Genomic DNA, 67,520 nt, shown 5'->3' with positions numbered 1-67,520 from the left:
CCCAAGGGTCTGAGAGTATTTTGTTCTTTTTTTTTTCTTAGATAGAGAATGTTTCATCAAGGTAAATAAACTATGATCGTGTTTTTCTTTCTTTAATAACATAATTCCTTGCAGGAAAATTATCAGTTAGAGAATGTTGGTGTTTGTTTTGTTCCGGATGCGTTAGCAGTTCGTATTATTGTATGCCGTAACAGCGCCACCACTACTGTATAGCGCCATCACTAGAGTTATAGCGCCACCACTTTTAAAAATCCTGGTATATTTCTTCTAACCTGAGATTCTATTATTCATGGTGTGTGCTTATATAGTTATTTATCATTTCTACACCATTTGCATGCGCAGGTATGTTCTTACAGTGTGTCTATACATCAGAATCGTGTTCGAATACTGGCCGATATGAAAATGTGCCACTGTCAGATTCGGGAGAAAAGCTCCTGACACCACAATTTGCATATTATTTTAATGAAATCACAGCCAACCTGTAGTAAAAGTGTTGTTACACGGAACTACATTCTCTGATTTTCGAAAAAAGTTCTATCAATAAAAATAGAAGATAAAATATAAATTTTACTCACGTTTTTACAAGTAGAAACGGGCGATAGCTGCACCACGGAAATGTCGATAGCTCTTTTCGTTATCACCACAATTTGGTGGTGGCGCTAGCGTTTAGTAGCCGTGTAATGCCTTTGTAAATTGTCCTTGTTTCATGTGCATTTGTCTTCCTTTCCTTTTTCACATTAGGATACACCTTCTGTATGTGTTCCGAGAAGGCACGTTTCTTAATATCGAATGGTAATCCAGCTTCCTTGGTCTCAAATTCAAATATTTCAAGTAGCTTATTTATGTCAACTTCAGAATTACCATCTTTTTTCCACCCTAGTCAATAGCCTGAAAAAATAAATGCAAGTAAATGTACTGAAATAGCTATTTTTTAAGGAATTTTTTGTCAGATGTATTAAATGTATAAGTTTGATAATGAAAAATGTCCCTTATAGCAGAAAATATGGGAACATTTAGCTTGTTAGAAATATTTTTGCTGTCATCAACAAGTTTTCTTAACAAATTTGCATTTTTTTTGCTCATTTGAAACAATTTTGGGACAGAAGCCAACATTTGTTCCATTTACTTGACACAATGACCAAGTCTTGTCCAGTGCATTTCTGTTCCAGTAGTGTTGTAAGCTCTTCTGTAAAAATTAGTGTTGGAATGCTGTTGTCATGAATTTCAAATAAAAGGGACTGTACGCATATAAAAATGGTCAAAAATTATTCCAATACATGTAGAGGTGGAGACAATTACAATTTTAAGTCTTTAAGTTGTTTCTGATTTTTGTGTTAATAGTCACAGCTGGCTAGTGTCAAAAAGATGATATGGCTGTACCACAGTATTTTTTCTGTAAGTTAAACATGTTAAACAGACATAAATGGTGTCAAATATTCAGTAATTTGTTGTAATTGTGAGAACCACTGTATGTGTTGTAATCCAAATTATGTACTGTTTTTTCTTGTTGGAATGCTATACTGGATGAATTTTTAAAAAAAAAAGGAAAAAAAAAAATATGCCAACGCAGTAGAAGTGGTTACTATTACAACGCACTGGGATGTTTCCGTTTCTTTTCAGTTAGTGAGGCAGAAGGGTGTCAAAAGGATAAAATAACTATTCCGCAATCTATATCCTGTGAATGGTGCAATTTAATCAAGTCAAAAATGCTAAGAATACATAAACCGATGAGATATACAGTAATGCGTTGTAATTGGAACCACTTCCTTATACGTTGCATTTAACTGATTTTTTTTTTTTTGACTTTTTTTTATGCATTCAATGCCATTCAATCTGACCATGAAGATAATGAATTTGTTTGATAGCATCATATTAAAAAGTGTTATGCAAACACAATCAGATTTTTTGTACATTCTTACATCTTTTATAAATTTTACACATACTGCACACAAGTGTGTAAATAACTGGTGCATTTTAACAGTGTTTGTTGCTAGAAAGGATCATATGCAGGCTTCTTTGTAACATGTTAAAAGCAAACTCAAAAGAAAATATACCGTTGACAGCAAAAATACCATTATCAAGCTATATTTATACTGTTTACCCTGAAACCACTGTTTCTGTGAAAGTAAGCTTTGGCCTGTATAAAATTTTTGTAATCCTTTTCCATTGAACATCAAAATTTCAATTTTGATTGTTTCATTAATCTTACACAAGCTTTATTTCATCTGATTTTCTTGATTATACCATTAGACTAAACATTTTATGTCAAAATTTTGTTGTATTTCTGCATCATCTGTGCACAAATTGCTTTACAAAAAAAAATTCAAGCTAAGTTTCTAAAATGACTGTCTTAAAGGGAATTCCTATATTTTTTAATGCGCATCTTTCTGCGCAGCCGACACTTTCTATGAAAAACTGAACTGAAGTCAACATTTGTTGAAACATGTTACAGGCAATCTTAAATATGAGGAATCTTGAATGAAATAACATTTTTGATAAGTTATATCAGTAATCAAATGTTGACACTGGTTTATGTTGTATTGACAAGTATCATGCCTGACAGGTATCTTGCTATTTTTGTGGTTGTGTTTTTACATCGCATTTTAGTATAAAGACAGTGTTGCTCATATAATGTAAGATAATTGACTTAGTACTGATAAGACAATATCACCTTTCAGATTATGTAGTATGCAATTATAGAAAGAATGAAGAATTTTTAAAACTTTTTTTAAACTTTTAGCAGACATACATGTAATCAATTTGGGCAGGTTCGCGCCATTTCCGTCCGAACAGGTGTTTGTATTCTAGCGGTCTTAACATAAAATTTAGCCTGGTGACCCATACATTTTTAGCAATTTTTATACTCACAAAACAATTATCTATACACAAGAAAAAAAGGAAAAAATTCTATGAAAGAGTTTTTTCAAAATTTAAAAAAATATTCTTCACTATGGGTATTTTTCATTGAAAAAAGTTCACAAAAGTAAATATGAAACTATTTTTTTTTTCATTTGTACCCATCATTGTAAGGATAGAGTATTACAAATATGACTATGATATCAAGTAAGTATATGATAAAATCTGTAATAAGAAAAAAACCGTATTGTGCTACCTGGATGTATATTTTGGTTGGTATTTATAAAAAAGCAGAAAATTATGAAAATGTTCAAAAATCGCTGGCAGTTTCAGCAACAGTGGGTGTGTTCAAAGCAATTTTTCACAAAAACAAGCCTGGTGACCTATTATTTTTATTTGTTCATTGTTTTCAGCACACATTTTCCTATCATATATATGAATTTAAAAAATTCTATGAAAGGAAAAAAATTATCGGAATTCTCTTTAAATATCAAATATATTTTTCCAGGGGACATTGCAGTAGACAGGGAATAGTAACAGTTGATGATCTTCAGGAACTTGAATACTTGTTTGATGCAGATGATGATCTTTCCCCAAATGCAGAAGATCTTGAAGATGACTTTAATGAAGTAATTGCAAATTTAGATAATGGGGACTATCAACAAAGAAAACTTTCTGAAGACCTAGATTTAAATGCTATCATTGACAGATTAACAGTGAAAAAAGTATTGACTCCAATGCAGTTTGAAACAAACCAAATTTTATCATCAATGGATAAATCAAAATTGGAGTATTTTGCCAGAAATGAGTTCTATAAGCTTAGTTCTATAATGGATGAGTGCAATTCAACCGAAACAGGCCAAATTGTTTCAAAAGATCTTGGTTCCTTTTATTCAAAAATTCACCAACATGCAAACAGTTTAGAGTTTAGAATGAACTGCTTAAAATTGTTTCAAAATGAACAAAGTTATACTGTCAGTCACCAGCATATTTGTTTCAACATTTCTGTGGAGCTCAGAAAATACATTTTAAGTAAACAAGCCGAAAAAGTGACACCATCATCTAGGCAAATATCAAAAAGGACCATAACCCAAGCTTCTCGTGCTCGAGTGAGGTATGTTGGGGGATATTGCATAGCAAAAGTTCGACACAAGTTTGTAAAAAAAAAATCTCATAGATATTCTGATAAACAGACCGATAAAGAAGAATATGAAGAAGCAAAATGTGCAGTGAAAATTTTAAATGATCTTAGAATTGAAGAGCAGAATGTTTTAGCCAGCACAGCAGAGCCAGATTCTCTTTTGGATATATCAAGGCGGCAGAACTTCAACAGAGGACTTACAAACATCCCAGACAGCTTGTTTAATTTCTTTTTGAAGTTGACTGAAAAATGCTTAACCTTGTTCATAAATGAAAATTTGAATAAGATGGGGAGTCAAATGTTCCAGGAATGTCAGAGTGAAATTTTATCTTCTGTTCCGCTGTATGAAGAGTTTGTGAGGATTTGTTCTCAGCAAAATGAAGCGTGTGAAGAATTTCTTCAATCACAAGAGTCTGTTGATGATTTACTGAAAAATATGACCTAACAAGTGTCTCAAATTGAAAACATTTACAGATGTATTATAAAATACTATTTGATGGTAATGCTAAACCAATTTAGAAAGGATGTTCTCGACAGTTTCAAGGTTGAGAAAAAGATGGCTCATAAAAAACAGGTCAGAGTGTCTACTAAAGATATATCTACAGTGACCAGTAAAGGAAAGAGCACTGCTCTGAAGCAATCTAAAAAACAACAGGAACAACAGCCATCATTTCAACAAGAGTTACCCACTTCATCTGAAACAGTAGCAGTTGCATCTGCTGCTAGTACTTCAGTAATTCCTCAAGATATAGTTACAGAGCCTGACCCATTATCTGATAATGAAGATAATGTAAAGTGCAAAATCTGTGATAGCCATGATCAGGGAATAGAATGGATTCAGTATGATAGCTGTGATTCATGGCTACATCGAAACTGTGCTGGACTAAAACACCACATGAAGTGGAAGAAATATCAGCGGAAAGGTGCACGCTTCTACTGTTCAGAGTGTGCATAACTATTTTGAAAATATCTGTACTAGAAGTTAGAAAAATTATGAAATGTCTGATGTACATACCCAAAAACATTGCAAACTATGTAACAGTATTGTTAATAAGTTTGTTTTAAATGTTACTTCAACTTTATGATGTCACTTTTTCAACATAACATATATACTACATATATACCTATAAATGAGAACTATTCTAAAATTTCATAATTTGAAATACACAAAGGTGGAAACTCCTAGAATCGCTCAACACAACAAATATGAAAAAAATGCAGAAGCAGTTTGATCGAGTCTGTTTATGGACGGTAGTGGAAATGCAAGCTACCATTAAAGCCCTGTAGCTCTGGTGGAGCAGAACACAACATTTAAGCATGCAAAAAGTACAAACGATATTTAGATTCATCTGCAGATATTATTCGTATATTAACTGTTACCTTCATTGTTCTAAGTGAGTATTCAACAGACTGAGAATCAAACAGGCAGTTGTAGCATAACCTGTTCACCACTAGACCTACCTGATATGAAATTCTAAAAACAGTGAAACTGTCTTTAACAGCAAAACTGAAATTTTATGATTATGCATGTAATCATTGGCATTATTAGACCAACAAAAGTATTGTTATATGTTACGTAACTGCATATTACATCGCTGGAGAAAAAGGGAAAAGATACTTTACCATGTTAGTAATGACATATTGTACAAATAACTGTTTGATTGCGTCGAAAACTGTATAGTTCGGAAAAAAAACACGCTACTTTTAAAAAGTCCGCCAATGTTTACTGTTTATGGTTACCGATGTGTACACGGTAGATAACGTAGAAGTAGGGTACCAGCTCACGTGGAGAACACACCTCCAGAATCGACCAATCGCAAAAAGGTTGCGCAGTAAACCAGTTCCGGGTCACCGTATAAACATGGCAGCTGATGTTTTGAGAGAATACCGCGTTGGGAAATTGACTCGATGCATCGTTATTGACGGAAACGGGACGAAGTAATTATAGGTAAGCGACTAATTATTTATGTTTCTAAAGGCTGGCCACGATTGTGCTTGGAAATAACGAAGGGAATAGGTGGCTGCCATTGACTTGTCTATTGACCCGAGAAATATACGGGTTAGGTCACATCGTGTACGAGATGATATTTGTCAAAGAATAGCGTCTCGCTGCATCAAAATGATGCAGCCTTGAGACCAAAGTGCATGTTTACCGTTAAGATTTATGCTTTATGCGTTGATTAAGACCAGATTTTCAAAAATCGGCCGAAAATTGTGTACGCAGTGTGATCGTTACTGAGGCCATTCCATTCTTTGCTTAATGTTTGGCCGTGAAGTACCATACCTTTATTTTTTTATATATAGCATTTTTTTTTTTTTTTTGGAAATGTGTTTTTCTGTTATTATGTTGGGGATCTGGGTTGTAGAGAACAGGGTGGGGGGTCCATCATTCATAAGGGGTCAAAGTCACACGCCGATTGCCTGTGAATCAAACCGAGCTTGCAACATTTTAATGTATGTCGTGTTGAGCGATCTGTGGAGTTTCCACTTTTTCTCAGATTCAGATTTATTTAAATCCATGGCATATAATATGCATGTGGATAAAACAAAGTGAAATAATAAAACAGTCACAAATCAATATTGTACAAAATATTGTGCAAAATGTTGTACAAAATGCGGTACAATGTCTGACTAAGAAAAAATGAATCACACTAAAATAACCAAAGATGAAAGGGAGACAACTCAAAAACTGCTAATGCAGAAATAATGACAGTGTATATTCCCCCAAATATTGCCTATTAATTGACCTGAATGCTTAATGTTCTCCCTTATATTGCATGTAAACCTCAATAATGGCATGGGTGGGGGGTCCAAAACATTTACATGTTACACCAGAGATCTATTTTAATATGTAACTATAAGTAGCCTACAACTGATCCTTCATTTTGAAAAACGCTGAATATTTATGTAAAACGTTTGTATTGCAACTTAATAGAAAACACTAGAAACATGAAATTTGGAAGTGCTAGTTTATTGCTTTCTAGCATTTGTGAAAGAATACATCATTATCTAAAATTTTCTCGTTCTAAAACTACAAATAAAAACATAACCTTTGCGCACGAAGAAAGCTACTTTGAATGTCGAAAAATAAAATTTTATACTTCGTTATGGTCATGTTTGAAAATAATAGCCAATACCTACTACCTCCACTGTCTTTTAGTATCAGTCCAGTTGCTTTTGGTCATTTAAAAACAAAAAAGTATGCCGGAAATAACAACATTTATAAATTTCAAAGCAACGTAAGCCTAAACGGTATTATGTTAACCCACAGCCTGATGCCAGAAGCATAACTTGGATACCCCTAAGGGGTCACCCGTGTCACTGCCGGATGTCAAGCTTCAACCCTGAAACTCCACAAATTGACAAAGCCAGGGTTGGTCGCAAAACTGCCGTAAGTGCTTTTTTATTTAATAGGAGTTACGGCAGAATAGCACCCTCGAAATATAAAACAATATTCTACATATTTAATGAAATGTTTTATATCAGAAGGTATTTGACTAAATCGAACTTCATTAACCATAGCCATGCATCTAAGACCTGTGCATAAATTAACAAGCAATTAAACCAACTTTATTTGTTACTTAAAAGAAGCGACTTTATTAGAAACATTATCACAATTTGCATTTTCCAGTGGCTACTGTTATGGTCATGGTAATAGCTATAGACAACGCATTGACTTTATTTGACTGAAAACCGTAGCACGTCTTTGATAAGTCACGTGCAATATCAACTGACACAAGGTGTGTCTAGTAAATAGTTTATTTTCCTTGACCCACGTAAAAAATAAAGTTCTAGTGTTACTACTGACCATTCCTAATAAGTTTCAATCGCCATCCACCAAGACGATACGAAGAGTTCGAATATATGTTATTCAAAAATGAAATTTTAGTTATATTTTCAGCAAAACAAAACAAATAATCAAAGTGGGACACAGAAAACAATATGCACAATGAGGCCTCATGCCAATTCCTCTATGTAGTTTTAAATTAGATTACGTGTTTTGAGAAGTCGCGTAAATCCACATTTGGACGGACGGACACAGATTGACGTTGAAGTTTAAACAATATGTACCTGATAGACTTGAGAGACATAATTAATTCAGTTAGCAAATTGTGTCTTAACAGCCTTGAAAATACATTTAAATATGACTTAAATATTGTATTTTAGCTTCATTTTCACCATAGTGACTGATCTTCAGTTGTAATAGTACAGCATTAATTATGAAAATATGCCACCTGTGTTTTAAGTTGTACATTCAATAAAACAAACAGAATGTCAACGTCCCGACTCTTTCTGCATAACGATCACAGAGCAGCCTGGTGCAATCGAACTTTTGTTATCAGTTAAATTACATAGCGAAGAAATGATAAAACGAACGCAAAACAACCTCTTTTTCGGACTTTTGAACTACCCATGCATTAGGACTATGGCAACAAACCAACAACTTAGGGTTAGAACTAATATATTTTACTTCACAGCTTTGCATAAAACATGTTCGTGATTTTTATTATAACATACATGTATTAATAATATTTAAACGGATATTTATCAAGTTCATTACTGTTAGTAAAATGGTAAGAGGGATCTACAATTTTGCATTCTTTTTGTGTTCTTATAGAAGGAAGGAAAGACAATGCTAAAGCAGTTCTCATTCTGGTTCCAAATATTGTTAAACATTCATTGTTCCATGGCACTGAACAAAATGTTGCAAGCATGTTCAACGTTTAAAAATAGGCATCTGAAGTCACCAATATTCAAGGAAGCTGACAATTATAATAATGTTAATGTACAGATGTTTATCATACAAATTCAAGTAAGCTAAGTTTTATCATCCATTTGAGTAGCACAACACTGTAGCACACAAATGTATATGTCTTCTCTTTTTTTTTCATATTATGTGCCTTTCGTTTGTATACAACGCAGTATTTGAAAGATGTCTGAAACCTTTTGTTTTTATAAATCTAACAAATGTAGGCTGGTCTCATGTTGTGATGTGAATTCAAAGTAGTGCTGCTCGACTCGAATCTATAGTGTATGCACCATATTGTTGACTTAAAGTATAGACATTATAAATGTACAATATTGGGAAAAAAACTTTCAAAGCCAGACTGCGTTGGGGTACGAGCTGTACCTCTTACATAGACAAATAAAATTTTATGTATTTTACATTGTATCTGCCTTTATTACTGCTTAGATGTATCATTTGACGACAATGAATAGTAATGTTTCACATGCGACCGTTCTGAATTGCATGTACGTCTGTGAATGTCAAAAATGATGGCATAATTAACTGTTATACTTCAAGCCGCTACGCACGCTACTCCCTACTCCTGAGAATCACCGCCAAGGAAAGGCTGAAAATTGCAAATACATTAAATGTTTAAACATATGTGTTCTCCGATGCCCCTGGAATAAATACAGTGTAGCAATGAGGTCTTGATACTTGTAATAATCAACGAGTCAGTTTAAATTAGCATGCAGTATTTATAGGGCATGCTCAATTATTCAGAAAACGGAAGGTCGTTGCATTTTAAATATCTGTAAGCACAGTCAAACCTCAACGATTCAACAAATTAATGGGAATTACTGAACGATTTAATCCCGAAACGTGCGCAAGTAAATTGCTATATACATCATAACTAGCTCAGCAGCTGGACTAACAAAATAAGCAATCACAGATACATTTAAATATCAGTCATTATTACACAATATCTGGTGATATATTTTTATTTTCTCTTTCAGATCAACCATTCAAATTAAAGAAAAAGCATACACGCATCTCAACCTGTGCATCACGGGTACCGTTTTCCCCTGTAGTGACATGGTGAGTGATATGGACATTGTCCACCTTGTCAATAATTGTCCGATTTTCAGTTCTGCTCTCGTTCTTGATTCTGATGCTTTTTCTATAATAAACAAATGAAACGTTGGGAATTCTAAGACACGAAGAAGCGATATTCTTAGGATGTTAAGGAAAATGAAAGATAGTACAAATTTACCGTTTGTTTTTCTTTTCAGAATTGTAATACTTCGCAAAAATAAAATCAGAAGACGAACAAACAAAAATGAGATAGTCTACCAATCAAAGTTTTTGATATATGAGTGACGAATGACATGATACTATTGAAATTATTCTTTCAGTAAACAATACCTCAGAAGTGAATATATTTTGTTTGTATAACTTTTCTTTACCTAGACATTTTGAAATCTGCAGGTTTAATACTTCATTTATCTCAAATTTTTCTGTGCGTTATTCCAGCATGTCAGTGTATCGTCTTTTTATTAACAGTATTTCATATTAATTTGCAATAATATTATGTTTAGATTTTTTATAAGTACATGTACATACGCTTTGTGTTTCGTTCGATATGCCCAAAACAGAACACCAAACGCGACGGCAAGAGTAAGCGAAATAAAGAAGCCTGTTACCAAACCTGAAAAATAAATTTGATTTGAAAATGACACATCATTTCTTAACTATGTTCATTTAATTAGTACGTTCAGTATTACATACTCTCTGTCAGTTGTTCGCAAGTAAGCACGACTTTGATAAGCATTTGTTATTAAATAAACATGACGTATAAGTGTAAACCATGTATCACTTTAAAAGCTCTTATATTGATATCGAAATTACCTGCAATCAAAATAGCGCTCGAAGTTGTTTTTTCATGATCGTCTGCATCATTTGTTCGAACCCCTGGGCTCTGAAATGATAAAAAAGAAAATCAGATTAAAAGAGTTATTTTGTTACTACGGAGGTCCTGCTAAAAGTTCCGTCACTAATGGGTTTCCGTAAGTTTATCCTAGGTTTATCCCAGGTATTTTTAAAACGCTTCATTGCACTTGAATGGAGTGTCCAATAGCTAAAAATACATGTTAAGTTTGTGCAAATTGCTTTTTCAAATACATGGAGTCATACACACTAACCAATTTACTTGTCACATTGTGAAATGAACGAAAAGACTGAAATCCGTAGCTATTAGTCTTGTTATAGATTAAAAGCAGATATTTGTCTGTTATGTATGGACTTCGTACCATTTCAATAGGTGTGTTAAAGCTTTCAAAGCTATGAAATCATCTGTAAATCTGGTAGGCCTAAAACAAGGCAAACATTCTTGGTGTAAAAGTTATAGTCGAACAGGATAGTCGATTGTCGATGAAAGATTATAGCCAGTTGTACTGGCATATCAGAAGGCAGTGTGCAAACAATTCTGAAAAAAGTCTTTGGACCTGAGGAAGGCTTGCAGTAGGTGCGTATCTCATTTGCTCAATGAGGGACAAAAACAACGCCTAAAAGTCTGTGAGTATATCATCAAAATACAGAAATATTTCATAAACTAACAACATCTGTACAAATAATCTACCTGTCCATTACATGTTCTACCGTACTGTCCCGTACGACTGATGCATAAAATATTCTCAAAAAGTTGAATGTCAGTTGTAAAGAAATAAAAATAAACAATCGCTGAAAACTACATTCCATCCAGTTATTTGAAATTTTAGCACTGTAACATGATTGTAGCTGCGTCAAAAGAAAGATATGTAACAGTACTTCGAAATGGTAAGTTTCATAAGGCGATGAACTGTCCGAAAGTGTGGACCCTTTATTTATATCAGTAAACTGACAATTGTTTTGTAGGGTAATATGGCACACATAGGCGGTGCTGTTGTTTTCATTCCCAGGGCTTACGGAAATATTATCTGGAAAGAATTTTTTTTTAATATAAGCCAAGATGTTTTCTTGGCAGCGCCATTTATCAGTGGTTCCAAAATAAACCAAAAGAAGACTATTTATCGCTTTTCTCGATTGGGTTAAACGGTTACAAAATGTGTTTTGGTAAAGGGGGAATACTTTTAAGGTTTGTAATAAAGATAATTTTGATAAAACGTAGCACTTCAGAATTCTGAACCCAATTACAGAACTTTTTGCAGGACCCTCGTATGACGACATGAGTACAGATTTTGAACGAACTTTCAAGATTCATATTTGTTATAAATAAGAATATGAAAGAAATTTGCACTACAGATCACAAGTTGCTATGGAATGAAAATTACATTTATATCATATATTATACAGTCTAAATAAGAATCTTCTAATTACGATCAGACCGATATAAAAGAACGATATTTCTAAGTAGGAAAAACATGTTGCATCATGAATAAAACATTTATATTCATTGTAACAGTATTATTATGTGAAAAATATCAGTATCAAGCATGTTAAAAAGCCCAAGCATCAGTTTCATTTTTTGATAATCTTAATGAATTACATTGTATTCACAAGTACCATCAGATCAACTTATCACGAAAGACAATTATAAGAAGTCATGCTTCAAATGATAGATTTAAACGTCAGTGGTACATCAAAAAATGAGGACTAGTAATTGTTCAAAATAGACATTATTGTATATAAACAAAATTTAAAATACCGGTCCAAATACCATGTAGAAAGAAAGAAAAGCAAATCAAAACACTGAATGAACAAGACGAGAACATGCAGTAAATAACCGTACCCTGAATACATAATAATTTTATGCAATAAGCAAGGCCATGTTCATGCAGTACATGTACGAATCATCATCAAAATGCAAAGCCATGCTGATGCAATACACTTCAAAATATAAATCCGCTGTAATGAAAGTTAGTTGTCAAATCTCTCAATCTTTGGGGACATAACAAGAAATGCGAATATTACACTAATATTACGGCAAAATACTATTTCAATGACATCTAAATGCCCTTTAACTTACATTTATACTTCGAAGCAACAGTATATAACAAAAAAAAAAACAAAGAAAACCAGACTATACATAGCAGTACACCTCCCCTCTCAAAAGAAATACTATTTACTACTGGTGTTGCCACTGACAGGGTATATGCAAAAAGACAACAGAGTTAAATACTACGTGCATATAACCATGTCTGTGATAATTTGCAAGTGTGAAACAAAGAGAATTAAACGTAATATGCACGTAAAGAGAATATTTTAATAAACAAAAACTGCCTGCAATCATGTTTCCATAGAATGTTAACATTTATATAAAGTAGCAAATAAAAAAAAAAACAATAATATATGGAAGTAGAAATCTGCTCATGTGGGGATGTCATAGCATATCAATTTTCAAATGACGTCAACAGTTTGTTTTAGAAATGAGATCAGAATCGTATATGTGTCCGAATAAGATATGATATCTGAATGTCCCGATGGAAAACGGGAATGGAGAGGAAACACAATTTACGGGGTGTTTGCTAGAGAAAATACAATATAAATACTCACCATTTCAACATGTTCAACAATCGCCGGACAAGTGAATAGCATGGAATATTGAGATGACAGCATTTTTGTCTCTATAACATGCAGATACCACAACTTTGTGTTGTATTATGTTTACCGTTCAAGCATTTTATGACACTGGTTCGAAGTGTTCTAGTAAAATCTGAATTGATGTCAAAGCTTTTTCTAACCTGTGGTGTTTGGCACTGACTGAAAAACTGTGACAAATTCTAATATTCTTTAAAAAAAACGTTTAGGATGTAGTTGACTCTAAAAGCTATACCCTGATTTAAAAATTTATTCGACGAGAAATATGATTTGCACAATTAGCTTTAAAACCTTAGTTAAACACTGAGTAAGTTTGATTTAGTCGTTACCATTACATATCCAGACATAAACATCGCTTTTACCTGGATTTCAAGTAAGATCGAGTTGTATATTTATGAACAAGCCCGATTGCCAATCACTAAAAGAAAATTTTCTTTGATAAGCAATTAAGTTCCTAGCATGTAAAACAGTAAAACGTTTGTTCTTAATATTTATACCGTTGTGACTTATATTACTGGTTTGTAATCAAGCTAATATCATTGATTTTTCCTCGAAACAAGTAAGATCTTTTAGAAAGAAAAGCTAAGGAATAATATATTAATCTCTATGATATACCAGAAGATGTATGTTTAAAGTTATGAATGCATAAGACTAAGTGAACATAAAATATGAACAATTTCACACAAGTATCAAATTTTTCAATAAGTAAAAACTAATAGAGTATAAACTGTTTTGGTTCCACTCGTACATATAACTGAAAGATGCTCACAGTTTTTCTTTAGTTACAAACAAATGTTTCACCTGAATATGAATTACTTTCGACGTTTAAAATATCCTAGTTAATCGTAATTATTTTCTCTCATTTAACCGATTCAAGGATAGTCACTTTCGAGTTGCATAACTAAACTTGTAATAATTCTGGACCTAGATTTGACCGAGATACATGTTCTGTATAAGTATGGCTGGGATAAAAAGACACAATAGATTTATAGAAACTTGGCGCCGCTGCAAATTTTCATAATCTTCTACAAATCCTATGAAAATATGCTCTAATAATTAAGTGGATACTGTTAACTATTGCAATTTAAGCAAATTAAAGGTAAGCATTCCCACGCGAATGAGAGTAGCCAGTTGGTTATCGAACTTGGCAAAGATAGTATGCCCATACACATCCTGACCAAGGTTAGTGAACCTTGGATAAGAACTAACATAAGTAAGATATATGGTCCTGGTTGTTATTAAACTTGACTCGGATATAATTCTCATAAGCGTTCGAAGATAAGCGAGAAAAGCTCGAGTTAAAAAATGGACACTGTCAGTGATTGCATTTTAAGGAAAGTAGTTATGGACCGAGTGTGACACACTTCTCTAGCATTACCGACCTATTCTCAAAAAGTAACTTCGAACTTCCCCACAATAATCAAAGGTGGAGAACGAATGATTTCAGACACAATGTCATCTGTCAAATCATCATGGGCAACATACGCCGCAATCGGGGATCGAACTCGCGATCCGTAGATCTGTGGTATCCTTATTGAGGGGGCGGGTTTATCAATTATGTACTCACAATGAACCCAAATAGACGGAACGGGACAGAATTATTCTAATCTGGCTAAATATGCTCCTGTTGGTACAACAGCTACATTTCACTCTAGCCAGTTCGTTCATTTAATCATCGTTTTTACTTCTCCATACATTTTCTTACATTTGTTTGCAAAATAATATCTCCTCACCTACTTTATTTTACTCTATTTGAGCCCGCCCACTTAGCTCATTAGGTAAGAGCGTCGGTCTACGGAATACGGGGTCATGAGTTCGATCCTCGGACAGGGCGTATGTTTTCCGTGACTATTTGATAAACGACATTGTGTCTGAAATCATTAGTCCTCCACCTCTGATTCCTGTGGGGAAGATGGCAGTTACTTGCGGAGAACAGGTTTGTACTGGTATAGAACCGAGGAACACTGGTTAGGTTAACTGCCCGCCGTTACATGACTGAAATACTGTTGAAAAACGGCGTTAATCCCAAAACAAAACAAACAATTTACTCTATTTGATATTTACAAACCTGCGTCGTCATATCGATTTCAATTGGACCCTTGTATTCGGTTATCGACCTGCTTGTTTCTTGTCTGTGCTCTGTAAAACATATCTAAAAAGAAGTGTGCCTTGCTTGGAAGAAAATCAACTGCAAAGCCAAATATGTTTTCCCGCAATGAAAATCAAAATAATTTTTTGTGCATAAAATCTTTACTTGAAAAAAGTAATCATTATCGCCTCAAACGTATATGTGTTACATGAAATGATATCCAATAAAATAGGAGAAAGCATTTACGAATACGGGGAAGAAAGCTCAGAACATCTCAAATAACTGCTTAAATAGGGCAAAGCAAAATAAATGAGTGCGAGAACCACTCCAGAACAAAATATACATGACTGTCACCGCACATCTGTATAGTGTTAATAATGCCTTCATCACATTAACACTTACAGTCATCACCATCATAAGTTAAGATCAGCTGTTAAAATAAATTCGAACATAATTTGTTACGTTACCAGAAATATATATATACTGCACTTCGAAAAAGTTGTCTTCCATCAATATATATTTAACAATTATGAGAAAGAAAAAAAAACAACAGAAAGCATTTCAGTGAGCCGGTATTAAGTACACAATAGCACCTGACATACAGAGATATTTTACAAAATAGTCAAATGTGTAATAATAAGACACTTTTAAAACTGGGTAACAACAGGATATTTATAAAATTTTCTGTGTGTTTGAATAACAGTTTGGGATATATTCAACTTATATTTGAATAAATAAATGTTGCAAATATTTAGTCTGAGATCCTATGCAGTTATAAAAATTCTGCAATGGCGTTAATTCAACCTGTCTGTAAGAACAATTTGCTATTCTGCAATCGTCTCTTCAAGATTTCGTAAATACCGAAGTCCACAAGAGTTTCAAGAGACCTTTCAATCATGAAATTGAGTTTTTTTAGTTTTAGGATGACTATTTCGCAACGACTTCTGGAAAAGGTTAAGCACAGCATCGTTCATTGAATAGTTCTGTGTAAATTTATTTCAAAGTCGGACAGGTTGTTTTGGACAAGAATATGTTTTAAACTTTTCACTTTATCCATAGAAAGAAACGTGAACGTACCCAATGAAGATCGTACCTTTTTACAAATCTAATCAACATAAAAAACTTGGAAAAGGGTCACACAATGATCTCTTTTGTGAAAAACTTCAGGCTAGCGGTTCCTCACAAGAAGGATATAAAAATTGCCAATAAATGCATATAGTTAAAAGTCAACAACTCGAAGGCGCATGTTTAAAATCATTACTTCTAAATCAGTGCAATACTTTTAAATGGATAATTTGGAGTAAAGGAAACCCAAATATAGCTTATTAAAACAGACATAGCTCTTTGACTTTTACCCAACAAACTAGTACCATATTTAGAGAAATTTTTAGTAACTGCAAATTAAAATGTTGAGAGAGAGAGAAATAGATGATTATAGAACCGTATACTTAACAAAATGTTCAGCCCTTTATTAAAAAAAACAATTACAACGGTAACTGGAAAATTGTATGCAGAATACATACAGATATCAACAGAAATATTTTAATAACTGTTTGGTACATAATTACACATCTTCCTAGGTAACAAGTTTGCATGAATGTATGATAATTACCTTTTTCAATGCTGTTTTCCTCTTTTCCTGGTAAATTGTCAGCCCTTAAATGAATAAGACACATATATATGAAATGTATCCTTGCGTTAATGCTAGAAAATTTAAAAGATAAATTTTACAATCTCTATTTAATTTAAGGAATACGACAAAAAGCAAATGCAAGCAAATGGTCACAACAATACCTAACAGACAAACGCGTGGAAAGGAACAAACAACCATCGGATTTTCGACTGCGAAAAATACTGGTTATAAATCTTTAACGCCTTAACTGCGATTAAATGAAACAAATACGATTGTGTAAAAACCATTGTGTAAAATACAGACTGTGCATGTGTCGATTTTACTTGCATTCGTATATAGGCCGCAATACGTGCATGCATCCAATAGGGGCGATTTAATGTTGACATTCGTATGATAACAATTAGAACTGAATTATATTTATGTTTCATTTGAAACGGTTATACGAAACTAGTGCATACAATGAACATGGAATCAGTATGTGAATTATGACTTTTTGTTAATCATGTAATTTTAAGTCATTTTCAGTTGTGTATTTCTTATTTCGTACTTTCTGATTTAGTATTTATGGTAATATGTTTTAAATATGTAAAAGAAAGTTTGATGCACATTTAATTGTTATTGTAATTTACTGGAAATGCCGCATTAGCTTTTTTGATCTTACCAATTCTGACTCTGTACTTTACACAGAAAACCATCATGTACATCTCGTTTTAAGCCTTCCTTACAAGGCAATACACACGTGCCATCTGAAATTATACTTACATTAATATATGTAAATCCTACCAGTCAGATTTCTTGCATTGTAAAAAAAATAATTCATGCGTTGTAAATAAAAGAATATTTAGGTCTATATTTGCAATATTCTTGATAGCGTCAATTCATCATTTCCTAAATACTATGATATGCAGTTCTATATAATCTGTTTTATAACAATGTTAACTTAATTGCCGTTCTTAGTTCTTTATGCGCTAACCTGTTTTAATAATATAATGTACCTTCTTTTTTAGAAAAGTGTGCCATATAATAATGAACTAGATTCAGACAATAATTATGTGCTTTATCTAAAAGATGAAAATGGAACTAAATTACTAGGAAGTGGATATTTCCCAGTGGCACAAATGTTGACATCAGAGACGCTAGTACAGAAGTAGGGAAAGTACTTGAATTCCTCGCCATACTCAAGAAGAAATTTGCCATCCATATTATAAAAACCCTTTTCAAAGTCACAATAGATCCATGGCGGTGATATATTGTTCCCCTCTGAAAATATGGCATATTTTGCAGGCAAGTCTTTGATATCTTCATATCTGTTTTCGCATGCGTCATAACAGATGGATTTTTCCGACTGGTACTTTCCCTCTGGACATTTTACTTCCTCCACTAAAACCACATCGGAATCAGTACTGTTCAGCCATGCTCTTCTTCTATATCCTGAAAATATTAAAACAATGACCCTCTTTCTTGTCATAGGCATATAAAGAATATACACAAAAGAACATGGCGTCTAAGATTCGAGCGTACATTAGATACATACCTTTCGGGCATGTGAGACCCTCAGGGGAGCAGATATGAAACATTCCACCATCATCACCGCTGACACAAACAGGCTTAAATCCTGGGTTACACAGATCAGCAAATCCGCAGTAGTCAATGTAAGTTTGAGCCAATTCTTCGTCCGTTTGGCATGTCCTGGATACAATCAAATCCCTGTAGTTACAATTTGATGTTACGAGCAGTCGGTATTCGTATAAGCCGCGTCTTTCGGGATCTTGCTGGATGGGAGCTGCGGCCGTCGGAGCTAATCCAGACAGTATCAAAAAGGCTAACATAAACGCCTGGAAAAAATAAACTGTATTTCATTTTAATAATTAACAGACTATTAAAGAAATAAACACAGTTAGTGTTGGAATAATTAAAACGGCTTCATATCGAAGCTTTTTCGCAAATTCCTTAATCAAATGATTTTCCTACATGAAACTTTTATTTGATTGTTAATAAGGAATCCGCAGGAAAACCCACATTAAAAAACGCTGCCGCTCATGCTATCCATCTCTAAATGATGTTAATGGAAGCTGTTGATATATTAACATGTTTTATTCAAAAAGAGTGTGAAAACTAAATTCAAAATCAGAGAACGTATTACAGATTAAGAAAAGTTTTTTTAGCTTGAGGACAATGAGAAACTAAAAAAAATGAATAAAACGAGAATATCACTTAAGATTTAACCTTTTTGGATGGTTTCACCGCCAGTAGTGCACCAGCTGTAAAGTCAAATTCAAAGGTACAGGATACTTTTGCTTTCGTACTTTGTTTGTTTTCTTCGCAGGTGATTATCTTCCTTCTGGTACATATTCTTCTAGTTTTGACCCTTTTCCTTTTTTGCCCATTTTGCTAAAAAAAAATAAAACATTAGCATTAAGCTATTGTTAAATAAATACAGCTTAATTAAGATGAAGTGTTATCTTCTGTAATCTCTGTTAGTGTTGAATCAAACAGTTGTAGTAGCCAGCAATAAAAAGATGTGTATGCAATGTTCAATGCATTTTTTGAATTGTAGAACAGCTTTTGTGCATTTTGACATGTATTTGGAGATATATCTCCGCTAACTAAAATTCATTTATTTACTTATGATTGTGAAAAAATGTGCAGACCTGTGTCATCGGGCCTTACAGGTAGCTATGCTTAGGCCAAAATATTTTAGTAGCTGATCGATCTTTCAGTAAACTTTGTTAAGCTTTATGTTTATTCTAATTCTATTCTATTTCAAATGAAAATACTACGGTAACCTCATTTTTTAAATCAACATTTTTATTGTAGTCAACGTTGTCCACGGGAATGATAATGCTCTCATCAGAATCTGAATATTCTATCGCCTTGACTTCATCTTTCATTGTGTCATTCCCTATACTATTGTCTTTTCCTGCAAATATTATTGAATATAAATTATTCAAAGGACCTGCTGTGAACAAATTATCGTAGTGACATGAATAGCCTAGTCAGAGGCAGGATAAATTATGACAACGTACAAAACCTGAGAAAGCAGAAATGATAAGGTACAATATTTTAATAATAGCATATTTTTCCAAATTTCACATTAAGACATTCACTTACTCAATATATTTACAAATTGAATAGAAAGCATTCGAATTACATTTTTTTTTGTTTTGTTTTGTTTTCCGTATCTTATTCTAAAATCATTGATTTTACTGTTTTGTTTTAATGAAATACATAAAGATGACTGTCACACACCTTTACTCTTAAGTAATTTGCTGTTGTCAATGACTTCTTTCGTTGTATCTGGCTGTGAACTCTTATCTGTCCATGTTAATGTCTTGCACTTTTCTGACATAGAGTTCGCAACAACGTCATGCGTAGCTGCATTGAATGCACTTGACTTGCAAATTTTGGAGAGGTCAAAATATGCATAACTTTTGTAATTATAGTTGCCTTGCATGTAGTCGTCTTTCACACGCTTGCTGTAAATGTGCCAGTAGCGAATTTTTTCCATTGTTGTCGTTCCATGATTCACGAGAATCATCTGTTCAATATAAAATGGCGAACATGAGTACACCGTCGAACTACTGCCTTGGAGATATGAGGATATGCTGAAACTTTTAGTCATTTTGTTAACAATTATAATAGATCCATCACAATAAAGAAATATTTAAGGAATAAAATAGTGCAACAATAGAGTGCATAAAATGGTTACCATAATCAGATAATGGACGCAGGTTTTAACATCAATAAACTCTGCAACCATTCGCGTAAGTCCTGGTAACTCGTTCTCTAATGTCATTGCTTTGAACAATACATCAACAAACACCCAGAGGTAGAGAACAATAGTTGAGATCGGTGTAAAATCGACCGTCGCAGCCATCTTTGATAATAGTCGTTTGTTTTTATATCCAAAGTTAAAGGTGATGTATTCTGCTACTGAAAATAAGCATATGTTACATTCCTATTGAGATTAAGATAAAAATGCATTGGTCAGCTAATGCCGATTTTCATTTTAAATTATTGCCTACATAACCTGCATACTTGCATAAAGTTATCAAATGTTTTGATTAAGGCTTTCATTTATTGCTGCATGACCTTACAGGGTTATTCATACGTAAATATTTGACCACGAAAAAAGCAAATCAGTTTGTTATATTCAAGATAAAAACAGCCGTATTTTCAAAGACCATATTATGGTATCATTGTAAACAAAAGTAGGTTTTTTTTCGATGTTTTGTAGTTTTATATATTTACTAATATGAATATATATTGTTTGCAAGAATAGTTGAATTTGTCAGGAATTTTTCTCCACGTCACCGCACAAGTGATTTAAAAAAAAAACACAGAAATTATGGTGACAAATCTATATTCACGATATTTTCAGTTATAAATAGTCTACGTGTTCACTAAATCCTAAATCTCGGTTCAAAATTTTCGATTTTATCTCTATTCATAGAGACAAACTGGTACGTATTGGTTTGGTGCTAAGTGCTTTTTCACCGGTGATTGTTGTAACCGCCATGAAAAGTTCAAACATTAAATTTAGATGATATATTTTGGTTGGGAAAGAGGCGTGCTAAACATTAAGTAATGCGGAATATGGAATCTATGAAACATTCTTTAAGGTATAATATATCCAAACTTCATAGTTGAAATCATGAACAATTACTTAATATAGTTTATGTAAACATAAACTTAACAAGTTTATATGTATTAACAGTACAATGCATTAGGTTTAAAATAGTACAAACTGTATACATGTATACAATGTACTTCCACTAAACAATTGGATGGTTTTTTTAACTATTTAACTGTCACTACATTCCATTTAACTATGAATGTAGCTCTATATGCAAACTTAATTTATATATTTAGTAACGTTAAATACATTTGATGAGGATTTTATACATTTAGATAAAATATTTTAGTGAAAGATGGCCATTGGATATCATTAATCAATTAGAACCAAGTTGATATTGCTTCTGTTTGTGACAGGTGCGGCAGATGAAAAACGAAAACGGGAAGTGAGATTTTACTGATGTTAACTCAATGATGTGAACGTTATAAAATGCTTTTCCGTTTGTTTTCTAAATCTAAACGAAGTCATGCTTGAAACGTTAAATACAAACGAACTAAAATTTGACTGTTATAGAAACGTGTTAAATTTTATATTTCAGACTGTTATTCAATTTATTCAATTTGAAGTATTTTATTCAATTTGCAGAATTTCAAGGGACAAAATGAAGAAAAGATAAATTTTGATAAAATTTAAATCTGTATATTGTATATATACTAGGTGTTTGTTCAATGTAAGCTCAATGAAACGAAACTTTGACCGTTTCAAGGCGGTGTTCCACTGCGTTTTGTCCTCGTGTGTTTGCGTACGTTGTCGTTGCCTGTTCGTGTGTTGGTCTTGTGCACGTCTGCGAACTTGGCTCTGTTGGATATTCATTCTTTTTTTTTTTTCATGCTTCCGAAGGTGGGCATATTAAAATCGCACTTTCCATCCGTGTGTGCGTCCGTGTAAATTCTTGTCCGGGTCCATAAAGGGATTTTGAAATAACTTGGCATAAATGTTTACCATAATGAGACGACGTGTCATGCGCAAGACACAGACCCCTAGCTCCAAGGTCAAGGTCACATTTAGTAGGGTCTGTTTCGTGTCTGGTCTGTCATTTTGAAAATATTGCTGAAATGTCTAGGTAAGCAGCTCTCAAATACGTAAATATCTGTCATATCAGGCATATACTGACGGTTAATGGCCTTTTGAACGATTTGGCGAAGTCAAAACAATCTCCTGTTACGGACCCCTATGGAAAAAATCCCCATTAGAAAAGAAAAAGAAGTCCACGCGCATACTTTTAGACATGGCGAATCCTGTGCGTGAACCCTAAATATAGACCAATACAAAGGCGACTTTCGCCGTGTACTTTCATTTTTTTTCTTTACTTCCGGGAAAAGCTGAATGTCGTCTGGCTTCTTTTTTCTGTGTTGTCAAAAACATATGCCTTTCGAAGGGGCTTTCTTAATAAATTAAGGGTGTCACAAAATGAATTAAGGATATAACAAAACGGTGAATAAATTGTAAAACGGCACAATATATATAGCACGTACGTATATATTAGTACGATTTTACGTGATACGTGCTCTACTAGTCGCGCCTGTACTTAACTAGAGAATATCTTTAAAATTATATAATTGTACCCAGAAAAATAAAACACTTTTTTAACTATTTGCGTTTACATAATTAAAATGTGTGAAAAAGAAAATCGTACCTGTAGTAGCTGTTTGTCATTAAGCTGGTTTTTCCGATGACAGGTAAATTTATGCGTATGTAATAACTTTTGTGATAAAAATAGTTCGTGAAAATCCAAACCACTTACCTAATTTAGATACCCGGAATACCATTTATTTGGTATTTATAGCTAACTTATAGGCGTTTGGTCATAATAATGCTATATATACTAGTAACTCCGCGCCAAAACACAGTAGTGTATGTAGTACTGATAGAACAGGAGATGATAACGATACTTGTGTCTTTGGTGTAGACCCTAGGCAAACAGACATTCTGATGGGGTTTCATGAATGTTGGAGAAAAACATTGTCTTTATAGTGTGAGCAGGATTTTTATTGTTTTATTTAGTGACCTATAGTTATTGACTGATCATGACCCATATGCGAAATTGACTTCTAAGTTTTTGGTATATGGAATGAAATTTATTGTATATACAAGGTTGTGCTTAAATTCAGACTTAGTAGTTGTTCATCCGAAATGACTGAGTTTCAAACTTAGCTTAGATGTTATCAAGACCATTATTCTGATAATCAGGAATGTTGGCTCTGATATTTTCAAGTTAAATGATGACGAAGGACTAAGATGTAAAATGAATGGAACACAACAAACATCATTTTATCACGCCTAGTTAAATGGAACAAAAAATTATAAACCAAGTGCTATATAATGACGATTACGTTGGTGTATTTACTTAGAGGGTATTGTTGTTGTTGTTTTCTTCACCTTCTCCGTAGGAACAGCTTCTGAATACGCAGCAATGAATATTGACTAAACAGTTCACTACTGTAAACACCTTTACCACTTTATAGTCATATACTGATCAACTGGTATTTTGGAAGAACAAACGGTCAATGTTGTGCAATCAGCTACCTCTCAAGAAAGACCATTGTTCTAATATTGCTAAAGAACCTACATTGAGATAATAGAGCAAGGATACTTTAAAATGCAAGTCACCTTGGTTCAAAGGCCAGTTTTTTTTGCCTTATTGCTAGCTGACATTTGTAAAAGGTTTGACTATAATTATGCATATCAAACATCAAACACATAAATACATAACTTAAAAAAATAAACAAAGTATAAAACTAAAAATATATGTAGGCATTGTAACTAAAAATACAAACTTCAAGTAGGCACTGCCTATCTTAGATGTATATGTAGCTAACTGCATCAAAGTACACAGTCTGAAAGAATATATAGGTATCATTTTCTGAAAAAGAGTTATTTGAGCTGAAACAAATGATCCTGGGTAAAATATCTGGGAAAAAATGGAGACAACTCCGCTAAAACTTTATTGTAGGCTTAGATGGCTATGTACATAGTATCTCATGCAAAGCATGCATTTTTTTTTACCTCTAAGCACGAAAAAATCATGCATAATTAGTAACAATTATTGTAAAGATCAGCGCGATCAAATCATTTAATGCCCTGGGGGAAAGTGTGACATTTATTTGTGGTGAAAAAAATTGAACAATATTTGTAGAAGGTCAAAAAAGGACAATTTGTGTGAAATTATTTTAAAATCGAGCTAATAGTTTTATACAAAAAGATTTTCTAGGTTTCTACTATACACATATAGGGAAAAGTGAACACACCCCTTGGCAGCCGTGTTTTTTTTGACGAAACGGAATAATTTGAACAATCTTGGTAGAGGGTCACACAAGGACCATTTATGTAAAATTATTTTAAAATCGGGCAGGCAGTTTCACACGAGAAGATTATTAAAGTTTCCACTATAAACATACAGGGAAAAGTGACCGCGCCCTCTGGTGGCCATGTTTTTGACGAATCAAAATAATTTGAACAATCTTGGCAGAAGGTCAAACAAGGACCATTTGTATAAAATTATTTCAAAATCGTGTCATCGGTTTAGGAGATGTCGTTTAAAGATTTTTATATTTTTAGCTCTGGCAGCCCCTATGTGCAACCAGACAGAAGCGTTTGAACAACTTTGGTAGAGGCCCATCCAAGGAACATCCATGCGAAGTTTCATCAAAATCCATTCAGTAGTTTTGGAGAAGACGTCGTTTAAACACAATTGGCGACGGACGGACGCATGAACGCACGACGGACGACAGACACAGCGTGATAACAATAGCTCACCATGTGCTCATGTGAGCTAACAAGAGGGCCATGAAGGCCCTGTATCGCTCACCTGACCTATTGACCTAAAGATCATCAAGATTAACATTCTGATCAAGTTTCATTAAGATATGGTCATAAATGTGGTCTCTAAAGTGCTAACTAGCTTTTCCTCAGATTTGACCCGGTGTCCTAGTTTTTGACCCCACATGACCCAGATTCGAACTTGACCTAAAGATCATCAAGATTAACATTCTGGCTAAGTTTCATGAAGATAAAATTATAAATGTGGCCTCTAGAGTGTTAACAAGCTTTTTCTTTGGTTTGACCTAGTAACCTAGTTTTTGACCTCACCTGACCCAGATTTGAACATGACCTATAGATCATCAAGATTAACATTCTGACCAAGTTTCATTAAGATATGGTCATAAATGTAGTCTCTACAGTGTTAACTAGCTTTTCCTTTGATTTGACCTGGTGACCTAGTTTTTGATCCTACATGAGCCAGATTCAAACCGGACCTTGAGACTATCAAGATTAACACTCTGGCTAAGATTCATGAAGGTGCAGTCATAAATGTGGCCTGTACAGTGTTAACAAGCTTTTCCTTTGATTTGACCTGGTGACCTAGTTTTTGACCCCATATGACCCAATATCGAACTCGTCCAAGATTTTATTGAGGGTAACATTCTGACCAAGTTTCAATAAGATTGGGCCAAAATTGTGACCTCTAGAGTGTCAACAAGCTTTTCCTTTGATTTGTCCAGGTGACCTAGTTTTTGACCCCAGATGACCCAATATCGAATTCGTCCAAGATTTTATTGAGGGTAACATCCTGACCAAGTTTCATTAAGATATGTTCATAAATGTAGTCTCTACAGTTTTAACTAGCTTTTCCTTTGATTTGACCTGTTGACCTAGTTTTTGATCCTACATGACCCAGATTCAAACTGGACCTTGAGACCATCAAGATTAACATTCTGACTAAGATTCATAAAGATATAGTCATAAATGTGGCCTGTACAGTGTTAACAAGCTTTTCCTTTGATTTGACCTGGTGACCTAGTTTTTGATCCCATATGACCCAATATCGAACTCGTCCAATATTTTATTGAGGGTAACATTCTGACCAAGTTTCAATAAGATTGGGCCAAAATTGTGACCTCTAGAGTGTTAACAAGCTTTTCCTTTGATATGACCTGGTGACCTAGTTTTTGACCCCAGATGACCCAATATCGAATTCGTCCAAGATTTTATTGAGGGTAACATTCTGACCAAGTTTCATTTAGGCCAAAATTGTGACCTCTAGGGTGTTAACAGTCAAATTGTTGACGACGGAATGACGGACGACGACGGACAGAGGGCGATCACAAAAGCTCACCTTTGAGCACTTTGTGCTCAGGTGAGCTATAAAACACCCATACACAGTCCGGTTTGACAAATCAAGGATCTAACTCTTATGAAAATCATTAAACCTGAACATGCTGATTATCTGCAAACCTACGCCTTATCTGCAAATTCGGCTTCCGCTTATCACTCATGAGGTTTGGTGAACTTCAGCCAAATGGTATACGTCAAAACAGTTTAAAAACTGAACAACACAACAAAGGAAGGGTGATAACTCCACTGAAAACCAATGAACTGGAACATGCCGAAAAATGCCCAATTTGGCACTGTCCAATAATATCAGAGAAGTCGCCAAAACATCATTAAATTTGGTGAATCATGGGCCATAACTCTGCTGAAAATCAGCAAACTGGAACTTGCTGATGATATACACAATTTTTGACATACAGACAAACTAAAACAATATGACTCACCCACTACATGTGGGAAATATAATTCTTTTCAGGGGTGTGGGGTGGTAATGGGAGATGATGTTATACTAAGCGACTATCAAGAAATAGGAGACACTTCAAAAAATTCTGTTGCCCAGGGGATGATTGTGGGTGGGGGACCAGATAATAAGAGAATGGGAATATCAGGAAATACAAGAAATGAAACAAGAGGGCCATGATGGCCCTATATCGCTCACCTGAGTACCATTGCTTTAACCAAAAACAATAAGAAACAAGAGGGCCATAAAGGCCCTGTATAGCTCACATGACCTATTGACCTAAAGATCATCAAGATTAACATTCTGACCAAGTTTCATTAAGATATGGTCATAAATGTGGCCTCTAAAGTGTTAAATAGCTTTTCCTTCGATTTGACCCTGTGACCTAGTTTTTGACCAGACATGACCCAGATTCGAATTTGACCTAAAGATCACCAAGATTAACATTCTGACTGAGTTTCGTAAAGATACAGTCATAAATGTGGCCTCTAGAGTGTTAACGAGCTTTTCCTTTGATTTGACCTAGTGACCTAGTTTTTGACCCCCACCTTACCCAGATTTGAACTTGACTTATAGATTATCAAGATTAACATTCTGACTAAGTTTCATTAAGATATGGTCAAAAATGTGGCCTCTACAGACTTAGTGTAAACTAGCTTTTCCTTTGATTTGACCTGGTGACCTAGTTTTTGATCCTACATGACCCAGATTCAAACTGGACCTTGAAATCATCAAGATTAACATTCTGACCAAGTTTCATGAAGATACAGTCATAAATCTGGCCTCTATAGTGTTAACAAGCTTTTCCTTTGATTTGACCTGGTGACCTAGTTTTTGACCCCAGATGACCCAATATCAAACTCGTCCAAGACTTTATTGAGGGTAACATTCTGACCAAGTTTCATTAAGATTGGGCCAAAATTGTGACCTCTAGAGTGTTAACTAGCTTTTCCTTTGATTTGACCAGGTGACCTAGTTTTTGACCCCATAAGACCCAGATTCGAACTTGACCATAAGATCATAAATATTAACATTCTGACCAAGTTTCATTAAGATTGGGCCAAAATTGTGACCTCGAGAGTGTTAACAAGCTTTTCCTTTGATTTGACCTAGTGACCTTGTTTTTTATGACCCCATCTGACCAAGATTTGAACTAAACCTATATATCATCAAGATTAACATTCTGACCCAGTTTCATTAAGATATGGTCATAAATGTGGCCTCTAGGGTGTTAACTAGTTTTTCCTTTGATTTGACCTGGTGACCTAGTTTTTGACCCCAGATGATTTAATAACGAACTCGTCCAAGATTTTATTGAGAATAGCATTCTGACCAAGTTTAATTAAGATTGGGCCAAAAATGTGACCTCTAGAGTGTTAACAAGCTTTTCCATTGATTTGATCTGGTGACCTAGTTTTTGACCCCAGATGACCCAATATCGAAATCGTCCAAGATTTTATTGAGGGTAACACTCTGACCAAGTTTCATTAAGTTTGGGCTAAAATTGTGACCTCTAGAGTGACCTCTAGAGTGTTAACAGTCAAGTTGTTGACGACGGACGACTGATGACGGACGATGGACGGACGACTGACGACGGACACAGGGAGATCACTAAAGCTCACCTTTGAGCACTTCATGCTCAGGTGAGCTAAAAATTCTTACAAGGTACAGATATGTCAAAATACACCTAAAAATTGGAGGTACCATCCATGTTGTACCACAGAAAAGTGGTATCGGTTTTTCCCTACGGCCAATAATTAAAAAGTTACTAAATAAGCTATTTATAGTAACATAAAAGGGAAGTAATTAAAAAAAAATATTGTAAGCGAACAACAGAAGGATCTGCCAAATAAAAACAAGAGCACTGCAATGCAACGCAAATGCAGAGAAATATTCACACAAAACAGTCATATGACCTTTGACCCCTAAGTGTGACCTTGACATTGAAGTGAGCCATCCGAAACATGCGCTTTGCATGTTGTTTCAATGAGGTGAACATTTGTGTCAGATTTCTCTGAAATCCATCACGGGGTTCAAGAGTTACAGAGCGGAAGGGAAATTGCTAACCAACACACAGACAGACAGACGAACACCGAGGCGGTAACATAATACGTCCCTGCGGGCGTATAAAAAGGAATCGAGATCTTATGGTGATACAAGTTGTGTGCAAGTTTGGTTAAAATCAAATCATAAATGAAGCTGCTATTGTGCAGACAAGGTCAGTATAGCCAATTTTGGCCCTTTCAGGGACCATAACTCTAGAACCCATTATGGGATCTTGCCGGTTCAAGAAAGGAACCAAGATGGGGTGTACGGATAGCTCAGTGGTTTGCACACTGGCCTCCAATCCTGAGGTCGGGGGTTCGATTCCCGGCTGCTACTCGGGAATTTTCAGAAACGCTTTTCAGTTTTTCCCACCCAACTAGAGGTGTACTGGTCCGGAACCCAGGCAATCCTCGCGTGTATCAGTGCTATACACTGGGCACGTTAAAGAACCAGGCTGTCTATTAGCAACGAGCTAGGCTAAGTTAGCCGGACAAGCCTGTATCTGATTTCTGATCTCTCTGTCATGGGGGCTTTGTCTCACTCTGTCCCTCTGGTCAGATCGCTCTGTGTCTGTACTAGTAGAGGATGAATTATGCGCCCTGTGTGGCTGCATTTGAACTATGTAAAGCACCTTTGAACGTGAAACTGATCATGAAAAGGGTGCTATATAAATCTGGTATAATAATAATAATAATAATAATATATCTTATGGTGACACAAGTTTTGTGCAAGTTTGATTAAATTCAAATCATAACCGAAGCTGCTATTGTGCAGACAAGGTCAAAATAGCAAATTCCGGCCCTATCAGGGGCTATAACTCTGGAACCCATTATGGGATCTGGCCGGTTCAAGAAAGGAACCAAGATCTTATGGTGACGCTAGTTTTGTGCAAGTTTGGTTAAATCAAATCATAAATGAAGCTGCTATTGTGCAGACAAGGTCAAAATAGCTAATTTTGACCCCTTCAGGGGCCATAACTCTGGAACCCATAAAGGAATCTGGCCAGTTCCAGAAAGGAACCAAGATCTTATGGTGATACAAGTTGTGTGCAAGTTTGGTAAAAATCAAATCATAAATGAAGCTGCTATTGTGCAGACAAGGTCAAAATAGCTAATTTTGGGCCTTTCAGGGTCCATAACTCTGAACCCATAAAGGAATCTGGCCAGTTCAAGAAAGGAACCAAGATCTTATGGTGATACAAGTTGTGTGCAAGTTTGGTAAAAATCAAATCATAAATAAAGCTGCTATTGTGCAGACAAGGTCAAAATAGCTAATTCTGGCCCTTTCAGGGGCCATATCTCTGGAACCCATAATGGGATCTGGCCAGTTCAAGAACCGAGATCTTATGGTGATACAAGTTTGGTTAAAATAAAATCATAAATGAAACCACTATCGTGCAGACAAGAAATTGCTGACAGACGTACGCACGGACGATGCACGGACTGACGACGGATGAAGGGTGATCACAAAAGCTCACCTTGTCACGAGCTAAAAAACAAACAGTTTAGTTGGGTGGGTGGGGTGGGTTAATGTGTGGGGGGAGAGAGGGGTTGCCTGGTAATGAAGGAAGGTTAAAACTAAAAAGTAAATAAACAAGAGCTGTCACAGGAGACAGCATGCTCGACTATTTCAATGCTGGATAGTGAAACTGGGCACATCTGAGGAAACTAGAGCTGTCACTGGAGTGTTTAATGACTCCAGTTGTGGATGAAGATATTGCACAATAGCCTGAGTCTATGTCAAAAATATCAACTTAAAGTAATAAGGGAGGTAAAGATAAAATGTATCAAAACACTATATAAGTATATCCTAAGCAAAAAGGGGCATAATTCATTAAATATTGGTGCCAGAGTTATGCAGCTTGTGTCATATAGTGTAGGTGATGATGTTGAACAACTATTTTAAGTCTGAATCAAATCCATTCAGTAATAACAGAGACAGAGTGAAAATGCATCAAAACTTTAACCTAAAATTCTAAGTAAAAAGGGGGAATAATTAATGAAAAATTGGTGCCAGAGTTATGCACCTTGCGTCATATGGTGTGGGTGATGATGTTGAACAACTATTTTAAGTTTGAATCAAATCCATTCAGTAATAACAGAGACAGAGTGAAAGTGCATCAAAACTTTAACATAAAATTCTAAGTAAAAAAGGGAAAGAATTCATGAAAAATTGGTCCCAGAGTTATGCACCTTGTGTCATATGATAAGGGTAATGATGTTGAACAATTGTTTAAGTTTGAATCAGATCCATTCAGTAATAACAGAGATAGAGTGAAAGTGCATAAAACTTTAACCTGAAATTCTAAGTAAAAAGGGGAATAATTCATGAAAAAATGTGCCAGAGTTATGCATCTTGTGTCATATGATGTGGGTGATGATGCTGAACAATTATTTCAAGTTTGAATCAAATCCATTTAGTAATAACTGAGGTAGAGTGAAAGTGCACCAAAACTTTAACCTGAAATTCTAAGTAAAAAGGGGGAATAATTCATGAAAGAATGGTGCCAGAGTTATGCACCTTGTGTCATATGATGTGGGTGATGATGTTGAACAACTATTTTAAGTTTGAATCAAATCCATTTAGTAATAACAGAGATAGAGTGAAAGTGCATCAAAACTTTAACCTGAAAATCTAAGTGAAAAGGGTGGATAATTCATGAAATATTGGTGCCAGAGTTATGGCCCTTATGTCAGATGATGTGGATGATGATGAGGAATAAGTATTTCAAGTTTGAATCAAATCCATCAAGTAATTACAGAGATAAGTTGAAAAAAGAGAAAGTGCACCAAAACTTTAACCAAGGTGGGGACGCGGAAAGACGCCGACACCGACGCCGACGCTGGGGCGAGTAGGATAGCTCTCCTTATACTTCGTATAGTCGAGCTAAAAAGAATAGAAGAATCTAAATAAATATTTGGATGGTTGCTTTGGGTGGGGATGTATGGTATTGTTGGGGATAAAAAGACACGCTATCACAAAACTCAAGGATCTAAGTGGGTTTCTTTCGTGGGGGGCGGGTGAGGATGGGGGGGATATTGTAGGGTTGTAGGGTGAGGGGATGGGTAATGTAGGTGATGGCAGGGGAGGAGGTACAGACAGTTGGACGGACATGATTACGAATAGCATTTTTATATCCCACTTCCGCTTCACAGCAGAAAATAACAGAATTTATTCATGAAAAACAAAAGAAACAAAAGCTTAGAATTTAATTTGTATAAAAACTGGCAAGTAAATTGGGGCATCACTTGTTGTCCAGTAGAATATTTTAACAGAGAATCGAGAGAAAAAAATTATATTATCTGGAACATAATAGTGGATAGCACAATGATGCTACTATCTAAAAATCCTTACCCTTTTGTTTCATTTTATGAAACAACATTGTAAGAAAGTTCAGTTTCAACAGGATAATCATCGTAACTTTATGGACATGAAACAAGGAGAGTTCAGTTTCAAGCTGAGGATATCCTGAAGAAAAAATCTAACATAATGTTAGATCGGATTTGGGATATGTTTTACTAGCATCAATGCATCTTCAAAATTTCTCGGAAATCCTTGTAACTAAAGTTTTTAAGGTGACATGACTGACAATCAATATAAATATTCATTGATACTAGCATAATTAGGGCAAATATTATATAGTTGCAATAAATACTGCAGACCTATTAATATTTTGACAGTACGTCCACTGCAGAACACCACTTAATCGCAATCATAAAGAAATGACATGTGCTTATTTTTAGGATGACTATCAGTGGTGTGTTACAGTAACAGTTTTAAAGAAAATGGTTCAGGTCTATTCCAGTTGTACATGTTTTTTTCATGTAGAACAAACAGGTTGCATTTATAAAATATAAAAAACAACACATAAGTTTCAGCATTTATTGCTGGGAAATATCAATGTAATCAAATAATAGAAAACGGAATTTACAAAATTAATGAAATTAAAAGGTGTATAAGGCAACAGTGATTTTCCACTAAATTAAATCTGTTTTTCCTATCATTCTTATAACTGTTTGGTAATAATTACTGGAAGACAAACCAAAAAAGGACAATGCAAGGTATGGCATTTCAAAAACAAAATGCTAAATTCCCTGCTACATTGTTATTACAGCGATTGGTGGATATAACAAAAACAGGCTGAAAAAAAAGTACAAATTAAACAAACAAAAATGCCAAAATTCATGAAAACTTATTAAGTTTACCGGTAATTTGAACAGTTTAGTTGATATACCGGGACATTTTATTCCGATTACTTTGTAAAAACGCTACCTATAAAATAAACGATGAGAGGAAAACTATAGTTTAAATTACAACATGTAAATTTTTCAATACTTAAAAATATCATTTTTCATCTGACAAACAAAAATTTAAAATAAAAATCACATCTTCACAACATCACAGTTGAAACTGCCTTGGTGAAAACTACAATGCAAATATACATACATGTACATAGTACTATAATTGTAACTATATTCCTGTAGAAACATACAAATGTTGAACTATTCTATAATTTTCACATTTAACATTTTTTTTTTTTTTTTTTTTTTTTTTTTTTAAAGAAACTAAGAGCTGTCTCCATAGGATGACACATGCCCCCAATGGCACTTTGAATGAATAGTTATGGCCGATGTTAGAGTTTAGGACCTTTGACCTATGGAGCTGGGTCTTGCGCGCGACAGGTCGTCTTACTGTGTCACACATTCATGCGTAGTTATTTTAAAATCCATGCATGAATGACAATGATATGGACCGGACACGCCCATCAATGCACTATCATGAAAAATGACCTTTAATGTCTAAGTGTGACCTTGACCTTTGAGCTACGGACCTGGGTCTTGTGTGCGACATGTCGTCTTACTGTGGTACACATTCATGCCAAGTTATTTGAAAATCCATCCATCGATGACAAAGATATGGACCAGCCACGCCCATCAATGCACTATCCTTTAACGTCTAAGTGTGACCTTGACCTTTGAGCTACAGACCTGGGTCTTGCGCGCGACACGTCGTCTTACTGTGGTACACATTCATGCCAAGTTATTTGAAAATCAATCAATCGATGACAAAGATATGGCCCATCAATGCACTATCCTTTAACGTCTAAGTGTGATCTTGACCTTTGAGCTACGGACCTGGGTCTTGCGCGCAACACGTCGTCTTACTGTGGTACACATTCATGCCAAGTTATTTGAAAATCCATCCATCGATGACAAAGATATGGACCGGACATGCCCATCAATGCACTATCCTTTAATGTCTAAGTGTGACCTTGACCTTTGAGCTACGGGCCTGGGTCTTGCGCGCGACACGTCGTCTTACTGTGGTACACATTCATGCCAAGTTATTTGAAAATCTATCCATCGATGACAAAGATATGGACCGGACACGAACGTTGCGGACAGACTGACAGACCGACAGACCGACTGACAGACGGTTCAAAAACTATATGCTTCCCTTCGGGGGCATAAAAATTGACAGTGAATTTAACTTTCTTAAAAATTCAAAAGCTTTTTGTAACCTTTACGGACAACGTACACATGCGAGACATTATGGAAACTACTTATAACAATGTTGAAAGAAAAACAGTTTAAAAACAAAGATGAACATCTTAATGACTATGAACAAATGACTAAATCAATCTCAGAATTACATTATATGTCCTTTGTAGCATCATAAGGAACAGTACAAAAGCATCAAGTTGAAGCATATTATAAAGAAAAATATGAAAGACGTTACTCAATATTACACAAAGCACAATAAAGTAAAAACAATTATAGAGATTGCACAGATTTTGTATTTAGAAACAACATTGTATATCGCTAAAATATGAGAAGCACAGAAAATAGTAAAGACATAAATAAGCTTGACATGTATTTCAAATTCTTGCTCACAAAATACTATTTAAATAAAATCAATAATAACAATACACAATAATTATTGTACTTCTCTCAGTCTGGTAGCAGAAACTTCCCAATTTACCCTTTCCATTCAAAATCAAACAACAACAAAACTAAGAGTACTTTACTTACACATAAATGTACATCGGTGGTGATTAACAGGCAAGATTGTGCAACCAAAACCAGGATGAACTGAACCTGTCAGTTTTAAAAGCAAATATAACCATTTAAAAACTAGAGACTGCTTTTAATAAAATCACATGTCTCCCCATACCACGTCATTTAAACAGGAAGGTGAACTGATATGCAATATCCAGCCATATCATTTTGTGGTACAAGTTCTTTTGAAAACAAGAAGGGAAACTACCATCATTGTATGAGAAATTGTAAGTAAAAATAATTAATCAACAAAAATTCTAATATGCTTGTTTCTGTTAAAACATACTTATGCTAGAACGACCTCACGTTTACGTGCGATGACGTCAATGTTTTTGTTGCCACCAAGAAAGAGCGCTACTATATTTTATCTACTGTTTGAGATTAAGGGCATATTAGAATCGAAAAAATGTAAAGCAAAATCTTGTTTCACCTAAATTAATACACTCAAAATCAGTTATACGTCGCCAGAATAGCTTACTCGAACTACGGCCTCGTGAAATTATTCCACGGACGCATAACCTGTTTCCGTGTATCAATAACGTTAAAACACGTTTTTTCTATACATTTGTTCCTTAAATAAACATGAGCTTTCTGTAAACCACATATGCCCAACAAATGAGACAAGTGTTAATTATGCTGTCACCCTGACTGACTTTAAGAGGCCATAACTAATTCAACAGAAAAATGTAGTCACATATACAAAACTAGCCTTGACCACACCTTCCTAGGCAGACTGGTTGTCAGTAGGACAGGAAGACCACAAAAAACGCAAAATTCAAGATGACATCCAGTAATTAAAACTGTCTTTCTATTGTAGCAATGCAACACTTAAAAATGTAATTAGACCATCAAAAATTTAATCAACGATTTATACATGCACTGGATTACATTATTTTCTTATTCTTACATTTATGATTGACATTTCTGATTCACAACTCACTTATCTAGATATGGTTAACCAACAGTAATTTTGATATTTTGTAAATATATTACCTCCCTTTATAGATTTTCTAAAGATAGAAATGACTTCTAATCTAAAAATAGATTCATAGTAGCAAAAGGCTACAATTCACCATAATGCAATTCAACCCAAAAATGCCACTGGAATGCAAAACTATCCATGGTACGAAGTGTCCCTACAAAGTTTGGTTGAAATTCAACCATTAGCTTTTAGAAAAGTAGGCAAGACAAACTTTTGTGACAGACAGACAGACTCAATATATATCCCCACACATGGAGAGATATAACTAGATTATTGACACCCAAAGATCTGACATGACCTTTAACCCACAAGTTTGACCTTGACTTTTGAGATACGTACTTTCGATTTGCATGAGACACAGATGTAAACATTTATGAAAAACAGAAGATTGCTTCATGCATGACCAAGTTATCGAATGGGCATTGCATTAACATAGCAGCCATTCTCAAGACCTTATCTAGCTCACTCTAAGATGGCTCAACAAAAACCAGGAAGAAAATTCCATATATCTCAACACCACGTTTGATGAAAATAATTCATTCTGCTTACCAAAAGGTGTTCCTTCATCAAAAATTCGCATAAACAATATCAAATAACTCCATAGAAAATCACATCAATAATGATTTAAGCAGTGGCAAGGACATGGAAGTTTTGTAAGTATATAAATCTAAATGGTTTAAAAGCTAGATTGGTCAAAAATACAAAATTAAATCAAAGCAACTATCAATATGAAAATGTAAACTATGAACAACCATTTGTGACCACACATTCATATAAAGATATGGCTAGCTTAACAAATAATAGGTAAGAAAAAGAAAACATTCATGTCAAAGATGATAAAGAAACTGCCATGGTGTCCTAATAACATACATTCTATTAAAGTAAGAGTATTTCAAAAATAATCAACTGAAACTAAGTTAGAGTACACCTGCACCTTTCAACTTTCAAACAACAGACCCCCACCCACCCCCTCCAAAAAAAAAAAAAAAATCATCCAATATGAAGTGATGGCAAGGCTCCTCCCACTTCCTAAAAGGGGGGGGTCGCAGTGAGGTGTCTGCGCAAAATGTTTTTTGATTTTCTCTATATTTTATGACAATATACCTACATGTATTAAGTTTCATTCACAAGTGTTACTGTTATCAGTTTTGACTTACTTTTATAGAAATTCACATTTAAAGTGGGTGGGGTAATTTGACATGTAACCAGCCAGGAACACAATCTCCGCCGCGTTTTTAAAAATGGTTCAAACTTTTTACCTGGAACTTTCGTAATAAAATAACTATACAATGGACATTTACACAACATGTTGCGTTTTAAATTGTCTTGAATACTTTTTTCAACACAGAGCCACAAAGTGGCCTAATCAAATTTACTGATTTTCAATGGACAAACTTCACCAAAAATCTAAAACATTTTTTATTAGTTGAGATATTTAGGTGTTATCTTCAGCAGATATTGTAAGCTAAATAAACATTAAAATGACAATATATCAGTACACTCTGATTAATATACTGGAAGAGTGGTACACTCTCAAACTAGGGAAAAGTGGGTGGGGTAAATAAACATGCGAAGCTAAACATTCGAAGCAACACAACTATAGGAATAATAATTTTGCAGTTCAAGAAATGGCCTCAGATTATCTACTACTATCTTAATTATGCCCGTATGAGTGGTGGGGGCATATAGATTTGGTCTTGTCCGTGCATCCGTGTGTCTGAGCGTCCGTCCGTCGCCCGAAGTTCTTGACGCACCTAGCTCAAAAAGTATTTGATATAAATTGATGAAAAATTGCATGAGTTTTTATCGTGATATGTACTTGTGTACCTTTTATTTTTTGTCTGGCTCCGCCCCTTCTTTTCAGAATTATGGCCCCTGACATAGTCCAAAACACATATTTTCACCTTGTGACACGCCTAGCTCAGAAAGTATTTGATATAGATTAATGAAACCTTGCTTGAATCTTAACCATGATATGAACTTGCGCACCTTTTATTTTTCTACGGTCTCTACACCCTTTTTCCAGAGTTTTGGCCCCTGAAATAGTCAAAAATGCACATTTTCACGTTGTGATGTGGATAGCGCAAAAAGTATTTTCATATAAATTGATGAAACCTTGCATGAATCATTATTGTGATATGAACTTGAGCATCTCCTATTTTTCGCCTGACTCTGCCCCCTATTTCTAGAGTTATGGCCCCTGAAATAGTCAAAAATGCACATTTTCACCTTGTTGTGCGCCTAGCTCAGAAAGTATTACATATAAATTGATGAAACCATGCATGAGTCTTTATCATGATATGAACTTGTGAACCTCCTATTTGTCGTCTGGCTCCTATTTCCAGAGTTATGGCCCCTGAAATGGTTCAAAATGCACATTTTTACCTAATGACGTGCCTAGCTCAGAAAGTTTGATGTAAATTCATGAAGCACTGCATGAGTCTTGATTATGATGTGACCTTGCACACTTGGCATTCTTCTTGAGAACCTTAGCGCTTATTACAGAGTTATTGCCCTTAAAATAGCCAAAATAGTGGATGTTTTGTTTGTGATGCTCATAGTTCAAGAGGTATATGGCCTAGAATGATGAATCCTTTGTATAAAATGTTTGTTGAGGCTATATCCCCTTAAAACTGCAAACATGAATCATTGAATTATTGCCCCTTATTTTTGACAAATGTACCAGTGGGGGCACACCATGTGTCCTACAGACACATTCTATATCAAATACTTTCTGAGCTAGGCGTGTCACAAGGTGAAAATATGTGTTTTGGACTATGTCAGGGGCCATAACTCTAGAAATAAGGGGCGGAGCCAGACAAAAAATAGAAGGTACGCAAGTACATATCACGATAAAGACTCATGCAATTTTTCATCAATTTATATCAAATACTTTTTGAGCTAGATGCGTCAAGAACTTTGTGCGACGGACGGACGCTCACATGCACGGACAAGACCAAATCTATACGCCCCTGCCACTCATACGGGCATAATTAAGATAGTAGTAAATAATCTGAGGCCATTTCTTGAACTGCAAAATTATTATTCCTATAGTTGTGTTGCTTCAAATGTTTAGCTTCGCATGTTTATTTACCCCACCCACTTTTCCCTAGTTTGAGAGTGTACCACTCTTCCAGTATTTATCAGAGTGTACTGATATATTGTCATTTTAATGTTTATTTAGCTTACAATATCTGCTGAAAATAACACCTAAATATCTCAACTAATAAAAAATGTTTTAGATTTTTGGTGAAGTTCGTCCATTGAAAATCAGTAAATTTGATTAGGCCACTTTGTGGCTCTGTGTTGAAAAAAGTATTCAAGACAATTTAAAACGCAACATGTTGTGTAAATGTCCATTGTATAGTTATTTTATCACGAAAGTTCCAGGTAAAAAGTTTGAACCATTTTTAAAAACGCGGCGGAGATTGTGTTCCTGGCTGGTTACATGTCAAATTACCCCACCCACTTTAAATGTGAATTTCTATAAAAGTTAGTCAAAACTGATAACAGTAACACTTGTGAATGAAACTTAATACATGTAGGTGTATTGTCATAAAATATAAAGAAAATCAAAAAACATTTTGCGCAGACACCTAACTGCGACCCCCCCTTTGTGATGATAAGGTGGTTTTACTCAAAAGGTTATTTGACCTTTATCATTGACCACCAACCAAACAATCTGGTGTCTGATCAGAAAACATATTCCATTTGACCATTTCTGTAAACCCTGATGTTTGTTATACTGACCAAACAATTACTTCATTCTCATATAATGACTACATGCAATCATCCCAGAACTTTAAAACCTAAAAGTGCCAAGCAATTGTCAGTTAGTGGATGAGAACAAGTTTCAATTTAGATGTCATTGTGATAGTTTCTGATCAGTGGTATCAGCAATTCTGTAATGAGCTTTTGTAAGATGAAAGTTATATCATACCGGTATTCTGTACAATGAGGCAATAGTAATACAATGTCATGTAATATATACAATACAAAAAAATCTCTATCCAAACAACAAGAAAAGAAAAATAATACAATAAATAATAATACATGTAATATAAAATTTAAAAAAGCTCTATTTGAAAAAAAAAGAAAAGAAAAAGTAATAAAATGCATGATATTAAATGTAATACAAGATAAAGTCTATTTAAACAATAAGAAGAGAAACCTAATACAAATAATAATACATAGTCAACATAAAGTGTTATAGGTGGGTAGGATTTACTTAACATATCCAAGTTAAAACAAATTGTTAAATTTACAGGTTTCTTTATTTACATGGTTAGTGTATCATCAAGAAAAGTAACCGAGTTATCCTTTCAACCATCACAAACATTTTAAGAAGACTTAAAGATCTGCCACCAAATATGGCACATGACAAGGAATTTCTGACTAGATCACACTATAGAAATATATTTACATAATAAAATTATGCTCATCTTTAATACAAGATAAGTATTTTTAACAATCACTACACTTTTATCAGTATTGCTATATACAGTAAATAATTTATTTCAAGGCCTATTTATTGCCAAATATCCATGTTTGAAGAGTTTTAAACAGAAGTGTATATCTGTGACTGCATAACTGACATGTTTAATATCATGGGGACAAACTATTTTGACAATAAAATCCAACCAAATTTACACTATATATATGTGTCAGCAGGTGGTCAGTCTAATTTAAGCAACATTTCATGACATTTTTCACTTTTCTAACATTATGAGATTCATATAAGAAAATTCTGCCAAGTGGAATAAGACCCCTATTACAAATGTATGCTTTTTCATCTTATTATAAACTTTTTCAATTATCTCCCTTTAATATTAAAATTGCTTAAAAGAATGTTTTTCTTTTGACTTCAATGTAGTTTCTAGTTTTACATTTCCATCTAACAGCATCAACATGCACCAAAAAAACAAGTTTTCGTTTTTGCTTGTATTTGCATTTAGCAGTTTTTCAACAGTATTTCAGTTACCTAGCCCTACCAGTGTTCATGGATCGGTACCAGTACTAACCCGTTCTCAACAAGTAACAATCAACTCACCCTCATGAATCAGAGATAGAGGATAAATGATTTCTGTAATAAGTCTTTTAAAGGTTGGGTTTAAAGTCACAGTGACCTAATTATAGGTAAAATGTTGGCTTCCTAGCTTTGATGGTGGAGGAAGACCCCAGGGACCCTTCTGTGCATTATTCATCATGGACAGGCACCTGGGTAGAACTGTAAGGAAGCTAGATGGCTTCTCCACATGATGAATTCAATGCCCCAAGTGTGGCTCGAACCAACATTGGTGAGGGACAAGTGATTTAATGTTAGCGCCCTTAAACACTCAGCCAGGGAGGCCCCTGAATGATTTCACAGATGTGATGTTTTCTATCAAACTGTCAAGGAAAACATAGGCCTAGGATAAAACTCACGATAAGCTAGGTGGGCGAGATCAAAATTTATACTAAGGACAATAAGGATAGAAAACCATAAAAAATTATAATACCTCAAGTGAAAGTCTAGCATGTATAAGCATACTGTGAATACAAATGAGTGTAAATGATCAAATATAAAAGTTCTGAACAGATCCATTACTAATCCATTATAAAATAGAGCACCTTAAAAAATGTTTAACAATGTATTCAAAGTTTACACACTCTCTTGTAATCTTGAAACCCATTTTTCAAATTTGTACTATACAAACCATGTGCTTAGAAATCAATCTGCCATTTGATAGTAGACAACAAAATACCTTATCTTCTACATAAGTATAGGCAGGTGCTACCTAATGCAGTATTACATTTTGTTAATAAATTGTCTTGCTACACATGTTTGTTTTGTTTGTTTGTTTTGTTTTTGGGTTTAACGCCGTTTTTCAACAGTATTTCAGTCATGTAACGGCGGGCAGTTAACCTAACCAGTGTTCCTGGATTCTGAACCAGTACAAACCTGTTCTTCGCAAGTAACTGCCAACTTCCCCACATGAATCATCAGAGGTGGAGGACTAATGATTTCAGACACAATGTCGTTTATCAAATAGTCACGGAGAACATACGCCCCGCCCGAGGATCGAACTCACGACCCCGCGATCCGTAGACCAACGCTCTACCTACTGAGCTGCTACACATGTGATATGCTTTAACTCAGTATGTGTTACCCCAGACATCAATCTGAAAGTTATCTAACTGAAAAAATATGGATTCACCCTGTTACATAAAGAAACATTACTGGTAACATAAAGATCAAGAGCTCTCCTTCACAACCATTTCTCCATAATATCGTGTGACACAAGCACCAATTACCATCTTAATAACACTGACACATGTTAAACCCTTCAAATCCTGGTACACTTTAGATTTTTATAATCATTAAATTTTTGACAACATGTTGTATTTTGCAAGTAACAAAATGTTTTTTAACCAGATTAATGCAAACATTTCAAACTTAAGTACATTAAATAAAATATCTTGTATAATATAAATTTAATAAGAACATTAGTAACATAATGCTTTAGTACAAACAAAACAATTAGCATTTGATTATGCTCATATTTGTGGGACTAGAAATATGGGCCTACCTTTAAAAATGCTCCTTTTAATTCTACAGTCAACTTGCCTCAAATGCATACTCTGTATCAGATGTAAATTATTGAAAGCAAACCAAAATTAACTGCAACCTTTTTCAATGAATGACTTAAAGATTAGAAAAATGACATTAAAGATTTATCATGCATAATGACTGTTATCCAATGCACCAAAGACAGAGGTGCATGTCTCCCCCAATGCATAGTCGTACATGCAAGAAGTCAATAGGGAACAGGAGCGAAAGTCAAAGAGACACTGATGGTTGGCTGCAATAGGGATTATCTACTTGGCATGTCCAATCATCCAACTAAGTTTCAATATTCTGGGATTAGAGGTTCTCAAGTTATGAATTGGATATGATTTTCCATGTTCAGGCCCCTGTGACCTTGACCTTTGATCAAGTGACCCCAAAGTCATTAACGGTCATCTACTCTGCATGTCCAATCATCCCATTAAGTTTCACCATTCTGGGTCAAGTGGTTCTCAAATTACTGATTGGAAAGAGTTTTCTATGGTCAGCCCCCTGTGACCTTGACCTTTGATAGAGCGATCCCAAAAACAATAGGGGTCACCTACCCTGTAATTCCTATCACCCTATGAAGTTTGAAGGTTCTAGGTCAAATGCTTCTCAAGTTATCAACCGGAAATGGATTCTCATTTTCTATCTGCTGCAACCTTGACATTAAATAGAGTGACCCAAAATCAATAGGGGTCATCTACTCTGCATGTCCAATCATCCTATGAAGTTTCAACATTCTGGGTCAAGTGGTTCTCAAGTTACTAACTGGAAATGGTTTTCCATGGTCAGGCCCATGTGACCTTGACCTTCAACAGAGTGACCCTAAAATCAATAAGGGTCATCTCCTCTGCATGACCAATCATCCTATGAAGTTTCAACATTCTGAATCAAGTGGTTCAAGTGACCCCAAAATCAATAGGGGTTGTCTACTCCACAAGCCCTGCCATCCTATGAAGTTTGAAGATTCTAGGTCAAATGGTTCTCCAGTTATTGATCGGAAATGAAGTGTGACGGACGGACAGGGCAAAAACAATACGTCTCCCCTAGTGGGGGTGGGGGGGGGGGGGTGACCTTGAAGTTTCAACATTCTGGGTCAAGTGGTTCTCAAGTTACTGACCGAAAATGGTTTTCCATGTTCAGACCCCTGTGACCTTGAACATTATCTGAGTGACCCCAAAATCAATAGGGGTCATCTTACTCTGCATGTCCAATCATCCTATGAAGTTTCCACATTCTTGGTCAACTGGTTCTCAAGTTATTGATCGGAAATGGTTTTTCATGTTCAGGCCCCTGTGACCTTGACATTTAATAGAGTGACCCCAAAATCAATAGGGGTCATCTACTCCATAAGTCCTGCCACCCTATTAAGTTTGAAGGTTCTAGGTCAAATGGTTCTCCAGTTATTGATCAGAAATGAAGTGTGACGTACGGACGGACGGACAGAGCAAAAACAATATGTCTCCCCCAGAGGGGTGGGGGAGACATAATAATATTCTCTATTCTCAACTAAGATTTGGAGACCAGTCTCGGAATGCAACCTTGCCATTGGCTAATTTTAAATGTCAGATCAACCAATCAGGTGCTGGATATTTGCAACTGATATGTATTCTATGCATGCCCTGAACAGATTCTAATTCACGCTGAAAGTCATCTACCACGCATACTTTTTTTTGACAAATAAGTACCAATTTAATTTTGACTTCTAACAAGAGTACATATTTCTGTCATATTAAATTTACTTTTTTCCATGAGAAACAAAATGCTGTCTCAGTGTCCCCCAAACAAATCTTTGGCCAGTGCTTCATTTTCAGCATAAATTGCATTATAAATCATTGGCATCCTACAAGCCAAGTGAAATCTAAAATTTTTTGGAAATTTGTTTTGCTCATTATCTGGAAGATTATAGAAGCATTCTGGAATTCCATGTGTCAAGACTCCTATAACTTTCACAGAGTGAGGATCATTGCAAACTAACAATGGTCCCCCAGAGGCACCGTGCTCCAAGAACCCGTGAAAGATTATGTTTTTCTCGTCATCATAACCTTGATAACCATCATCTACTGTTTTGGGATTTGATAACATCTTTTTCATCTTTTTTTTGTTTTTTCTCAGATATCTATGAGCTAACCTAATCTCTCTACCATGCTGAGGCACAACTTCACATAACGGGTCCAAATGCTTCTTGAACTGTTGTTTTGGATTACCATACCCTATAACAGACACATTTTCAATTTCAAGATTGGTATCACCCTTACACAGGAGCATTTTTCCAGGCAAACCACTTAAATTGCTTAATTCTAAAACAGCTACATCTAATTCCTCATGGTAAAAGCAACAGTTTAAGTAACAAACAACACGTGGCAAAATCCCTATGGCTTCATTGAAGTTAACATAAATATGCTCACTTCGAAGACGCTGTAAATCTAAAACTTTTGACACGCCATCTGAAAATAAAAGCAATCAGAAAATATTTAGATTTCAATAAACTAGAACATTTTTCAAACTTCCTAAATGTGAAACAGGTATAATTATGAGGAAATAGTCAAGACTGTACATAAACGTTTTTCTAAAGAAAACATCATAAACTTGAATAATGTGCAGACATATGTTACTCAGAACTTACCATATACTACTGGGCGTATAACATGGGAAGCTGTCATCACGTAACGTGTCCCAACTCTGAAGACTGTCCCTCCTATCACACCATTGATCATAAGGGCTCCAACATATTGCATTTGTGCATTCAAATTATCAAGAACAGGTTGGGTTAGTGTATTGTCTTGCTTCTTTTTAAATTCCTCTCCTGATGGTTTTGTCTTTGTTTTTACATCTAAAGAAGATAACATCTAAAATAGTTAACACACTTTCAAGATTATTAGATAACAAGAAACATGGAAATTCCATGAAAACAAAGTTTTCAAACTTTGCATCACGCCATCATGTTCCATTTAACAAGAGGGTCAAGATGGCCCTAAGTCGCTCACCTGTGTAACACACCATAACAGTGTAAACATGTTTTACCTAGTGATTTCATGGAGACAAAATATTCTGACCACTTTTCATTAAGATTGGACCAAAAAACATTGCCTCTTGAGTGTAAACAAGCATTTTCTTTGATTTGACCTAGCTACCTAGTTTTTACCCCACATAACCCAGATTCAAACTTGTCCAAAATTTCATGAAAACAAACATTCTGACAATGGTTCGGGAAGATTGGAGCAAAAAAGTGGCCTCTAGAGTGTATACAAGCTTTATGATTTGACCTAGTGACCTAGTTTTTGACCCCACGTGACCCACATTTGAAAACATCCAAGACTTCATGATAACAAACATTCTTACCAAATTTTATGAAGACAGAATCAAAAACATGCCCACTAGGGTGTAAACAAGCTTATTTTTTATTTGACCTGGTGACCTAGTTTTTGACCCCACATGACCCAGATAAAAATTCATATGATATTTCATGCAGACAAACATTCTGACCAAGTTTCATGCACATCAAATGAACAAGAGTGTTAACAAGCTTTTCCATTGATTTGACTGGGTGACCTAGTTTTTGACCCCATATGACCCAGTTTCAAACTTGACTTAGATATCATCAAGATAAACATTTTGACCAAGTTTCATGAAGATAGGGTCATAAATGTGGCCTCTAGGTTGTTAACAAGCTTTTCCTTTGATTTGACCTGATGACCTAGTTTTTGACCCGACATGACCCAATTTCGATCCAGGCCTAGAAATCATCATGATAATCATTCTGAGTAAGTTTGTATCAAATCAAAGCATAAATGAAACCTCTATATGGCTGAAAGGGCCAAAATAGAAAATTTTTGCCAGTTTTCGAAAGGAACTGAGATCTTATTGTGACTTAAGTTGTGTGTAAGTGTGGTTAAAATCAACAAGAGGGCCAAGATGGCCCTAGGTCGCTCACCTAAGAAACACACCATAACAGTGTAAAACATGTTTGACCTAGTGATTTCATGGAAACAAATATTCTGACCAATTTTCATTAAGATTGGACCAAAAAATTGGTCTCTTGCGATAAAACAAGCATTTTCTTAGATATGACCTAGTTTTTGACCCTAGATGACCCATGTTCAAACTCGACCTAGATTTTATCAAGGCAATCATTCTGACCAAAATTCATGAAGATCAACTGAAAAATACAGCCTCTATCACATACATAAGTTTTTTCTTTGATTTGACCAAGTGACCTAGTTTTTGACCTCAGATGACCCATATTCAAATTCAACCTAGATTTCATTAAGGCAATCAACCTGACCGAATTTCATAAAAATCAATTGAAAAAAACAGTCTCTATCGCATACACAAGATTTTTCTTTAATTTGACCTAGTGACCTAGTTTTTGACCTCAGATAACCCATATTCAAAATCGACCTAGATTTCATCAATGCAATCACTCTGACCAAATTTCATGAAGATCAATTGAAAAATACATCCTCTATTGCATACACAATGTTTTTCTTCGATTTGACCTAGTGACCTAGTTTTTGACCCCAGATGACCCATTTTCGAACTCAGACCAGATTTTATCAAGGTAATCATTCTGGCTAAATTTAATGAAGATCAGTTGAAAAATACCGCCTCTATATGTATACACAAGGTTTCTCTTTGATTTGACCAAGTGACCTAGTTTTTGACCCCAGATGACCCATTTTCGAACTTGGTCTAAATTTCATCAAAGGGTATCATTCTGACCAAAATTCATGAAGATCAATTGAAAAATACAGCCTCTATTGCATACACAAGGTTTTTACGCGATATTACCTAGTGACCTAGTTTTTGAACCCAGATGACCCATTTTCGAACTCGGCCTAGATTTCATCAAGGTAATCATTCTGACCAAAATTCATGAAGATAAATTGAAAAATACCGCCTCTATCGCATACACAAGGTTTTTCTTTGATTTGACCTAGTGACCTAGTTTTTTACCCCAGATGACCCATTTTCGAACTTGGCCTAGATTTCATCAAGGCAATCATTCTGACCAAAATTCATGAAGATCAATTGAAAAATACAGCCTCTATCGCATACACAAGGTTTTTCTTTGATTTGACCTAGTGACCTAGTTTTTGACCCCAGATGACCCATTTTTGAACTCGGCCTAGATTTCATCAAGGTTATCATTCTGACCAATATTCATGAAGAAGAATTGAAAAATACAGCCTCTATCGCATACACAAGGTTTTTCTTTGATTTGACCTAGTGACCTAGTTTTTGACCCGAGATGACCCATTTTCGAACTCAGCTTAGATTTCATCAAGATTATCATTCTGACCAATATTCATGAAGATTAATTAAAAAATACCGCCTCTATCGCATACACAAGGTTTTTCTTTGATTTGACCTAGTGACCTAGTTTTTGACCCGAGATGACCCATTTTCATACTCGGCCTAGATTTCATCAACGTTATCGTTCTGACCAATATTCATGAAGATTAAATGAAAAAGACAGCCTCTATCGCATACACAAGGTTTTTCTTTGATTTGACCTAGTGACCTAGTTTTTGACCCAAGATGACCCATTTTCGAACTCGGCCTAGATTTCATCAAGGTTATCATTCTGACCAATATTCATGAAGATTAATTGAAAAATACAGCCTCTATCGCATACACAAGCTAAATGTTGACAGACGACGGACGACAGACGACAGACGACAGACGCCAGACGACAGACGACGGACGACGGACGCCGGACATTGAGCGATCAGAAAAACTCACCTGAGCATTGCTCAGGTGAGCTAAAAATAAAATGTCACTTCTATCATGTTCACAAGGTAAAAATTACCAAATTCTGGCTCTTTCAGGTCAGTCAGGGGCCAATTTTTGAAAGGAATCGAGATATTATGCCAAAACAAGTTGTGTGCAAGTTTGATTATAGTCGATTGCAAAACGTTGTCTCTATCGTGTTCACAAGCCAAAAATAGCAAATTTTGGCCCTTTAAGGGGCCAAAACTCTGCAACCCATGATGGGATCTGGCCAGTTTTCAAAAGGAACCAAGATATTATGCCAATACAAGTTGTGCGCAAGTTTTATTAAATATGATTGCAAAATGTGGTCTCTATCGTGTTCACAAGCCAAAAATAGCAAATTTTGGCCCTTTAAGGGGCCATAACTCTAGACCCCGAAATGGGATCTGGCCAGTTTTCAAAAGGAACCAAGATATTATGCCAATACAAGTTGTGTGCAAGTTTTATTAAAGATGATCGCAAAATGTGGTCATTTTCGTGTTCACAAGCCAAAAGTGGCAAATTTTGGCCCTTTAAGGGGCCATAACTCTGGAACCCATGATGGGATCTGGCAAGTTTTCAAAAGGAACCGAGATATTAGGCCCATACAAGTTGTGTGCAAGTTTGATAAAAATCAAATACAAAATGTGGTCTCTATCGTGTTCACAAGGAAATTGTGGATGGATGAAGGACGAACGGACAACGGATGAAGGGTGATCACAAAAGCTCACCTTCACTACGTGACAGGTGAGCTAAAAAGGGTCATATTCTATCATACATATTTAAATGCATACAAGTACAGATACAACAAACATAGATGTTTTATTGCCATTCATGTTTCTTGCTTCAAGTCATTAGTTATTAAGGTAGTTCTGCACGTTTGATAAACCGGAAGTGATGGCGTAACGTCATTTATCCGGAAAACGTAGAATAAGTCCTGGATTCGGCGTACGGAAATGAAAATCATTTTACGAATTAATCGAAACTTGCGAGTACATTTATTACAATTGCACTGTTGCTATATTTCTAAAGTCAAAATATGATATTAAAACATACGACATGTTAAAATATTCAAACTAATGTCTTAAAATTAGCGTGATATGTCCAGATCTTTTTAATCATGGTCAAATATCTCAAAACTAAGCACACAGACCTATACATTTTATTTCACCAAATTATAGGACATGTGTTTATTTACAACTGTGAGAAGTTTCATCAAAATCTACATTGTAGAAAAAATTCTATTCGCGAATATGTTATGAAAGTTATGATTTTCCTATAGACTCCCATTATGAAAAATTGTGAGGTCCATATTTTTCAAATCAGTCTAGCAAAAATTAAAGCAGACGATCCGATCTTTTTTATTTGCTGAATTCTCTAGGTATATTCTGAAGTTTTGAAATATCCGGGTTTAATCAAATTCTACATTGTAGAAAAATTTCGATGCAAACGTGCAGAACTACCTTAAGTTAGTTCTGCATGTTTAATCAACTGGAAGTGATGGCATAACGTCATTTATCCGGATCACGTAAGTTAAAGTCTGAATTCGACGTACAGAAATGAAAATCATTTCATGAATTAATGGCAACCCGAGAGTAAATTTACTACAACTGTTTCTAAAGTTAAAATATGATATTAAAACATCTGACACTTTAAATAATTCAAAATCTTAAAACCAGCATGAAATGTGCGGATCACTTAAATCATGGGCAAATACTTCAACAAGAGGGCCATGATGGCCCTATATCGCTCATCTGAGTTAAGTTGCTTGCTTGAACAAATTTCTTTGCTAAAGCTTAAACAAGAGCTCGTCGAACACGAAATGCCCCCCTTGATGCATTTAGTAATTGCACAAGGAACAGAAATTATATGCACACTGTAAATAAGTATATGTAAACCATGTGACCCACAGGGCGGAGCCATATTTGACCCTTGGGGAATAATTTGAATAATCTTAGTAGAGGATCACTAGATGATGTCATATACAAAATATCAAAGCCCTAGGCCCTGTGGTTTTGGACAAGAGGTTTTTCAAAGTTTTTTCCTATATAAGGCTATATAAACCATGTGACCCTAGGGGTGGGGCCATATTTGACCCCAGGGAAATAATCTGTACAATCTTGGTAGAGGACCACTAGATTTTGCTACATACCAAATATCAAAGCCCTAGGCCCTATGGTTTTGGACAAGAAGATCAGAAACCATTTAACTGTTCCTGGCCAATGTGACCTTGACCTTTGACCTAATGACCTCAAAATCAATAGGGGTCACCAGCTGGTCATGACCAACCTCCCTATCAACTTTCGTGATCCTAGGCCTAAGCGTTCTTGAGTTATCATCCGGAAACTGTTTTACTGTTCAGGGTCACTTTGACCTTGACCTTTAACATACTGACCTCAAAATCAATAGGGGTCATCTGCTGGTCATGGCCAACCTAACTATCAATTTTCCTGACACTAGGCCCAAGCGTTCTTGAGTTATTGCCTGGAAACCATTTTACTCTTCCTGGTCACTGTAACCTTGACCTTTGACATACTGACCTCAAAATCAATAGGGGTCACCTGCTGGTCATGACCAACCTCCCTATCAACTTTCGTGATCCTAGGCCTAAGCGTTCTTGAGTGATCATCCGGAAACTGTTTTACTGTTCAGGGTCACTGTGACCTTGACCTTTAACATACTGACCTCAAAATCAATAGGGGTCATCTGTTGGTCATGACCAACCTCCCTATCAACTTTCATGATCCTAGGCCCAAGCGTTCTTGAGTTATCATCCGGAAACCGTTTTACTATTCAGGGTCACTGTGACCTTGACCTTTGACATACAGACCTCAAAATCAATAGGGGTCATCTACTGGTGATGACCAACCTCCCTATCAACTTTCATGATCCTAGGCCCAAGCGTTCTTGAGTTATCATCCGGAAACGGATAGGTCTACATTACGACCGACCGACCGACCGACAGACCGACCGACATCTGCAAAACAATATACCCCTCCTTTTTCAAAGGGGGGCATAATAAGAGGGCCAAGATGGCCCTATATCGCTCACCAGAGTTTATCTGGCCTACTGACCTAGTTACTGACCCAAAATGACCCAGTTACTAATTTAACCAAAAGATCATCAAGACAAACATTCTGACCAAGTTTGATACAGATTGAGTCACAACTGTTGCCTTTAGAGTGTTCACAAACTTTTCCTTTGATTTGACCATGTGACCTAGTTTTTGACCCCAAATGACCCAGATTAAAACTGGACCTAGAGATCATCAAGACAAACATTCTGACCAAGTTTCATAAAGATTGAGTCACAACTGTGGCCTCTAGAGTGTTCACAAGCTTTTCCTTTGATCTGGCCTATTAACCTAGATTTTTGAACCCACATTACCCAGTTTCGAATTAGACCTAAAAATCATCAAGACAAACATTCTGACAAAGTGTCATAAATATTGGGCCACAACTGTGGCCTCTAGAGTGTCCACAAGCTTTCCCTTTGATCTGGCCTACTGACCTACTTTTTGACCCAACATGACCCAGATTCGAACTGGAACTAGAGATCATCAAGACAAACATTCTGACCAAGTTTCATAAAGATTGATTCACAACAGTGGCCTCTAGAGTGTTCACAAGCTTTTACTTTGATCTGGCCTACTGACCTAGTTTTTGAACCCACATGACCCAGATTAAAACTGGACCTAGAGATTATCAAGACAAACATTCTGACCATTTTCATAAAGATTGGTTCACAACTGTGGCCTCTAGAGTGTTCACAAGCTTTTCCTTTGATCTGCCCTACTGACCTAGTTTTTGACCCATATGACCCAGTTTCGAATTAGACCTAGAAATCATCAAGATAAACATTATGGCCAAGTTTCATAAAGATTGGGTCACAACTGTGGCCACTAGTGTTCACATGCTTTCCCTTTGATTTGAACGGGTGACCTAGATTTTGACCCCACATGACCCAGTTTCAAACATGAACTATAGATTATCAAGACAAACATTCTGATTAATTCTCATGAGTTTCAAACTTAAATCCTGGTCTCTAGTGTGTTGACAAGATATTTTTTTGATCTGGCATAGTGACCTAGTTTTTGACCCCACATGACCCAGTTTCAAACTTGACATAAAAATCATCAAGACAAACATTCTGACCAAGTTTCATAAAGACTGAGTCAAAATTGTGGCCTCTAAAGTGTTCACAAGCTTTTCCTCTGATTTGACCGGTGACCTAGTTTTTGACCCCACATGACCCAGATTCAAACTTGACCTAGAAATCATCAAGACAATCATTCTGACCAAGTTTCATAAATATTGGTCACAACTGTGGCCTCTAGAGTGTTCACAAGCTTTTCCTTTGATCTGGCCTACTGACCTAGTTTGAGACCCCACATGATCCAGATTCAAACTTGACCTAGAGATCATCAAGACAAACATTCTGACCAAGTTTCATAAAGATTGAGTCAAAATTGTGGCCTCTAAGTGTTCACAAGCTTTTCCTTTGATTTGACCGGGTGACCTAGTGTCTGACCCCACATGACCCAGATTAGAAATTTACCTAGAAATCATCAAGACAATCATTCTGACCAAGTTTCATAAAGACTGAGTCACAACTGTGGCCTCTAGAGTGTTCACAAGCTTTTCCTTTGATCTAGCCTACTGATCTAGTTTTTGATCCCACAAGACCGACTTTCAAACTTGACCTAGAGATCATCAAGACTAACATTCTGACCAAGTTTCATAAATATTGGGTAACAAATGTGGCCTCTAGTGTGTTCACAAGGCAAATGTTGACGGACGACGCATGACGGATGCCGGACAATGACCGGTCACAATAGCTCACCTTGAGCACTTTGTGCTCTGGTGAGCTAAAAACAAGAAAGTAGATCAATAGGTCATATTCTTGGTCACTGAAAGTCACTTTTAAGATTGGTGTGCAAAACTGTACATGTCATCTAAATTTCAAGGCTGTATCTTAAACAAGAGGGCCATGAAGGCCCTGTATCGCTCACCTGACCTATTGACCTAAAGACCATCAAGATTAACATTCTGACCAAGGTTCATTAAGATATGGTATAAATGTGGCCTCTAAAGTGTAAACTAGCTTTTCTTTTAATTTGACCTAGTGACCTATTCTTTGACCCGACATGACCCAGATTCAAACTGGACCTTGAAATCATCAAGATTACAATTCTGACCAAGTTTCATGAAGATACAGTCATAAATGTGGCCTCTAGAGTGTTAACAAGCTTTTCCTTTGATTTGACCTAGTGACCTAGTTTTTAACTCCACCTGAAGCAGATTTGAACGTGACTTACAGATCATCAAGATTAACATTCTGACCTAGTTTCATTAAGATATGATCATAAATGTGGCCTCTACATTGTAAACTAGCTTTTCCTTTGATCTGACCTGGTGACCTAGTTTTTGATCCTACATGACCCACATTCAAACTGGATCTTGAGAATATCAAGATTACCATTTTGACCAAGCTTCATTAAGATACAGTCATAAATGAGGCCTCTACAGTGTTAACAATCTTTACCTTTGATTTGACTCGGTGGCCTAGTTTCTGACCTGACATGACCCAGGTTCGACCTTGACCTAAAGATTAACATTTTGACTATGTTTCATAAAGATACAGTCATAAACGTGGCCTCCAGGGTGTTAACAAGCTTTTTCCTTTGATTTGACCAAGTGACCTAGTTTTTGATCCCACCTGATCCCACCTGACCAAGATTCAAACTTGACCTATACAGCCTCAAGACGAACATTATGACCAAGTTTCATTAAGATATGGTCATAAATGTGGCCTCTACAGAGTAAACTAGCTTTTCCTTTGATTTCACCTGGTGACCTAGTTTTTGATCACACATGACCCAGATTCAAAATGGACCTTGAAATTATCAAGATTAACATTCTGACTAAGTTTCATGAAGATACAGTCATAAATGTGGCCTCTACAGTGTTAACAAGCTTTTCCTTTGATTTGACCTGGTGACCTAGTTTTTGACCCAGATAACCCAATATCAAACTCGTCTAAGACTTTACTGAGGGTAACATTCTGACTAAGTTTCATTAAGATTGGGCTCAAATTGTGACCTCTAGAGTGTTAACAAACTTTTTCTCTGATTTGACCTGGTGACCTAGTTTTTCACCCCAGATGACCCAATATCAAACTCATCCAAGATTTTATTGAGAGTAACATTCTGACCAAGTTTCATTAAGATTGGGCCAAAACTGTGACCTCTAGAGTGTTAACAAGCTTTTCCTTTGATTTGACCTGGTGACCTAGTTTTTGACCCAAGATGACCCGATATCGAACTCATCCAAGATTTAATTGAGGGTTACATTCTGACCAAGTTTCATTAAGATTTGGCCAAAAATGTATCCTCTAGAGTGTTAACAAGCTTTTCCTTTGATTAGACCTCGTGACCTAGTTTTTAACCCCAGATGACCCAATATCAAATTCGTCCAAGATTTTATTGAGAGTAACATTCTGACCAAGTTTCATTAAGATTGGGCCAAAACTGTGACCTCTAGAGTGTTAACAAGCTTTTCCTTTGATTTGACCTGGTGACCTAGTTTTTGACCCAAGATGACCCGATATCGAACTCATCCAAGATTTAATTGAGGGTAACATTCTGACCAAGTTTCATTAAGATTGGCCCAAATTTGTGACCTCTAGAGTGTTAACAGTCAAATTGTTGACGCCGACAACGACGACGACCGACAACGGACACAGGGGGATCACAAAAGCTCACCTTTGAGCACTTTGTGCTCAGGTGAGCTAAAAACAAGAAAGTAGGTCAAGGTCACAGTCGGGTGACCCCTTATCACTTGGGGTCATCCGGTAAATATAATTAAACAGTCTAGGAAATATGATCTGATAATTTTTTAAGTATTTTTCCTATATACATGTAACTCATATATCAAGTGACCCCTGGGATGGGGCCTCTTTTCACCCCAGTGGCATAATTCCAACAATCTTGTTAGAGATCAACTAGGCAATGATACATACAAAATATCAAAGGCATAGGCCTTGAACTTTCAGACAAGAAGATTTTTAATGTTTTTCCTAATTATATAAGTCTATGTAAAACTTGGGACCCCCAGGGCAGGGCCTCTTGCACTCCAGGGGCATAATTTGAACAATTTTGGTAGAAGACCATTAGGCAATGCAACATACCAAATATCAAAAGCATAAGCCTTGCAGTTTCAGGCAAGAAGATTTTTAAAGTTTTTCCTATGTAAGTCTATGTAAAACTTGGGACCCCCTGGGTGGGGCCTCTTTTCAACTCGGGGGGCATAATTTGAATAATATTGGTAGAGGACCACAAGGAAATGCAACATACCAAATATCAAAAGCCTTTGCCTTGCAATTTCAGACAAGAAGATTTTTAAAGTTTTATCCTATATATGTCTATGTAAAACTAGAGACCCCCATGGCAGGGCCTCTTTTCACCCCAGGGTAATAATTTGAACAATCTTGGTAGAGAACCACAAGGCAATGCTACATACCAAATATCAAAAGCCTAGGTCTTGTGGTTTCAGACAAGAAGATTTTTAAAGTTTTTTCCTATACAAGTCTATATAAACCATGTGACCCCCCTGGGTGGGGCCATATTTCACCCTAGGGGGATCATTTGAACAATCTTGGTAGAGGCCCACTATATGATGCTACATACCAAATATCAAAGCCCTAGGCCCTTTTGTTTTTGACAAGAAGATTTTCAAAGTTTTTCCCTATATAAGTCTATAGAAACAATGTGACCCCCCCAGGGCGGGGCCATATTTGACCCTTGGGGGATAATTTGAACAATCTTGGTAGAGGCCCACTAGATGATGCTACATACCAAATATCAAAGCCCTAGGCCTTGTGGTTTGGACAAGAAGATTTTTGAAGTTTTTCCTTTCGGTTGCCATGGCAACCAGAGTTCTGTATGGAATTCAATTCTTTGAACAATTTTTAAAGAAGACCATCCAAGGATCATCCCTTTGAAGTTTCATCAAAATTGGCCAGGTGGTTTAGGAGGAGATGTTATTTAAAGGAAAGTGTGGATGGACGCCGGCCGGCCGGGTGCTGGATGGATGCCGGCCGGACAGGCGTCGGACGGACACTGGACGGTGAGTGATCACAATAGCTCACCCTTAGCCTTTGGCTCAGTTGAGCTAAAAACAAGCACACGGACCTATACATCTTTTTTTCAAAATATTATAGGCTATATGATTATTTACAACTGTGAGAAGTTTCATTAAAATCTAAATTGTAAAAAAAATTTCTATTTGCGAAGATGTTACGAAAATTGTGATTTTCCCATAGACTCCCAATATGAAAACTTGCGTGAGGTCTTAATTTTTCAAATCAGTCTAGCAAAAAATGAAGCACACGATTCTATCTTTTTTATTTGCTGAATTGTCTGAGTATATTCTGAAGTTTTGAAAAATTAGGGTTTAATCAAATTCTACATTGTAAAATTTTTTTTGATCCAAACGTGCAGAATGTGTCTTCTAGTTTTAGTAACAATGATCTTGACCTTGAACTTTGACTTCATTCAAGCTACCTACATGGTAACTTCTAAATCACTTTGCTGAAACTGTTACTATTTTCAGTAATGACCCTATGGCATCTATGATTCTCATTCCTAGCTTAAGTTACTGAGCAGAAACCATTTTTCTATTTTTAGTAACAGTAACCTTGACCTGAGTGATCCCCAAATACATTCCCAACCTTGTATTTGATAAAAGCTATCTGCATATCAAGTTTAGTGACAATATATATACCCTAATAAAAGATATGTTGAGGAAACCATTTCTCTATTTCTAGTAACAGTGACCCAAAATATTATCCAAAACCAGTTTTTCATGTAAGCTTCTATACCAAAAGTTTGATGACATTAAGTTAATCCTAATTAAAGCTATAAATACACCCTTTTGATGACGACAGTGAAAAATAATCTTTAGTAACAGTGACCTTGGCAATAATTTAAAAGCTAGGCCGGGACCAGTTATTGAACCAGACTAATCTGTTCAGCATTTACAAAATGTACAAAAGACCATCCTTTAGCTCACTACACCACAGTAGAATTTTCAAAATATGCAGATTAATTAAGTTATCTAATTCCTTACTGTTATTGAGCAGAAACCACTTTTCTATTTTAAGTAGGAGTGACCTTGACCTTGACTGGAGTGCTGTACAAACACATTCCCAACCTTTGTCTTTAATAAAAGCTATCTTCCCATCCAATTTGTTAACAAGATGACTGTACCCAAACTGAAGATACCATTTTAAAATTAGTAACAGTGATGCCAAATACAATCCAAAGCCAATTTTTCATATTAGCTTGCTATATACAAAGTTTGGTGACAGTAAGTCAATCCTAAACTAAAGCTATAAACCAGAAACAACCTTTCTGATGAGTAGGACAGCTCTTCACATGCTTTGTAAAATCAAGCTGAAAATTTATCATGCACAATATCTTAAACTCAAGAAACAGTATAAAGTAATTTTCTTTAAAAGGTATTTGATTAAGTAATACAGCAGTGCGTGAATGACGTCATCAACACTCTAAAATGGCTGCCTCAATGGTAAGCCATTTTCTTAAATTTGTAAATGCTATATCTTTTTTCATATTCATAGTAGATCTAGTCCAATTTTGAATATTATTCCAGTGTTATGAATGGCTGAAAGATGGCCTTCATTTAACCCTTACCCTGCTAAATTTCTATAATGAACTTGATCATCTTTCAATTTGGACAGTGCCACTATTTCTTCATGGTCTGTCGAAGCATTTGCATTACCTGCATCTCAGTGAGACACCTTAAACACTAATTCTAACACAACCCGATTCATTTTCCTATTAAACAAAGAAGGCTGAAAACAGTGAATTATTATTCAACAATTCACTGTTCTGACGTCACAACTATTACGTCATAGCGTCAAACGGCATAGCGGTGCGCTGGAAAAGAAACCGATTGAAAACGGGCAAATATTTAATGAATGCCGTCAAGGATGTACTTTGAAGTCCTTGGTAACGTGTTAGAATCGAAATAATATATCTCATTTAGTGATTTGCTCTTGAATAAAATCATTGTTTGTCGTTCAGATGCGTATTATTATATCACTCGGGCTGCGCCCTCGTGATATAATTCCTTCGCATCTGAACTCCAAACAATGATTTATTCAGCGACAAATCACTAAATGAGAAAATATTATTTCTTAAACCACCAGTGCTAAAACATTTCAATACTACTTGTACTATTGTCATAACACTGGATGAGAACCATATAAAATGTGAATAATACTAACTGTCTGCATTGGCTGATGATCCATCCTCAGGCACTACCTTCTCACGAGTGGGTGATGCTGAAAAGAAAGTTCATTTTTACACTAGATTACTGATTCATGATTAAGGATTCTTTAATGAACAAAACAATATAAAACATTTCTGGAAATAACTGAATCTGACTGATTGAAGAGTAGCTTTTTTTAATAATGCCCTTCCACAAATCCATTTTCGGAATATAAATCTATTTTTACAATTGTAAGTTATGTGACTAAATACTCCCAATTTGGTACTATAGTAGCAAATTCTAGAGTATCACTATTGAAGGACAAATATAGCATGAAACTAGTTGGATTAAATAAAATTACAACAATTTAAATTCTTTGGTAACTTGTGTGGTCCACTTTTCCTTCTTATGGTCAAAGTGTCATAAACATCAGTTAGAAAATACAGGCTACAATGTTCACAAGGATTTCCTATGATTTAACACAGTGACCTTGCTTTTTTTTTTAATCTAAGACAACCCAGTCTTGAAAATGACCTAGATTTCAAAAAGACAAAAAGATAATCATTCTGGTTAAGTTTCATGTAGATCAGAAAGAGTATTAACAAGACTTTCCTAATATACGCAAACATTACCACGTTTCATATGAATCACACAAAACCATTTTCTAATATCTGACCTAGTGACATTTTTTTTAACGAAGAGACTTTAGTTTCAAATTTTACCTAGATCTTATAATGACAAAATTCATACAGATTTGGCAGAAAACGTGGACTGTAATGTTAACAAGGTATTTCCAAGATTTGACATAGTCTAAGACATAATTCAAGAAATACAATGACTGTTGGAAGTTATGGCCATTGTACCATATGATGTAGGTGATGATGAGAAGCAACTAGTTTGAAGTAAATCCATTCAATGATAACAGACACAAAGGCGAAAAACATCAAAACTTTAATCAAGTTGTTCGTGGATGTTGATACATGCCCAACCTGTCTATATACTTTGTATAGTTGAGCAAAAAATGTCTCTTGACCTCAAGGTGTAACCTTGACCTTTGAGTTAGGGCTCTGGATGTCATTATTCAACATCTCATTAAGGAAAACTTTTTTACACAGTAACACTTAGTCTAATGGATGGCAGAGATATGGACTGGACACGAAAATGTGGACAGAAAGACAGAATGATGAAGAAGTGGAAAAACACATTTCTAAGGTCAATGAAGCTGGTCTTAGGACCAGTGGGAGACTAGTAAGTCAGATAACTGAAAAATTTATACCTGGTAAAATCACCGGCATTGTTGCTGTACCAAGAACGATAACAATAACGAATACTCCTAAACATAAATTGGCTATATGGCCACCTGAAAATGTAGGAAAATCAGCAGTTAATTGACTGTTGTGATAAAACAGACAAACAAACGTTCTTCATTTAATTTCCTGTTTGCAAGTTTTTGATATGATTACTTATCAACTGGAGCAACACCAACATAGAATAATTACCCAACAAAATGTCTATGGTAAAGCAAACAGCATGGGCTAAATTTTTTGTCTGCAAAATCATGAAGATTGGGTCATATTTTATTTATTTTGTTGGATTTAACGTCACACCAACACAATTATTGGTCATACGGTGACTTTCCTACTTTAATGGTGGAGGAAGATCCCAGGTGCCCCTCCGTGCATTATTTCATCACGAGCGGGCACCTGGATAGAACCACCGACCTTCCATAAGCCAGCTGGATGACTTCCTCACATGAAGAATTCAATGCCCCGAGTGAGGCTCGAACCCACATCGATGATTGGGTCTTAACTCTGGCCTCTAGAGTGTTAAAAAAGGTCATAGATACTGCCTCTAAAGTGTTAACAAGCATTTCCTTTTATTTCAGCAGGTGACCTAGTTTTTTACCCCACATAACCCAGTCTTGAACTTGACCTAGAAATCATCAGGATGAACATTCTGACCAAGTTTCATGAAGATAGATCATAAATATGACCTCAAAAGTGTCCACAAGCTTTTCCTTTCTTTTATTTTATTTGTTTGGGATTTACGGCGCACCAACACAATAAAGGTTATATGGCGCCAAACAGGACTATAAATTTTGGTTTTACATCTCATTTACATCGAAATAAAAACATGAGGTATGGAATCAAAATTTGCATACCTGCTGGAATCACAGAGTTACAGCAAAACCAAGTGTTCAGACCCTATCAGTCGCCTCTTACTATCATGCAAGGGTAAGGCAGTGGTTCCAATTCTTTTCATACACAGATTGTCCCAGAACCACATGGCCTTTCAACTGACTGGGTAACCTAGTTTTTGACCCCATATAACCCAGTTTTAAACTTGGAATAGGAATCATCAAGATAAACACTCGATCAAGTTTCATGAAGATCGAGTCATACAATATGGCCTCTAGAGTGTTAACAAGCACTTCCTTTGATTTGAGAGGGTGATCGCATTTCGACCCCACATGACCCAGTTTCAACTTGGCCTAGGAATCAGAGATGAACATTCTGACTAGGGGTGTAACAATACGCTAGTCTCACGATACAATACATATCATGGTACAGATGCAACGATACGGTACGTATCGCGATACACATTGAGCATTGAATGTGACAACATGAAAAAGAAAAAACAAGATTCCTACACCTCAAAAGTACTTGAAATTTTGTTTTAAAGTTAAAGAAACTATAATAAATGATAACATTTGTTTAGTTGCTATCCTTTAACACTGATTTTATGAAAGTTTTCATTCAATGTTTTTACTTTTCACTGTATCGTTTTTGTATCGTGAAACAGGTCTATGATACAATATGTGTATCGCCAGACTAAGGTATCGCGATACAGTGAATTACGATATATCGTTACACCCTTAATTCTGACCAAGTTTCATGAAGAAAGGATCATAAAATGTGGCCTCTAGGATATTAACAAGCTTTTCCTTTGATTTGACCTGGTGACCTAGTTTTTGACCCCATGTGATCTAGTTTCAAACTTGGCCAAAAGATCGTCAAGATAAATATTCTGTGCAAGTTTGTATCAAATCAAAGCATAAATGAAACCTCTATTTGGCTGAAAAGGCCTATACAGAAAATTTTGCCCCTTTCAGGGGAAGTAACTCTAGAAACCATGACAGAATTTGGCCACCAAGAATACATTGTGATTTAAGTTGTATGTAAGTCTGGTTTAAATAGAATGTAAAATGTCACTTCTTTATTGTTCACAAGGTAAAATTAACATATTTTGGCTCTTTCAGAGGTCAGTCAGGGCACGTAATTCAAGAACCTATGATTGGACCTGCCAGATTCATCATGTATTCCAAGATCTATTGTTGTTAAAGATATTTTGCAAGTTGATATCAATTCAAACCATAAAGTCTCTATAAATGCTGCAACAGCCAAAATAGCCATTTTTGGCCTTTAAAGGGGCCACAACTCTGGAACCCAAGATGGGTTCTGGCCAGTTTTCGAAAGGAACTAAGATATTATGCCAGTACAAGTTGTGTGCAACTTTGATTAAAATCAATTGCAAAACGTGGTCTCTATCTTGTTCACAAGTCAAAAATAGCAAATTTTGGCACTTTAAGGGGCCATAACTCTAAAACCTATGATGGGATCTGGCAAGTTTTCGAAAGGAACCAAATTATTATGCTAATACAAGTTGTGTGCAAGTTTTATTAAAATAAATTTCAAGATGTGGTCTCTATCATGTTTACAGGGCAAAAATAGCAAATTTTGGCCCTTTAAGCGGCCACAACTCTGGAACCCACGATGGAATCTGGCCAGTTTTCAAAAGGAATTGAGATATTATGCCAATACAAGTTGTGTACAAGTTTGATTAAAATCTGTTGCAAAATGTTGTTGCTATCATGTTCACAAGAAATTGTGAATCGACAGATGGATGAAGGGCAATAGCAAAAGCTCATCTTGTCACTATGCGACAGATGAGCTAGAAAGCAAACCAGTATCATTCCTATAATGTTACATTATCACCTTAGTTCCATATAGGGGCCTCTGTGACCAAGAGGTTTAGGTCACTGACTTCAAATCACTTGCCCCTCACCACGCTGTAGGTTCGAACCTCACTCAGGGCATTCAATCCTTCATGTGAGGATGCCATCCAGCCGGCTTACAGATGGTCGGTTGTTCAACCAAAGTGCAAGCCCATGATGAAAAACTGCAAGGAAAGACACCTGGGGTCTTACTCCACCATCAAATCTGGAAAGTTGCCATATGACCTATAACTCTCAAGTGTTGGTGCCATGTTAACCCAAAACAAACAAATAACAACAAACAGTTCCATATAACTGTTAATGACACACTTTTTGTCAGATTTTCAGATTACGTACTTTGAAGTACAATAATTTTCAGGTTATTTAACATTGGTCTGTACAATACCACGAAACATCTGGACAAGTGACCATTTGCAAAAAATATATTAAACTAGCCGATAATATAGATAACAGTCCAAATATATCCCATACTGACAGGACAATGTAAATAATCTTTTCTTTCTGTATTTATTTTCATTTGTTAGTGAAATAAAGCACACAGACTGACATGGTTAACATTTGCTGAGGGCATACAAAAACATTGTGTCTACTGTTTACTGATGTTGATAGTCATGCAGATACATTTAATCATGGTAAACATGTTAATTGCAAACTTAGCATTGAGATTCGAATCAAACTTGTTGCATTGTCCAATAAAGAATATATTATATACATCTTACACAGAAATATAATGGATGGTCATGTGTTAACGCCGATAAGAGAAAAATTGGTAAAGAACAAGCAAATTCGATGAATTGGTATCTGCCGCTGAATGGGTTTGTGGTGAGAAATGGCAAACAAGAGGGCCATGATGGCCCTATATCGCTCACCTGAGTAGAGTTGCTTGCTTGAACAAATTTCTTAGCTAAAGCTTTAAGATCTAGGCCTTCTGGTTTATTTTTAGCAAATTTATGAAGATTTCCCTATGCACAATCAAGTAACCCTGGGGCTGGGTCAATTTGACCCTGGGGGGGTCAAGATTTAAAAAAAAATTGTAGAGGTCCACTAGGCAATGCTACATGTCAAATATCTAAGCTCTAGGCCTTCTGGGGTTTTTTTTAGAAAATTTTGAAGATATTTCTATGTACAATCAAGTAACCTCATGGGGCGGAGCCAATTTGACCCCGGGGTCATGATTTGAACAAATTTTGTAGAAGTCTACTAGGCAATGCTACATGTCAAATATCTAAGATCTAGGCCTTCTGATTTATTTTTAGAAAATTTTTGAAGATTTTCATATGTAAAATCAAGTGACCCCTGGGGCGGGGTCAATTTTGACCCCAGGGTCATGATTTGAACAAATGTTGTAGAGGTCCACTAGGCAATGCTACATGTGAAATATCTAAGCTCTAGGCCTTCTGGTTTATTTTTAGAAAATTTTTGAAGATTTTCATATGTAAAATCAAGTGACCCCTAGGGCGGGGTCAATTTTGACCCCGGGGTCATGATTTGAATAATATTAGTAGAGGTCCACTAGGCAATGCTACATGTGAAATATCTGAGCTCTACGCCTTCTGGTTTATTTTTAGAATTTTTTTGAAGATTTTCATATGTAAAATCAAGTGACCCCTGGGGCAGGGTCAAATTTGACCCCGGGGTCATGATTTGAACAACTTTAATAGAGGTCCACTAGGCAATGCTACATGTCAAATATCTAAGCTCCAGGGCTTATGCTTTTTGAGAAGAAGAATTTTTAAGATTTTCCTATGTACAATCAAGTAACCCCTGGGGCGGGGTCAATTTTGACCCCGGGGTCATGATTTATACAAACTTGGTAGAGGTCCACTAGTCAATGCTTCACACCATATATCTAAGCTCTAGGGATTCTGGTTTTTGAGAAGAAGATTTTTTAAGATTTTCCTATGTAAAATCAAGTGACCACTGGGGCGGGGTCAATTTTGACCCTGGGGGTCATGATTTAAACAAACTTTGTAGAGGTCCACTAGGCAATGCTACATGTCAAATATTTAAGCTCTAGGCCTGGTTCATTTTTAGAATTTTTTTGAAGCTCTTTATATGTTAAATCAAGTGACCCCTGGGGCGGGGTCAATTTTGACCCGGAGGTCATGATTTGAAAAACTTTAGTAGAGGTCCACTAGACAATGCTACATGTCAAATATCTAAGCTCTAGGGCTTCTGCTTTTTGAGAAGAAGATTTTTTAAGATTTTCCTATGTAAAATAAAGTGACCCCTGGGGCGGGGTCAATTTTGACCCCGGGGTCATGATTTGAACAAACTTGGTAGAGGTCCACTAGGCAATGCTTCACACCAAATATCTAAGCTCTAGGGCTTCTGGTTTTTGAGAAGAAGATTTTTAAAGTTTTTCCTTTCGGTTGCCATGGCAACCAGAGTTCTCCATGGAATTCAATTCTTTGAACAATTTTGAAAGGGGGCCACCCAAGGATCATTCCTGTGAAGTTTGGTGTAATTCTGCACAGTGGTTTTCAAGAAGAAGATTTTTTTACAAATTGTTGACGCACGACGTACGACGGACATCAAGCCGTCACAATAGCTCACCTTGTCACTTCATGACAGGTGAGCTAAAAAATATATCTGGCAAAAAGCTGAGCATGATACTAAGAAGCAAACAAGAGCTCGTCGAACACGAAATGCCCCCCTTGATGCATTCAGTAATTGCACAAGGAACAGAAATTATATGCTCACTGTAAACAAAAGTTCATTCTAGTTTAATCTGACCTTGACCTTTAACCTATTAAGAGATTACAGAGTGATCTTGGCGCCATCCACTGAGCCATTTTTGAATGTTCCAAATTTCAAGACTTGTTCAAGGTCAAAATCAAGGTCAAATTTCATTTCGGTACAAAACAATGTGTATGTGGTCCAAATTTGAAAGCTGTAGCTTGAGAAATGTGAAAGTAGGTCACAAGGTCAAAATCAAGGTCAAATTTTATTTCGGAACACAAAACTACACAAGTGGTCCAAATTTGAAGCCTGTACCTTCAGAACTGTGAAAGTCGGTCACTAGGTCAATCTCAAGATCAAAGTTCATTTCAGTACACAAAACTATGCACGTGGTTCAAATTTGAAAGCTGTAGCTTGAGAAATGTGAAAGTAGGTCACTAGGTCAAAATCAAGAGGGATAATTTGAACAAACTTGGTAGAGAACCACTAAATGATGCTACACAACAAAATATCAAAGCCATAGTCTTTGTGGTAAGGACAGGAAGATTTTCAAAGTTTTTCCCTATATAAGTCTATGTAAACCTTGTGACCCCCAGGGCGGAGCCATATTTGACCCTAGGGGAATAATTTGAATAATCTTAGAAGAGGACCACTCGATGATGTCATATACAAAATATCAAAGCCCTAGGCCCTGTGGTTTTGGACAAGAGGTTTTTCAAAGTTTTTTTCCTATATAAGTCTATATAAACCATGTGACCCCCAGGGTGGGGCCATATTTGACCCCAGGGAAATAATCTGAACACTCTTGGTAGAGGACCACTAGATTATGCTACATACCAAATATCAAAGCCCTAGGCCCTATGGTTTTGGACAAGAAGATCAGAAACCGTTTAACTGTTCCTGGCCAATGTGACCTTGACCTTTGAAATAATGACCTCAAAATCAATAGGGGTCATCTGCTGGTCATGGCCAACCTAACTATCAATTTTCCTGACATTAGGCCCAAGCGTTCTTGAGTTATTGCCTGGAAACCATTTTACTCTTCCTGGTCACTGTGACCTTGACCTTTGACGTACTGACCTCAAAATCAACAGGCGTCATCTGCTGGTCATAAACAACCTTCCTATCAACATTCGTGACCCTAGGCCTAAGCGTTCTTGAGTTATCATCCGGAAACCGTTTTACTGTTCAGAGTCACTGTAACCTTGACCTTTAACATACTGACCTCAAAATCAATAGGGGTCATCTGCTGCACATTATCAACCCCCCTATCAACTTTCATGATCCTAGGCCCAAGTGTTCTTTAGTTATCATCCGGAAACCGTTTTACTATTCAGGGTCACTGTGACCTTGACCTTTGACATACATATCTCAAAATCAATAGGGGTCATCTGCTGGTGATGACCAACCTCCCTATCAACTTTCATGATCCTAGGCCCAAGCGTTCTTGAGTTATCATCCGGAAACGGATTGGTCTACATTCCGACCGACAGACCGACCGACCTACCGACCGACATCTGCAAAACAATATACCCCTCCTTCTTCGAAGGGGGGCATAATACTTTCATTAGTCAGGATCAATTTAACAGAAAACAAATGTTTTAAGTGTACATAATAAATGTATGTTACATTTTCATCCTGAGTTATGAAATTATTTTGAATGGAATAAATTTACTGTAATAAGCTTAGATTATAGAATAATATGGAGTTCTTTGAAATGTGAGCTTGAAGTGTAATTAGAACGAAATATTGTATTTGAGTAGTTTGGCACCAAGTGTCATGTACATTTGAACTTAAAAGAACAGAATGCTGATGTCCTTTAAAGAGAGCACAATCAAGTAAGAAATCT

The 67,520-nt window shown here is 35.8% G+C and overlaps 2 protein-coding genes across 10 annotated transcripts; both read right to left on the bottom strand.

Moving 5' to 3' along the window:
- Window positions 1–8,442: 8,442 nt before the first annotated feature.
- On the bottom strand, window positions 8,443–23,367 carry LOC123538679 (uncharacterized). 9 transcript variants are annotated; one of them, XM_053535899.1, is made up of 14 exons: window positions 23,314–23,367; window positions 20,751–20,974; window positions 20,291–20,579; window positions 19,828–19,961; window positions 19,268–19,432; window positions 18,576–18,876; window positions 18,131–18,472; window positions 17,703–17,787; window positions 17,021–17,064; window positions 15,388–15,458; window positions 10,632–10,701; window positions 10,347–10,431; window positions 9,771–9,903; window positions 8,443–9,351 (listed from the first exon to the last, which is right to left on the bottom strand). In XM_053535899.1, the coding sequence occupies exons 2-14, from the start codon at window positions 20,916–20,918 to the stop codon at window positions 9,322–9,324; spliced, it is 1,917 nt and encodes a 638-aa protein (XP_053391874.1). In that variant the 5' UTR covers window positions 20,919–20,974; window positions 23,314–23,367; the 3' UTR covers window positions 8,443–9,321. The 9 variants fall into 9 exon arrangements, 4 of the variants coding, with proteins under 4 accessions (XP_053391874.1, XP_053391875.1, XP_053391876.1 ...); XM_053535900.1 differs by having other exon boundaries at window positions 9,783–9,903; XM_053535901.1 differs by having other exon boundaries at window positions 19,846–19,961.
- Window positions 23,368–39,876: 16,509 nt separating this feature from the next.
- LOC123545616 (uncharacterized) lies at window positions 39,877–60,332 on the bottom strand. The gene is made up of 4 exons (XM_045331939.2): window positions 60,251–60,332; window positions 58,991–59,047; window positions 45,555–45,761; window positions 39,877–45,375 (listed from the first exon to the last, which is right to left on the bottom strand). The coding sequence occupies exons 1-4, from the start codon at window positions 60,267–60,269 to the stop codon at window positions 44,699–44,701; spliced, it is 960 nt and encodes a 319-aa protein (XP_045187874.2). The 5' UTR covers window positions 60,270–60,332; the 3' UTR covers window positions 39,877–44,698.
- Between the last annotated feature and the right edge of the window lie 7,188 nt (window positions 60,333–67,520).

The sequence above is a fragment of the Mercenaria mercenaria genome, unplaced genomic scaffold (assembly GCF_021730395.1).
Source record: "Mercenaria mercenaria strain notata unplaced genomic scaffold, MADL_Memer_1 contig_571, whole genome shotgun sequence".
Classification (NCBI taxonomy): Eukaryota; Metazoa; Mollusca; class Bivalvia; order Venerida; family Veneridae; genus Mercenaria; species Mercenaria mercenaria.
The sequence above is the reverse complement of the archived record's forward strand: the minus strand, read 5'-3'. Positions and strand labels throughout refer to the sequence as shown.

Coding starts and splice junctions, on each gene's coding strand:
- LOC123538679 (XM_053535899.1), bottom strand. CDS start 20,918: ATGGCTGCGACGGTCGATTTTACACCGATCTCAACTATTGTTCTCTAC. Junction 17,788..18,130: donor TGGGAAATATCCACTTCCTA/GTAATTTAGTTC, acceptor GTATAATTTCAG/ATGGCACGTGTGTATTGCCT. Junction 9,904..10,346: donor TATCGAACGAAACACAAAGC/GTATGTACATGT, acceptor TGTTTATTATAG/AAAAAGCATCAGAATCAAGA.
- LOC123545616 (XM_045331939.2), bottom strand. Junction 45,762..58,990: donor ATCATCAGCCAATGCAGACA/GTTAGTATTATT, acceptor TATCTTCTTTAG/ATGTAAAAACAAAGACAAAA. Junction 45,376..45,554: donor TATACGCCCAGTAGTATATG/GTAAGTTCTGAG, acceptor TTTTATTTTCAG/ATGGCGTGTCAAAAGTTTTA.